General features: G+C 33.5%; 1 protein-coding gene and 3 pseudogenes across 1 annotated transcript; 1 reads left to right on the top strand and 3 right to left on the bottom strand.

Annotated features, from left to right (window-relative positions):
- The first annotated feature begins 21,904 nt into the window (after window positions 1-21,904).
- Window positions 21,905-27,236, top strand: LOC137810717 (dolichol-phosphate mannose synthase subunit 3). The gene is made up of 4 exons (XM_068612127.2): window positions 21,905-22,046; window positions 24,975-25,083; window positions 25,370-25,477; window positions 27,077-27,236. The coding sequence occupies exons 2-4, from the start codon at window positions 24,982-24,984 to the stop codon at window positions 27,134-27,136; spliced, it is 270 nt and encodes an 89-aa protein (XP_068468228.1). The 5' UTR covers window positions 21,905-22,046; window positions 24,975-24,981; the 3' UTR covers window positions 27,137-27,236.
- Window positions 27,237-30,026: 2,790 nt separating this feature from the next.
- LOC150029006 (uncharacterized) lies at window positions 30,027-71,058 on the bottom strand (annotated as a pseudogene).
- On the bottom strand, window positions 49,103-49,858 carry LOC150029008 (secreted RxLR effector protein 161 pseudogene; annotated as a pseudogene).
- On the bottom strand, window positions 50,488-53,207 carry LOC150029007 (uncharacterized; annotated as a pseudogene).
- Window positions 71,059-72,089: the final 1,031 nt, after the last annotated feature.

Raw genomic sequence — 72,089 nt, 5'->3', positions numbered from 1 at the left:
CACAACAACCAAGAAAATGACCTTGAACACCTCAAAAGTATCAAGCCTATTGATCATGTATCTTTCAAAAGAAGACATGGTTAGTATTCCATCTTCCTGATCTCTAGCACCAGCACTAGGTCCAGCATCTTGATAATCATCAGGTGGATCTTCATGTTGAACATCCATATCAGCAGGTTCATCTTGTTCAAGATTAGCAACACCACTAGATGAAGCACCATGATCACCATCCTTACTAATCCATTTTTCACCTACTTTGGTAAAATCCATCTTGTTGAGTGATCCATTGTTCAACTCTTGAGTTGACTTGACCAACTCAAAAGTTTCATCTTCAAGGTTAACTTCAAAATAGAGTATAAATTTAGATATCAAAACAACATATGGATAATGATAATCACCTAACCTCATGGCTTTTTGCATGTGTTCTTTGATGATATGGATCAAATTGATTTTGATTTTCTTGGTGATGCAGAAGATATATACCAAATCTTCTTCAGTTAGAAGAGAATGATTACTCTCCCTTGGAGTTAGAATTCAAGTTACAATGAGAGCAAGCAATCTCTCATCAAGCTTTAGACCTCCAACCGAGCATGTACTTACTTGAGTATGTTGATTCTTCAAGCAACTCTTGTAGAATTGGATTTTGTTAAAATCCTCCACCACTCCAAGGTTTCCCTTATTGATTCTAAGACCAGAGAACTTGAGACCAGCAACAGCAGTCCATACGTCATGAGTTATCTCCATTTCTACACCCTTGACATGAGAAACTAGATTGTTTCCCTCAAACTTGAGGTTTGTGTAGAACACCCTCACTAAATCTGGATATATGTTTCCCTTCATCTCCAGGAACTTTCTGAGAGATTGATCCTTGAGAAGCCTTCTCACATTATCAAGCTTTTGACTTTTCAGCCAATCAAAGCATACAACATTGGGGTTGTTTATCTTTTTGATACTTGTTTCATACCTATACTTATCAATTAGATCATTGTCTCCAGAAAACCAGCCTTCTAGTCTTCCTCCAGACCTTACAGCTCTGGATTTGACTCTTTTTGAAGTGGGAGGAGTTGATTCCATGATGGCAGAGACGGAAACAGAAAGGAACTCACTTCACAGATTTTTGCAAGAGATGTTGCAATTGGTTGTTCTTGTTGAAGAGATCAGCTGCACCAGATTTTATAGCAGAAAATGAATCAATTAGCATTTAATTTTATTCAGTGGGTACCTGATTTTCAGAGAGAGAGGACTTGACTCTGCTTTGCACAAAAAATGTCAGAAAAAGCTGAGAATCACATGGTCTTCACATGTGATCTTTGACTAGTCATTAAGGCTCTTGAATTTTCAAGATTTTGGAATATTTTCCTTTATGACTGTTGTGACTCCTCTCTGAACATAATCAGCTTTCAACACAGATTCTTTGACCAAGATTCTCTCTTTGAATTGATCTGCAACGGATATAAATTTAAACTAGCAATTAAAACAATTTCTTCATAGTGTTGTCAGACACAAAACAATCGGTTGTTTTTCTGCAGCAGTTAAAACTGTTTTTGAATTTTAACCATGAGCAGAAGGAGTTCAAAGCAGATGACATTGATCATAAAAAGATGGTTTAACCATGTGAAAGAACTTTGAAACAGAAATTAAGAACAGATAAATAAAAGTCTTATCCTTATTTTAATTCTTCAATGAGCCATGTGCTTTATGATCAAGAAGCCTCTTTTCACTGTAGAGGTCCTTTGCATATCATTGATTCAGCTTCAATGACTGTCTTTCTCTTCAAGAACTTGATCAGATGACTCAGTCCCTTCTTTTTCTTTAGTTTTCCTGCATACAAGATTTCAAGCAACAAGATTTGGTCCCCTTACAAATTTGGGTCTGTTTGACTTCTCTTTGCAGTTAGAAACTTCACATCCCTTAGGAATCCATTTCATAAAACCTCTTGGAACAAAATATTTTCTTATTTTACAGAACCTAACAGAGTGGCCTTTCTTCATGCAGTAAAAGAATGTAACAACCGGTTGTTTCGTCTTAACAATCGGTTGTTTTTCTGACTTTCTTGAAAAACTTTTTGAAAACGTATCTTGTTTGTTTTGTGGATTAAAGCCTAAACCAGCCTTTCCAAAAACACAGCTTTGAGATGCCAAGACATTCTCAAAGTTAGATTTCCCCTTTGAAAGCTTGTCCACAGTTTCAACAAGATAGTGAACCTTTTTCTCAAGATTTTCACAATTTTCGCAAATGAGAGTATCACACTTGCAAGAAGCATTTTTGAAATGGTTTTCCAATTTTTCAAAATCACTTTTTGCTTTTTCCAGATCTTCTTCAAGTGATTTAACTCTCTTTTCAAGCCAACTGTTAAGATCTTTCAATCGGTTGTTTGAAAGAACCAATCTATTAGCTTCATCATGTGTTTCTTGAAAAGCTTCAAGCAATTCACTATAATTTTGTTCATTTAAGGAAGCACATGAACTTACCTCACTTGAGCTGCAAGATTCATCATCATTTTCAGCTACCAAGCATATGTTTGCTTTCTCATCTTCACTTGATGAAAAACTTGATGATGACACCTCATTTTCATCCCAAGCTATGTACGCTCTTTTGGTCTTGCCTTTCTTCTCTTTGTAGTTAGACTTTTTCTCTTTGCTCTTGTTTGGACAATCTGCCTTTATATGACCTTGCTCACCACAACCAAAACAAGTATAGTTATTTGAATTAAAATCATTGGATTTCTTGTTTCCATACCTATCTTTGTTGTTGTCTTTGTTGCAGTTTCTCTTTAGAAATTTGCTGAACTTTCTTGACAGCAAGCTAAGGTTTTCCTCATCACTATCATCACTGGAATCTTGCTTTCCCTTGTGCTTGGATGCTTTCAAGGCTATGCTCCTTGTGTGCTTATCTTCACTCTCTTGAACATTGAGTCTATTCATCTCTAGCTCATATTCCCTAAGCTTTCCAAACAAAGAAGCAACACTTAATGATGTTAGATCTTTAGATTCGGAAATTGCAGTTACCTTTGGTTGCCATGCTCTACCAAGACATTTCAAGATCTTGATGTTCAGCTCTTCTTTATCAAAGGTCTTGTCAAGGCTCATAAGGTGATTGATGATGTGCGTGAATCTTTTCTGCACCTCAGAAATTGTTTCTCCTTTAAGCATTCTAAACATCTCATACTCTTGGATAAGAGCATGCTTTCTAGCTCTTTTCACCTCATTTGTTCCTTCATGAGTGACTTCTAAAGTGTCCCACATTTCTTTTGATGATTTGCATTGCGAGACCCTGAAAAACTCATCTGAATTTAAAGCAGAGGTTATAATATTTTTGGCAATGCAATCGAATTTGGCTTTTTTGCTTTCTGCATCAGTCCATTGAGACCATGGTTTCTCAATGACAGATCCATCCTTTTCAAACTTTGGGACAAAAGGACCATTTTCAATTGCATCCCAAATTCCTTTGTCAAGAGATTCCATAAGTATTTTCATTCTTACTTTCCAAAATTGGTAGTTCAAACCACAAAACAGAGGTGGTCTGTTAATTGAAGCACCTTCCCCAAAAGGTAGTCTATCAGCCATTTAAAAAAGGTTTTTAGGATCAACTTGAATAACTTTCAAGAACCAAGCTCTTGATGTCAATTGTTAGAATATATGGCTTTAAACTAGAAGGGGGGAGGGGGTGAATTGTTTAAAGAGGATTTTCGTAAACTTTTAAAACAAGAATGAAATTATCTCAAGAAACAATTGATTCAGAAATTCAGTTTGCCAAAACAGTAAGCAAAAGCTGCAGTACCAGAAAAACAATCGGTTGTTTCGCAGAAACAATCGGTTGTTTATACCAGCAAACAACAAAATAAAACTGAATTTAAAGAGTTAGAGATAGAGAGATTGTACACAATTGTTTATACTGGTTCCCTCCAAACCCAGAGCTACATCCAGTCTTCTCAAAAACCCTGAGGAAATCCACTAAGCAATCACACCTTGATCACTTACACAACAACCAAGAGAATGACCTTGAACACCTCAAGAAACACACTCTCCTTGACCAACACACCAACACTAAGATTGTTGATCTTGATCCCCTCAAGAACACACAACCAATCTCAGCAAACACAGAAACGAAACTTGTTCAACAGAGTACAAGGATTACACTTTTTACAGAAGATAATCTGAAATCAATACAAGCATAATCCTATTCCATACACTTTGATCAATCACAAACTCTTAGCAATCTCAGCTCTTTGAAAAACTCAAAAACTCTTAGCAAAAACTTGTCAAAGATTAATTGTCAAATCTGTTTTTCTAAATTTATTCAAAGATGTAGTTTGTTATCAAATCTTAACAAACTCTTAAATTGCATTAAAAGATTGGTCAAAGCATTTAATGACTGGAGCGTAAGCAGTTAAATCATTTAAAGCTCAGTCAAAGATAAAACAATTTTTATGTTATGGTCCCAAAATAAACAATTGGTTGTTTCCTCGAATCAATCGGTTGTTTTGGTTCTTAACAGTTCAACCATTTTAAAAACAGTTTTCAATCTTTTTCTCAAAACACCTAAGTATAAACAATCGGTTGTTTCGACAAAACAATCAATTGTTTTAACTTAGTTTGAAAACATTTTACTTTCACAACGATTGAGAATGCCTATGCTTTAGATTTAATCAAAGGGTGGATTACAACATCCAAACTATCCCAGAACTAAGCTAAACCAGCACAGCAACATCAAGCACAGCAGAGGCTTCAACATCCCTCAAAGGATTTGGATTCTTCAAAGCTTGAACACCACTTGGTTCAACACTGAACACCCTGATCGTGTGATTTGACAGGATCACGGTTTGGCATCTATCCTTTCTTTGGGACTTCTTCACAACAATACTCCTCTCAGGCACCCAACCAAGAAGCCATCTTGCAATTGAAACAACAAATCACGTAAGAGGTCACAAAGGAGGTCACTCAAAAGTTGAGGCAAGAGTTTGAGAAGCGCCTTGAGAGCTTGGGTCTATCCCAGAAAAATGTTCTTGCACAGTAGACCTTTGTGGCTCCCACGGGTAGAGTTAGCACAAAGGGGAGCTGCACAGCTGATAATCCATCTGGGGATGATATTGGCTCGATATGCGATGTGAGTTATTTGTGGAGGACGATTTCATTTCTCAGCTAGTGGCCCTAGGGAATGTCTTCGAATGGGCCATTGTTTTACATAATATGCCTCTCTTCCTTGATGTGGTGAAGGTCACGGTCGAGAAAGTACACATTGTTGATGATGTAGTTCCTTTGCCAACAGACAAGGTATTTAATCTAGCACAAGCATTTCAAACATTCATAGCCTAGCCTAGAGACCTCGCTCCACATGTGTATCTCAAGCAAATAGTTAATTGGTAGTTAAATTATCAACCTACATTAGTTTATTACTTAATTGTTTTCTAATTTGCGTTTTTTTATTAATTAGCTCATATAGTGGATATAACCTTTTGAGAGGTCAATCAAGTGCAAAGTCTCAAAAGCTTACATGGTTGCACTTAAAGATTATTTGTAATTTTCATTAATTAATTTCCTATCTTCTTTTGTTTGTGAAATAAATATCTTATGAAGTTTTCATTAATATTGAATTGTAGTGCAATAAACAATCGCTAGGGTATGAATGTGGCTACTATATAATGCAATTGATGGCTGTCATTGTACGAGTTGGCATTGATAGAGGTTGGGACTAGGTAATCACGTTTAACTAATATTTTTTTTATATATAAAATAATGTCTACTTTATGGACTAATTTCAACTTATTATGTGTTTAAATATTTTATGGATGTGTCAGCACTCAATTCTGAATTAATGGACTACGTGAGGAACGCTTGGGCAACATATTTTTTGAACTTTCACAACTCTAGGATAGATGGTGATATTTGATTAGTTAAATCTTAGGTTATTTAGTATTACAGTACAAGAAAATTATCAAATAGAAATCAATTTTAGATACAAAAAATAATTAGTCACTAAATTAACTAAATTAGATACTATTTTAGAGACTAAAAAATTATTGGTATCTTATTAGAGACTAAAAAGATACCAACAATATAGTGACTAATTATTTTTTGTCTCTAAAATTAATTTTTATTTAATAATTTTTTTAAAATATTAGTTTCAGTTTATGTGCTTTCACTACATAGAAATTTTCACTTTAAATAATTAATTTATAATTTCATTTGACGTTAATATTTTATTGTTTTATAAATATTTCATAGTATTTATATATTTTACTATCATATTTTTTTTTCTAATTTGACTATTGTTTAGTAAATTACAGGTTAAAAAAAAGAAATAAATTAATCAAACTGAAAAAAATAATAATATTATGTTTATATCATCGTATAGACGAAGGTTATAACTAGAAACCGTTATCTATATAGTCCCCTATTTTTTTTTTTTTAATTTTATCACATATTAAACGACGATTAAGATAAAAATCATTATCTACAAATCAATGTATGTGTTTTTAAATTTGTTTTGCCGAGATATAGATTACAATTTTTCTAAGAACATAATTTATAAATAAAAAGATAAACGATAATTATCTCCAACCACCATTTTCTATATGCAAAATTATAAACAACGGTTTAAACCTTTATTACAATAGTTATAAGGATTTAATTAAAAAAATAAGAACAGGTCACCTCTCTAACTCAACTTTATTAACTGATTAAAAACCGTCGTTTTGACTCAATTGATAAATATTTTTATTTTTTTAATCCAATCTAAGTATTTAGTGAGTGGACTAATTAAAACTGATATTAATACTCTTAAAGAACATCATGACAACAGGATATAAAAATGATGTTTGACAAATAGATTTCTTTATTTTTAATCAATGTAAATATATACTTTTTATTTCTGATATATAAATATGTTTATTTATTTATTTTGATTTCAATAAATATATTATTTATTAATATATGTAAATATTTTATCTTTCCATTGTATTATTGGAAAATATATCAATTTTTTAATACACTTGTATTTTATTATTCAAAAAAAGTTATTTAGAAGCTATTCTTAATTCATAAGTTTCAGCTTTTGGATTTGAATTAAGAATTGTATTGGCCACCTGGTGCACCAAATTCAGCCACGACCCATGAGAAAATAGTTTCAAAGCCAACAGTTATTAGCATTCATATCTTCTTCTTCCTCTTCAATTGACCTTTTGGTCCTTCCATTAATGGATTCAGGACCAGCTATTACTGGGGTGAACATTGGGTTCAATCTTTCAGGAAATTGCTTTGTAGTTTCTCATGTTTCTAAACTTGACTAGTCACTAGGGATATATATATGGAATGTTTACAATATATTTAAAAAATACAGTCAATTTAATACTAATTAAATAAAAAAGCATGAATATATCTTTGAAACTAGAAATTAATTGTATATAGAACTTTATTTTCTATATGATGTTTGTTTGACCTGGTCTCTTTACTTGATTTCTTTCAAAAAGTTTGAAAATGCTTTTAATTCAATGGCTGTTTTTATCTTTTCTTGATTAATTTATATATCTGGTTAAAATTTTATGTTGTAATAGAAAAGTATATATATGACAACTACCTCTGCTTATATATATAAACCTAACGCCACAAAAATTGGAAAATAATTAAGAATTTGAAATTTTACTATTTTTTAAAATGCATTTGTCGTAAAACAAAAATATATATTATGATAATATAATAAAAAGTGAGACATTTATTAAATTTAAAATATTTTAAAAAATATCATGAAGTGAAATAAAAATAGCTCAAATTTACTGATGTTTGTAAACCAAAAAGGTGTATTTTTTTTTATAAATAAAAGGAGATAGCAATCCAATTAATTCTACCTTACAAATAAATCTTTAACAAAATTATTTTAACCTAAAAAATATCAAACATGTTTTTTTATCTTAAAATTTTAATTAAAAAGATAAATCTTACTGAAAAATGTCTCCTTAGATTTTAACATAAATTAATTTTTGATAAAATTAATATAACATCATTATAAAAAAGGTAAAGTATTCCTTATTGGTGTAACATATTTTACTTATTAAAGAAATAGAGTAATGATATCGTATATACGTTTCGTCACAATGAAAAGGTTAATCGTGTTGAGATCTAACTTGTTTGTAAGTGATTAGTGGATATGATTAGAGACTAAGGAACATAAAATTTGGAACGAAACTTCTAGGACATTGTTGATTGAGAAGAGTATTAGAGTCTAGAATCTAATAAGCATGGTTAAAGACCAAGAAGTTGGAGATAAAACAAATGGTGAAGACGAAGAAGAAGATTGAGTAGTATTGTTTAAGCGTGTTGAAAATGAAAGTGGAATAGGAAAGTTTATGAGTGAAGGTGGTGGAAGATTGGTTGATTGAGTCACCATCACCTTTGTTTTTTTTAGTCATTCCTTAAGCTTTTGTCTTAATCACAACTTTTCTGTAATTACTTTTTTATGTAATAATAGTTTCTTAATATATATATATATATATATATATATGTGTGTGTTAATTTATGTTTAAAATTATAACTTTTATGTAAAAAAATTGCACTTATTTTCCCTAACGTCATGTTAAATAACATGCAGTCTTAAGCTTTTAAAATAGATTAGCGTTGCTTGTGTTTTTAATAAAATAATACTTGTATTTTTTTTTTAGTTTTTGGATAAGTATTTACTTTATTATGCTTTTAATAAATTGTATTTATATTTTTTATATTATGATCAAGTGGTATTCTCCTTCTATATTTTATCTTAATTTTCTTACTAACACTGCTAAAAAAAATAAGAATCAATGACAACCTACTATGACGGGTGTAGTTTGCCTGTCATAAAAAATAGTGTGATAACACTTTCATAATAATCATAAAAAAATTTATAACAGTTAAAATTGAAACTAACATGATAAGTATTTATTATGTCTCTTCAGATAGAACCGTTATAATAAATGTTTACTATGTCATATTTTATTCCAACTGATATAATAAGTGTTTTAAACTAAGAAAATATTTTTTTAACCTTACGTAAACCCTAAACCTCTATGCGTGCTTCCTCTCCTTCCTCAACAATTTTTTTGTGTAACCCTTCCTCATGCACAGTGAAGCTTCTCCCCATGGAAGTAAGTGACGACTACATGATTGTTATTTATTATGTATTAATTATCTTTGACTTGGGAAGCTTAATCCACTTAATTAATTAAATTTTGTAAGCATTGTAGATATATACTTCCAAGTAAAGAACGGTGAAGATGTCCTACAGTCCCTAACAACAGAAAATAATTTTGTGGTATGGCCATGAATATTTTTTTTTTCAAATAGTTACAGTCAGCTTAACATTAAGTGTTCTGGCATGCAAATTATGTTGAGTTCCTGATTTTTGTGAATTACATTTTATGTACTAGAAATTACTAAAATATTCATTTTTGAGCTATAAACACCATCGATAGGAAAGAGTATTCATTATTTGTATATTATTGTTTGCAGGAATGGGTGGCTTACAGATGATGATGAGCAAGATGACGATGAAACACTTGCATACTGCGCAAAATTGGAGACCATGCAAGTGTTTAGAATATACTAGGCTTCCTTTTTTTTTAGTGTTTATGATAAGATGTAAATTTCATTAGTTTATTAATCAATGAATGGTTTTTTCTGTAATTTGGATGCAATTGTATAGATAACATTGATATGTAGGTGATTGTTATTAATGAATGGAAGAAAATTGATCCATGGATGGGTTTGTCGGGAAATTGTATGCAATTGTGTGGATAATATTGATATACAAGTGATTATTATTAATGAATGGGAGAAAATCGATCAATGAATGAGTTTGTCTAAAATTTAATGAATGCTGAAAAATTAATAAAACAATCGTTTTCTAAAAAAAAAAGCAAACATACTATGATGGTTATTGTAATAGATGACATAAAAAGTCTTATTTACTATGACGGATGTAGGAATATTTGTCATAGAAAATTATTTACTATGACGGTTCTGATGAGAACTATCATAATAAGCCGTATATTCTATGACGATTGTAGAAATATTAGTCATAAAAAGTTTGGTCTGAACATATTATGACAGGTATTTTGTACATTTTATGACGGTTCATAGACAACATTCATAATAATTCAACATAGTATGTCATTTTTTCAACCAACATAGAAAGTGCAGAGTTTTCATAACTCCTGATTCTATGTTGCCACAAGAACCGTCATACAAAGTCCTGTAGAACTGTCATAAAAAATCTTTTTAGCATTAGTGTAAATTAAAATTAAGATTATGAAAATTAAAAAAACTAAATTTTAAAATATAAAAATATAAAAATTGAATTGCTAAAATTTTATATTTAAAGTTTTCATACAAGTTATATCTATCAATTTTCTTATAAAATTATAAAAAAAGAGTTATATTTGAGAAAATATTATTTTAATATAAATTAAATAAGTGATTATAAAATATATGATAAATTTATAAACTTATTATATACTAACATGTAATTTTAATAAAGCATAAGTATATATATAAGTAAAACAATAAGTACAATTACTTCGTTAATTCGATAAGTAAGACTAAACTATTTTAGATTTATAGTGTAGTGTTTTTTATTTTGTTTTAAAGAGTTTCTCAAAGCATATTATGTCAAATACCAATCTCATCTAATATAGTGTGACTCTTACCGAAAAATTACTGATATATAGGTATGTATTTATAGGTATTTGGATAGGTGAAGTAGTTTCATATGTTTAAGAGTTGAGGTTAAAGATAATTTAAATTTTTTTTTCTCTTAATCTTTTGAGGCATTTTTTAAAGATAAAATTATGATAGAGTTATGAGTTGTAGAAGAGGATAATATCTTGCGATGATTGATCATAACGATGTTATCTTAAAGAATTTGAGGTCAGAACATTAACACCGATTGTGGAGAATGAAAAGTGGTTCCAAAAATGAACTATCACTCTTCTTAAACGTCAACTAGGGGCTTGTTTCGATATGTTCAATAGTCTGAAGTTACTTAGGAGTCGAGGGTAATTAAGAGCAATTTAAATATATTTTTCTCCATTAACTCTCTGAGACGTTTTTTAAGAACAAAATCATGATAAAGCTCTGAGCTCTAAAGCGAACAATACCTTAGATGTCATGAATGATCTTAGCTAATAATGTATAAACATTGACACCGTCTATGTGGATGAAAAAGTGGTTCCAATGATGAACATTCATTCCTATAGTCCTTGACGAGGGGAATGAGATGCGTTCCCTTTAAACCTCGACTAGCGGGTTTGTTTTGATACACTCAATAGTCTCACATTGTTTAGGAGTCAAGATCAAGGACAACTTATACACATCTTTGTCTCTTAACCCTCAAACACGCCTTTTAAGGACAAAATCGTGACAACACTCTAAGCTCCAAAGCAAACAATACCTCGAATGTGAAAATTAACCCTAGCAATGTTATCTCAATGGACTTGATGTCAGAACATTGGTGTCATCTATGGGGATGAAAAAATGGTTCCAAAGACAAACTCTCGTTCCTTTAACCCTTAACTAGGGAAATGGAAAAATGGTTTCAAAGATGAACCCTCATTACCCTTAGACCTCGATTGGGGGCTTGTTCTAATACGCCTAATAGTCTCACATCGGTTATGAGTCGATGTCAATGATAATTTAAATACACATTCCTCCCTTAACCTCTTGAGTTCCTTTTAAGGACGAAACCATGAAGAAACTTCGAGCTTCAAAGCAGACACTACGTTGGATGTGATAATTAACTCTAACAATGTTATCTCATTGGACTTGAGATCATCATCTTTGGAGGAAAGTGATTTCAAAGACGAACCTTCGTTCTCTTAAATCTTAATTGGGAGACTTGTTCTCATACACTCACTAATTTCACTTCATTTAGAAGTCATAACTAAGGACAATTTAAATATTATATACAAAAATATGATATGAATTTCTTTTATAATTAAGTCATTCAACTTTTCTTTTGGTTTATAAGAAAGTTTTTTAGTTTTATTTATTTATATTTCTTTTCTTTCTTTCTAAATGAATATTTTATTTTGGAATAAAATAAAGAAAATGGGAGTAGTTTATTAAAATTATAATGGAGGTTAATGTTAATTTAACAATTATATATAAAAGAGATGTTTGTCTATTTTAAAATTATAGTGAGTGGGTATTATTTAACACAAACTTAAGGAGATACATGCAATTATTTTAATATTTAATTGTCATAAATACATACTATTGATTGAAAACACAACGACTAATATTAAGTAAATATTTTATTTCACATAATTTTGTTTTATATGTTAAAAACTATCAAAATTCGAATATTGAATTACTCCATTAAAAGAGAAACTCTTGCTATTGTGTTGATAGATAAATTCGAATCAACAGAGTTTTGATTATTTTCTAATTTATTTTGTTTTGATTAATTCCAAATTTACTCAATGAATTAAATTATTAAACTTATTGGAAACTACATCATACTGCCGTGTGAATCCTTATAAAATCTTATTGCAATTATTCCTTTGTTTTTTATATTTACATATCTATTTAATTAATTTGTGTATGGGCCGGGATACACGTCCAGCCCATTATATTGTACGGCCCGTATGAAATTTTATTTATTTATTTATTTATTTCAAAATTTATTAATCTTATGTTATTCGATTACAATATTTATGTAGATTAATTATTAAATTAATGAAATAAATTTAATATATATATATATATATATATATATATTCATATGTCCAAATTATTTGAATTGCTTATTTGAAGTATTTTGATATGATACTTTTTTTTTCTCAGCAATGTTGATATGATACTTTATATTGTTTAATTTTTTGTTATTGTTTCTAGGACTTACTGTTACTTAAAAAATAATATTTTATCTGATCCATAATCAAGTCATTTGAAATATTTTTAGTTGCCTTTCATTAAAGAAGTCCTATAAGTTTGTTTTAGAATTTTAGTAGGTTGATTATGATATTATTATTTACTATTGGTTAGAATAATTTCGTATTTTGAAAATTTTCAGAAAAAAAATAAAAAAATATGATCTCTTTACTATTTTATGTATATATATATGTAATGTTATACTTTTATCTATTATTACCTTAAGATTTATGTTACTTGATTAAGAATTAAACTTTTTCTTTTACAATTGTTTGATGTAGTTTCGTAAAAGTTATTTTTATAATTTTCTATGTTATGAATTAATATATGCAGATGTTATGAATTAATTTACTATTTTCTATGTCAAAAATTTGAAATTTTAATTTGGCTCATTAAACAATAGTATTAGTATTACAGAATAGATAAATATTATATATTCTTTTAAGTAGAGTTTATATTCTAATTGGTTGGTCGTCAGATTTAGAAAGTAATTCCTTGAAATGTGATAAAATAGTTTCAAAAATGTCTTAGAAATTAATTTCTTAATTTTTATTTTATTTATAGTTTTTTTTTATGTACTAGTGTTTGTGCACTACTCATAAGACTGAGGTGGTGTTTGCTTCTAATAATGAACTATTGACAAAGATGGAAAAGCAGGATGGAGAGTTGTTTGAATCTAGTGATGTGCAATGAAATGAGAAACATGAATGGGTATTGTTCAGTATCTCGTTCACATGCAAAAAAAATGAGAGAAAGACCATGTATGCATGGATCAAAATGTCATTTTAACCTTCCTTTATCTGTATATGACAACAAGTTTTTCCACTATTGGAGCTCCGAGATTTCATGCAAAGATTCTTGACGAAGATGCAGTTCAGCTATTCCTTGACTAAGGGTTAGTTGGGATAGATGAAGTTTGAAAAATTGAAATAAATAGGCATGTTGTGTATAATCATCCTCACACTTACTTGGTTGCTACTGATAACAAATCTTATATGAGTTCTTGGTGTGAGACTTGTTTGTGTGTGAGCTTGGTGTTTAAATAGAGTGTTGGGGTGTGTGATTTGGTCCCTATGGTGGTCGCAACAACTGTTGCAATAATGGTCAATGGAGAGGACGAAAAAAGGTAAGCATAATCAATTTGCTTTTCTTCCATAATTGATTATACTTAATTTTTGTCTTTGTTAATCGATTATGTAAGCATGATAATCGATTATGTGATATTTTTTGTATGGATAATTGATTATGCTACATGAATAACCGATTATGTGTTTGCTTTGTGTGTTAACTGATTAAGCTCTATCAATAGTCGATTATATGTGATGGTTTACATGATTGTTGGTTTAGACGTGTTGCAGGTGGTTAGTTCAGTGGTCATTAGTGGTTTACTGTTTTAAGCTTGGTTCCTCCTTTGATGGTGTTCCATTAAGGTAAGGGGCAACTGAAAACGAACCAGTGAGCATTCACAAAACATAAAGTAGGTTCGATTAGTGGATAGTTGATTATATGTTGAAGATAATTGATTATGCTCATTTTTTGAGTTCATAATCGATTATCCATTGCGTGTGAAGACTTCCACTAATACAAAAATAAGAATCAATGACGACTTACTATGTCCGGTCAAATCCACCCATCATAATAAATGAAGTTGTGACAAAATAGTAAATATTGTGAGATGTATTATGTCAGATATATTTAAAACAAACATAATATATATATATATATATATATATTTATCATGTCATTACTATTAAGAAGCGATATAATAACTTTTCTTCACATTCTTCTTTTCTTCTTCTTCTACTTGCGCATATTTGTAACCCTCGTAGCAACTCACAAACAAATTTCTACCCTTTCCATTTTCCTTCTTTCACTACCACCATGAGATTTTCTCTTCTCTATTTACTATATTTCTCCTTTTCCAAATCCTCTCTGTCCTTCCAATCAAACATGCAATGGTCATTGGCATTCTCGCGAAGCGGTGGCGCCTACTGTGCCCCGCTGTGTCAGTCCTCAACCTTGATGATGAGTCCTCTTCGGATTCCCGCCACGGTTTTGTAGGCTTCGTGGAGTTTTTGAACTCGGTAATCCTCCTGCATGACGCTTCAACAATCAAGCGGTTCCGAATCTAGTGTGCGAACCCAAACTACTCTTCGTGCGACATCATCATGTGGCATGGCAAAGGGTGGAGTGTGTGTTGCTTTCGCTCTCGCTCTCGTGCTATGTGGTGCTTCTACGGTGCCTCTTCAGCTGCAACACGATTTCAACCATGAAGCTTAACGACATGTTCCTCAACGCACTTGCCTCGCTCTCCGTGTGGTTGCCTCTATTGAGGGCTTTGAACGTGGGGGATAGGTTCTAAATTTTTTAACTGGTAATCGATTATTCATTGGCCATAATCGATTATGTTCTTGTTTTACGTGGAAAATTGATTATTCTCTTCACGCAATCGATTATGGATGTTGTATTTTCATTCCCTCGCTTTTGATTTACTTTTTATGAAGTTCATTTAGTTGGTTTTGTCTTGAGGACGTTTTGAAAGTTCAGAGTGGTGATAGTTTGGTGAATGTTGGTTTATATGGCTTCGTTTGCATGAATGAGTTTGTTTTCTTTGAGTATGTAGTTGTGTTTGTGTTTACTTGGTCCTAAGGTGTTTTTGTTGTGGTGTTGGTGTCCTTTAGTGGTGTGGAAACAATCTCTAGGTCTTCCAAAATTCAAACTTGAGCTTGTTTCATACTCCTATAGTGCGGATAAGTGTTTATGTTTGATGAGATGGAAATTGCTTAAATTATTTTGTAACATGTGATATGTTTTGGTGATGAAGTCATTTGAAACCTAATTTTGTTGTTTTTGGTTTATTGGAATATGGTAAACAACTGATTTTAGTGTTTAAGATGTGAAAACTTAGTGTGGATAAAAGATTTGTTGTTTCAAAGGTGTGGAAATGAAAATTTATGTTGAATCATATAAGAAATTAACTATTTTTACTAAACAGTATCTTTACATTTTGGATTGTGGTCATGTTTGAAATTATTTGTAATTTAATAATGTTGTATAATTAGTTTTAATAATGAATTTGTTGTTTTATTTATTTTTACTTCTACCCATATACCTCAACACTAACCTTAACCTCTAATTGTGAACATTAATCATAACCCACAAGACCTTAACCATAATCATTACCCTAATCATAATCCTTGTCTTAACCCTATTAACTTAATCCCAACCCTAATCATAACCCTTACCCTAATACTAACCTAATCATAACCCCAACACATAACCTTAAACCTTAACCATAACCCATAACTTTACCCTAACTCTAACCCAAACCTTAACCATAACCATAAACACAATCCTAACCCTAACCCCAAAACCTAAATGTATCTCTTACGCTAACTATAACCCACATTTAACCCTATCCCAAACCCAAACCATCAACCCTACCCCAAATTCAAACCATCAACCTTAAACCTCAAGTCATGGTTGTTTTCCTGGTAATTGAAGTTATATGCTTGTTTGTGTGCAAGGATTTGTGTTCATGGATAACGATAATCATTGGTATATTCATTTTGATGATGTTGAGACGGATAACATATCATCCACAAATGACAATGTTGTTGGTGTGAACTTCAATATAATTTCAGACTTACAAGAAAAAAATCAAATTGTGCACGCAAGTAACATCATTGAGAATCATTTGCATGGTTGCATGTGGATTGAATGTTTTGCGTGTAAGCAAAAGAACTTATTCCTAATTATAGCTAGAAAAATTGAGCCTCATTAATCATTGGATACTATGACAAATATAGTTTTAATGTGTTATATTCTTCATAACTTTTTTCGCATTTCGACAACGATGAGTTTTTACTTGAAGAAGTTAACCATGAAATGATGGAACAAGATTTAGATGTATCATACTTGCAAGTTTGTGAGGATGACTATTGGCTCGGGTCACAAATTAGGAACAATATAACTAATGAAATGTGGAGAGATTATGCAAACAATTAAAATTATGTAATAAAAGATATTATTAGTGAGAAGTTATGTTCATTTGATGTTCACATTCAGCCACAATGAATATTTATGTCTTATGTTAATGTTATTTCATGATTTTTGTTCTTTATTAGGTTTAACATGGATTCAGAGGCATTCATGAGTTCACAAAATGAACTACGGACATGGATCTCCGACTTCTTAGTCCCATGGTGGATGAGGCATGCTTGGGTAACTGGGTTGACGACAGTTGGGTGACCCAAGGTTATAATAACATTGTTGACACCCTACGGCAATTTGGATTGGTAAGAATTATAAAGAACAAAGTAAAAAACAAACAAACAAAAAATGTTTGAAGGACAAATGTCACGAGGTCCATGATCTCTTTAGTGGATTGAGTGGTTTCGCAAGGAAAGAAACCAGTGAATGTTTTGAGGCAAAGGACGGAGTGTGGGATGTCTTGATCTAGGTAACGTATTGAACTTTGTAAAAGTATACACATTCAAACAAGATTATGTAAACAATTAATATAATTGCTTTACATGAATTTTTGGGAAAGCCCTCAATCGCTAAAATGGTGTGTCAATCCCTTCAGGCATTACGACTTGATAGAGAAACTGTGGGGAGCTAATCATGATGCAGGGTAAGGGGTCAAGACAATCTGTCAGGCTAGATGGCACATGCAAACACAACATTTTAATGTTAATTTGAATGATAATAATATGGACTACATCCCAGAGGAGCCAAAAATTTGATGTGGCACAATGGGAAACTCCTCGGTAACCTATGTCACATGTCGATTCATATAACCCTGGTTCAACTTTGGTACCCCTATCGATGCCATCTTAGCCATTTGCTGGTACTTTTTCCTTCCAGGGCTAAAAAAGAAAAGCCCTCATGGTGGATGCACACTTTGACAAGCTGAATAAAAGGCTTGGTGTAGTCAGTGATGCCCTTGGGAGAGGTATTGCTCAAATAGATAAGTTGGTTGATATTGCTAAGCAGTAGGCCATGTCATGTGAGTGAGTAGCAGCGGTAGCGAAAGAAAATATGCAATATAATTGACAACATGTACTTGCAGAGGAACGACAAAATCACCTATTTAGTGCACACATTTACATGATGTGTTGTATATGGGTCATGTTTGTCGAGATGAACATACATGATGATGATGTTTTGGATCAGCGTTATGACTTCCTATGTGCTCACTCGTCTACTGTAGAGCAGTTTTTTAGCATGTCCCTATATTACGAAGTGGATTTTAAGCCTAACTCAACCCCATAAAACCGACTCATGAGGTTGAGGTTTGCACCCACTTATATACAATGAAAGGCTCTAATATCTAGTCGATGTGGGATCTCCAACACACCCCCCTCACACCGAGACTACCAACTCGTGCGTGGGACAATATATTATGGGTGGTCCGATAGCGGCCCGATAGCAGGTGGCACGATAGGCCCAACAAATACTCGCTATGATAGGATCAAAATGGCTCTGATACCATATTACGAAGTGGATTTTAAGCCTAACTCAACCCCATAAAACCGGCTCATGAGGTTGAGGTTTGCACCCACTTATATACAATGAAAGGCTCTAATATCTAGTCGATGTGGGATCTCCAACACCCTAAAGTTTTGAATGAGGAAGTTGCTTAATATTATGATTGTGAATCACTAAAGTAGCTTACTTTGTATTTATTTATGGATATTTATGTACTTATTAATGGTTGGTTGTTTCATTTTTACATCTTGCACATGTACTTTCATTGATGAAAACTATTGAACATTTCATATAATTCAAATACGTTATATTTTGAAAAATATTTCATGTGCAATTATTTATACGTTATTTATTTCATAGTATATTACTATTTTAATTATTATGATATAATACTATGTCAGTGTTCATATTTCCTCCATCATATATGCTAAGTTTTTTAGGAATAATTTCTTCATCTACTAAGAGACAACACAGTCACAAAAAGGGTAAAGGAAAATCCCCTACTGATGAAATAGTTCTTGTTCCATGACCCCTCAGTATTGAGGACGTGCTAAATTAGGAACGATATTTTAGTCAATAGAGTAGATGATAGAGTATGGCCAAGGGTTTTATGGCAGAGTAGTTGTCCCATGAAAAATAATGAATTACCCCTTCTTTGCATCATTAGGGTTTGAGTTTCAACATCATTTGCAACATCAAGGTTTGAAACATTTTCTCATGTTGAAATATCCATATTTTGAAGATCTCATCAGAGACTTTTATTCAAATATGAGGATTACAAATGATGGTAACCTCTATTATGAGGTTAACAAGAAGAGGATTGTAATCACCCCCTCAGATTGGATGACTTTGCCACATCTGAAATACAAGCTCAAAAATTGAGTTCTTTATCCATCCTTGAGACCCTAAACTATGATGGTGATATGGCATTGACAATCATGATGAGACCATACATGCACAATCATAATGTGAGGATTGTAGATGATATGTTGATGAATGATAAATTACTTCATTATACCTTTTACACATCTCGAGTCCTCAGGGAAGTAATTTTTCTCACTTTATTGATAAATTTCATTTTTTTGTATATAAGGCTTTCATGTTAGGCATCATTATGCAACTTGACATCTCGGTTATGTTGACACCTCAAGTAACAACAATCATCTTCCATCACACGAAAAAAAATATTATTAAAAAAATACAAAAAAATATGGCGGACTAGAATCCATATGTTAACAAAAACGGTACATAGGTTGACTATACCTATTCACAAATAATTCTAAAAATAGACTAGAAGGAAGCCTTTTATACCATTGAAATGATTATCTATGAATAAATAATAAATTAGCCAACTTATCAGCACACGCATTCCCTTCATGAAAAATATGAGTAAACCTAAACCTGATTTTTCCACAATAATTAAGACAAGTATTCTAACGATTACGAAACATCCACAGAACAATAATCCTAGCAGTAAATGCAGCACAAACCAAGGAAAAATCACATTCAAGCCATATATTAGTAAGCCCCATCCTTTTAGCTTCGCCCATAACATATATAACTGCATAAAACTCAGCAACCAGAGCAGTTTGAACATCAAGAAACGTAAAGAATCCACCAATAAACTTCCCAATACTCACAAGTAGCAAAACCAGGATATCCTCGAGCAACTCCATCAATGTTCATTTTAACCCAGCCTGGTGAAAGGAACTCCCATATAACAGGAAGAGGAAGAAGAACTTTACTAGTACGAGTATTAATACCAAAAAACTTAAGGACTTTGAAGTCCAACATATCATTCTTCATTGAAGCTTTAGACGAATTTCCCACTAGACAAGTTAAATCTTTAATTATCGAGATAGCCCTAGAAACATCAATTTTACCCGAAATCTAGCATAATTCCTCATACACCATATCATCCAAATAGAAAAAGTTATCACAACAAACTTAAACAACTTAACCAAATGACTACCATCCCTCTTAATAAAAGAAGAATATTATCTTTATTAGAGAATTGAGGAGTAAGAAAAATTTGTCGAACCCAACTCCAAATATGCAAAGCCTAGAACATTCAAAAATTAAATGTTGAATCGATTCCTTTTGCTTTCCACAAAGTGTACATATAAAAAAAATATGCAAACCTTTATACTGAATATGTTGATATATAGGAAGTCGCCCATGAAAAACTTTCCAGAGTACTAGGGTTTTTAAGGCAGAATAAATGAAAACCAAATGAATTTACCCCAATCACAGGGAATTCTTAGTTCCAATAAAAAAGTCCTAGTCGATTTCAGAGTGAAACGACCAGACTCATATAGAATCCAATTAGGAATATCCTAACCCTCCCTAACTATGATATGATTAAAAAAACGAGACATCTGCTGTAAAGACAGGGGAATATTCCAATCACTACTAGTTCAAACATGGGAGATTGTATCTAGAATGCTAGCACCATCAGATAACCCTGCAATATTTGCTGAAGAAGTAGTAGAACACCATTTATCATTCTAGAAATTAATAAAAGTACATGTACCAATAGTCCAAGAAGTATTGTCAAGTATAGTAGAATAAAACTGCTTAATTTTAGGCCAAAGAGACGAGGATCTATAAACCATTCTAAACTTGTATTTTGATTTAAGAACCTTGACTTTCAAGAGAAAAAACCAAGGCTTATTGCTATAAGTAAAGTTTCAAACAAGCTTAAGAAGATACGCAATATTTTCATGATGAAGGTTAATAATTTTCAAACCTCTATTCTCAAGAGGAGAACAAATCGTAGCCCAATTAACGATAGCTGTCTTTTTTTTTTATAATATCACCGGTCCAAATAAAATTTCTACACCACTGGTCAACTTGTTTAAGAAGTGAAACATGTCATTTATACATATTAAATCTATAATCTAAAAATCCAGTAATCACCGTATTAACCAACTGAATTCGACCCATCATATAAGAGATTTTGGAGCACCAACAAAGATAGACACTCATAAATAAGTAAAAGGTAAACAACCATATGTACAAGAAAAAATATGTTAAATCTTGGTAACAAATCTTACATAATTTCGTTTGAACATATTAAGATTTTCTGCATTTCTAATTTTTCCCAGACACTTTTTTACCTTGATGTAGTTAATTTTTTTTTAATAGAATCAAATAATTTTTTTGAAAATCATACATATATTCCAACAATTTCACATAATTTATATATTTGCTAGACAGTTATATTAAAAACAATGTTTTAATTAAAATAACTATAATTTATAAATAAGTTAATCAAAATTATTTTTCTACTATTTTTAAATACAATAACATATTTATAATCTTACTTCAATTAAAAATAATAATTTCAATTATACTGATCAAATCAATTACAAATATTTATAAAATTTTCATTCATTTTCCCCTATCTACTCTTACATTTTTACTTCAAATCAACATTCTAATCCAAGGCATAAAACAAAGACTCTAAATTAAAAAAATGCCATTTCCTAAAAACAAGAGATAATTCAACTGATGAATAGTTGTGACAAAAAAGAATCATATTTTCAAATTGGAGTGAAACCGTGCCAACACATCAACGCTTCTTCTTTTGTTCTTCATTTCGCTGCTGTGGCGCTCTGTACCCGAAGGAGCATAAGAAGCAACTGCGATCACGAGGTTCTTCTTCTTCCTTCCGTTTTCTCTTTTGCTTTCGAATTTTGATTTATCGATTAATCTTTCGGTGTGCGTTAGTGTTGATGTTGCAAATCATTAAAAAAAGAAAAACGCTTGTATTTCCGCTAGGTTTATTGATTAATATGATCGATTGGAGATTGAACTTAGGTTTATTCAGAATCATTCGATACTTTACATTTGACTTTTAAATTTTCTCTTGTATGTGTTGATTCCGATTCCATTGGGTTGTTTAAGTTTTTATTTTCAATGTACATATAGTTGAACGAGGTACTGCCTTGCTACTGAGAAGTTTGTTTTCGCATTTGAGCTTGAGTTGACATATTTCATTGTCAAGCAATCTATTTGGCGAATGTATTTTTCTTAACCGAGAAGGTAGAGGTTGAAGAAAGGTAAGTGGTGAAGATTGAAAATTTCGTTTGTTAAGCTAATTTGGTAGGCTGTAATTAGGACATGGCAGAGAAGAATCCTTACATGCGTGAATAAATGATAACATTGGATGCTACGGGCAGGATTAGGAAGCCTTTTTTATATTTGGGGCATTGAAGCATAAACATAAATGCAAACTATCATTTCACCACCCTGCCATCCTACAAATTTTAGTATCCTCAATTCTGGATCTGCCCATATATCACCTGTTTGTGATTGAATTCCAGAAATTTTGAAAAAACCTTCAGCAAGTTTCAATAAGGATGATCTTCAATCTTTCGGTTCTTGTTCAAGAAAAAAAAATACTTTTTTGATTATTGGAGCAAATCTTGGAGTTGGAGAGTAGAGTTATATGTATGTATTAGCAAAAGTTGATGTAGTTTCTAGAGAAAGCATGTATATAAGCTTCGTGCAAAAGAGTTAATCAATTACTATAATTAGTAATCGATTATTTTGTTGTTGATCGAATCTGGAAACTTCATTAGGAACAATGTAAGTGATTATCTAAAAAAATAATTGATTAATGTGCAAGGCAATGTCAATTCTTAGAATTGTCTCTCACAAGATAATCAATTATATATTAACATAATCAGTTATATATTCTTGCTCAATTTAAAAAACGTTTGAAAAGCTTTGAAATGATGATAAAGAATGATAAGCTAGCTATACATAGTCTAATGTATAATGATAGAAGTTACAGGTTTGTGCATCATCAAAACTAAAGAGTTGTATAATCCTCCATGATTAACATTGTTCCTCCATAATCGACACGGACGGTGTTTTTTTACTTTTACAACTTCCTACCCTTTAATTATTATACTTACATATTTATAAATGGGGGAAGGGAAGGCACATAAGACACTGTGTAACATTATATTCTGATTCCTGTAATCTATAAAGAATGAAATTGTATTCTCTCAGTGTCGTGCTAAAATTTCTTCTACAAGCCAGAAAGATATGTTCTTCTATCAGAATATCATATAAAGCTTTAAATTGGATTGTGATTTGAATAGTAGGGAAAGGGAAAAAATGTGAAGAAAAAAAAGGACAATAAAGATTCTGTTAAAAAGAAAAGTTTGATTTGTTGTGTTCCTGAGTAGGATATGAGAATGAAACTTTCTATTTGATTGAATGTGTGTGCAGTGCTGTTGAAAAACTTGAGTTAAATGTACATACGGAAAAGCTTTTGTGAAATGAGTACTGTTTTAGAGATTATAGGGTTAATTGTTTATAACGATTTTGTAATATATAAGATCTCGTTTAATCTTAAAAGAGGAATTATTTGTAGAGATATGTCATGAAAAGGATTTTTGGTTCTACATAAGCATTTTTTTCATATATTATAGGCAAATTAGTTCTTCACCCTGACACGATGCACATGTCTTGTTTGTTTTCAGGTTGATTCTAGCAATTCTATTATGATTTTCTCTTCGTGGAATCATGGTCTTATGTTATGAGACCATATATGTGTTAACATAGCATCATTTACTGTTATATAGCTTAACATTTAATAAATAAGCATTTTGTTCACACACATGCATATTTAAAAAAAGAAAAAATGTAAAATACAAAATAAAAATATTGGTTAAGAAAAAATATTTATATTATAAATGAAAAATGCATAATTATGTAAAATATAAAAATAATAGATTAAATAAGAAAATATTTAAAAATATCTTTGGCTACAAAACTTGCAGCAAGAATGTTGTCATGTAATGGAAATTAAAACTTTTTTAGCTTTGACTATCATTGGATTGTTAGTGAACTATCCAATAATTATTGGACTGTTATTTGGGGCCTTTCTGACTTAGTTTGATATGTAATGTCTCGTGGTAACCATTCAGTGAATTTAAGTGTCTAGGATATACTGTCATAACTAATAACCATCATTAATGTTTTCTTTGCTTAGGAATTGGTGCCATTCCGAATATGATGTAAACCTGTATTTTGAATTCATTTCATGTGCAGTGAATTTTGTGTTCTTGGTTTCCTTGATCTTGTGACATGGATTTTTAGTTGGTAGGTTTGTACTGATACTTCCAAGTGATGCTGGAAAATTGCGCAAGGGTTTTGAGTTACATTAAACTATGAAATGACTTTCATGGAGATCCCACCTGATGGAAGTGGCAAATAGTTTTTAATTCAATTAAGTAGTCATGTAGGATTTGGTATCCTCGTGAAGGTGATAGTATTTTATTATTTATTTTGATCCTTGCCTGGAGGAAGGAAATGATGAAATGTTGTATGTACTTACGTTTTTCAGTGTGGTTGCGTTGATTTACTGGTTGTTAATAAGTTTTAACTTTTAAGGCTATCTTAGCATTTTGAATACATTTGATGTGTGAATGCTTTATGTAATGAATGAATTGAATTCCTTCATCCTATTCAATGATTTTGTCTGTTATCTTTTGATATTTGTTTTCAATTTACGCTTGGATTGTCTGGTCTTGATCTTCAGGAATTCTTTATTTGATCTAATTTCAGATTATAAATGAAGCATATTGTGAAGATTTTGGCATTGGTAGTAGCCATTACAGTGTTATGGATTGGCCTTTTACAAACTTCTGTGATTCCAGATAGCTATACTTGGCTGGTAGGTCTTCATGTTATTATATGTTTGATTTTTATTTTCATTTGGTTTTTGGGACAAGATAGTTTTTGGGTGGGTGGGGAGGCTTTCTGTATTCAAGGGTGGGGCATGCAGTTGTGCATGTAGATTCCCTATCGAGGGGGTTACTGGCCGCTAAATTCAAACCTAACCTAAGCCTTATAAGCAAAGCGCTATGATCTTTTCCACCTTCATCGATCTTGTTGTAGCTCTATTTTGTTGAATTCTAATTACATAATGCTGACTATTCCTTGTTTTGTCCTCTGTGCAGCTACCTATATATTTTGTTGTGTCTTTAGGATGTTACGGTCTATTAATGGTTGGAGTTGGTCTGATGAATTTTCCAACCTGTCCTCAAGAAGCTCTATTGTTGCAGAAGGTATTCTTCTATGCCTTTTGTTCATTAGATATTGCAATGTAATGTAATTTCCTTGATTTGTGCTTTATAGTGCCTATGGAATATGCATGTTACTTGATTGATATGTACATGTGTAGTTTACTCATTTCATAATTGTGTGTACATAAAAATTTCTGGACTGAAAATATGTGCAATTTCCATACTTACTGTGAATTGAAAATTAGATTTTATTGATATTTGTTTAAAAAACTTATAAGAAAAGGATATGTTCTCTTATAAAAGGAAAAAATACGAGTGAAGTCTTAAAAATAAAAGACCACACAAACAAGCCAATCCTGTTTTCCACCTGCATTTTATTCTTTTGGACCTTTATAACTTTGTGGTTTTTAATTATTATTATTATTATTATTATTATTATTATTATTATTATTATTATGTTTGAAACAAGAGTCCACTCTAGTTTAAAGCATGCGGTGTGTGTCTCAGTTCTTCTAATTTCATAGTGACTTACTGTGTCATTTACCACTAGAGTTGGTAGGTTTCTATCACCAAGATCGTATCCCTGAGATTTATCATTTTTATTCGAAAAGAAATTCTTGGTGGAGAATCTGGAGTGGTTATGGGAATGGTAGAATAGAAGGATACTTTTATAAGTCCAATGTAATCACAAAAATCTTCTAATATTTCTTATCTAAACCATGCTGCAATCCTAGAATTATATAGCTATCTACATCACACTGCAAAGGATCGTCATCCTCATTATCAGTGAACAACACTCTGTCACTGATATATAGGGTCTGCAACGTATTCCATGTCAAGCTCCAATTATTCTATTAAAAAGTAATACTGGATTTTTGTGTGGGTCATCAACAGGACCAACCAACCACCCAAAGCTTAAGCTATTATTAGGTAGAATATTTTGCATCTCCAACATATGCAATCATCAGTGAAGGTTATTTTATTGTTCCCCCATAAGTTTGTGAATTTAGTTGGCACTCTTTCCATATGCTGGATAGCAAATTTCATCAGCTAAATATAAACCTAATTTTGCTAACATCAGGGATCTATCTCATCACCAAATTACGAGTGCTTCTCTTCTCTACTCTCCCTCTTCCGTATTTGCAGTGCATCTACTATAAGAAAATGATTTTGCCTCCACAAATCTTAACTCTATTCAAGTTACAGTCACTTGAAAGGAATAATCTGAATGAAAGAAGATTTTTTATTCTATTGAATTAATTGAAACAGTATATATACAGAGAACTCTAACACTACAGTAATTATTACAAAGAGATATCTAAAATCTTCCACAGTTTCTAACAACATCTAGTAGTACATTTAATATCCTACTAAACAAGAAGCTTCTAGTAGTACATTTCATATCCTACTAACAACACATTCCAATTGTCATTGTGGTCATTATGCACTTAGTTTTATTCTCCTCCTAATTACTTTTTTAAGGAAGCCGGTGGAGCTAATCATTATGGCCTGATTATACTAGATTGATGTTGGATTCATGATGTAAAAAAATTGAAGCCATTGTTCCTAGTTAGAATTCAGATATGGTCTACCGATTGTGGCATATTGTAAAAGAATGTTGCTTATTTTGCTTCTTTTCAGGACATTGTTGAGGCCAAGGAATACTTGAAACAAAAAGGAGTTAATCTCCCTCTCAACTGATGTGTTTTCATACACAACAAAATACTAATGTGGAAACTGTTTTTGATTTCGGCCAATGTACATGAACTCTATTACAATCAATGCATAGCTTTTTCTGTTAGTGTTCTTTTATTTGAAAGGAATACGTTAATATTAATTACACATTTTTAAATCTTTATTTGTAAAGCTGATTACTTTATTTTGTCAAAGAATTGTGATTTTGATTTGCGATCATTTACTCAAAATTAAATTTTGAATAATTAATTTACTGTTCTTTTATTTTTATATTTTAATTTTAATTGCAAAAACGTCCAATTGGGATTAATGTAAGAAATACGTCAATATTAATTATGTATCTTTAAACCTTCGATTTATAAAGCTGATTAATTTATTGGAATTGTGATTATAATAAGGTTTTAGGTTCATTTGGTTAAATAATTCAAATTTGAATAATTAGTCAGTGTTTTTTTCTTTATTTATATTTTTGTTTTGATTGCAAAGACGCCTAATTAGGATTAATGTTAGAATTCTAATAAAGTATTTTTAAAGTCTTGAATTATTGACGTCGTTTACTTGATTAGAGTTGTTAAGGAATTGAGATTACAATAATCTGATTTAGGTTCATTTGATTAAGAAATTAAAATTTACATGTAGAAGCAGACTGATGTTATAATTTGAATATAAACTTGATTGGTTTAAATTTATTGTTTGAGGGATGGTTTAGTGAAATTTAACGGAGACTTGTAAATGAAATTTACAATTTTTTCTTTGCGAGCCAACTATTCAATAAAATGCATACGTTTTTAATTTTTTCTATTTTAAGTTTATTTTATTTAACTTGCAAACAACCCAAATATTTTTTCTTAGATTTTAAATTCCTACGCAAATGTTCTTTTACGTAAATAGTAATACTTGTATTTAAAAATCCATTTTACTAGGTATACTAGTCAAAGTTCATAACAGAGAACATATTGTTTTAAAGTGTATAGTGTAATCCATAGTGGATACGTTAAGAGGTGAAAATACTTGGCAGAAAGCCTACAAGGATGAGAATACTAAAAATGTAGACTTAGAGAGATAATAATACCAAGTTCAACAATAATCTCAAAAAACAAGAAAATAATACTATGAAAATCTAAAGGAGAAATAATATCTTATAGTTAGTGTTTTCTTAATAAAAAAAATGTAATATCTCTAAATTTTTGTAATATTAAGGTCTTAATGGTTACAAAAGTGGTGTTGTTATCATATGACCTTAGATGGATTAGTCAAGTAGCCTTAGTAACTAAAAGACAGGGGTTTATTTGATTTCTTTTAAACATGCTTTATGTTCAATCTTTAATTCCCATTATTATATATGTTCAATCTTTAATTCCCATTATTATATATACAGATGATAAGAGTTTATTGAAATTTCCAAACTTTAATGTAATTTTAGTAAATATAATAAAGCAATTAATTACAATGTATAATAGTCTAAAAGGGTAATATTTTATTCTAAATCAGTCAGCAAACTAGGGTTGTGCTTGTGCATTCACTATCCCCAATTCTCCTAATTGTAAATTTTGATTTGATTCCAACTTATCACCCTTTTAGTTCTTTATAAATATGTATTCAATGTAAGGGAAATTGATCTTTTCCTAAAGCTAGTCTGACATGATGATATAGGATTTAAACCATAAAAAAACATTGAGAATAGAAATTAGGATAATTTGCAATTTTTATCATACATGATTTATATGCCTATAGTGATGGTGATTGGAGATCTAGTTAGGATTATTGAAGGTCCCTTCTAGTGGTTTTCTTGGATCAAATTTTATCTCTTGCTCTAGAAAACTAACACTCTTAAGTCTACATCACAGCTTTAAACTATGAAGCATAAACATTGATACGAATACAAATACGACATAAATACGGATACGACGCGAACATGAATACAAAAATATACTTAAATTTAAAATATAGAATGATTAAATTAAAAAAATATAGGACATGGGACATGAATATATATATATATATATATATATATATATTATTAAAATTTATTAATATATTTTTTAATCTAGCAAAAGATAAACTTATTTAAATTATAAAAAAGAGTAGGTACTCTAATTTCTTTCACAACAAGAAGAAGAACATGGTTGTCCAAGTAGCTTAGGAGTCAAGTGTTGGTGCATGAATTCCATGAACAATCCACCATGATTTTGCATCCATTTTACTTATATCCCTTATGGAGTCAACATCAGAAAAAAATTTCTCTACCATCTGAAAAGCTTGCAAGCTTTATATTTACATGTCTCATTACATTCGCATCAAAGTAGTAGCTATTAAAACATTTTTTTCTTTCATGAGTAATTTCGACATCTTGATGTGGGGCAAGTCTTTTTGAATCTTCATTTAACCATTCATGACTATAATATCTATAAAATTAAAAATATATAAACATAAATTAATATAATATAATAAATAATATGTACACAACAAAATATAATTATAAAATAATTTAACTATATAATGTATTACCTTGAATCTAAAGAATGAGCCAAACAATGAAGAGATGTGCTACTCTTAGTCCAACGATCAATTAATATTGACTTTATTACCTTAAAAAATGTTGAATGCTTAGCTTTTGTCTTCCTTTCATGTTGGTATATGACCTTTTTCACATTTTCAATAATTGAATCTCACATTTCATATACTAAGTTAAGAGTAGCTATATTCGTATTTTTTTATGAGAACATCATAAATAGGGGCAGTAAAAGCAATTATATAATCAACCTTCATCCACAAATTATCACTCAACAAAGTTTCTTTTACAAATTGTGCAATATCCACGTTATCCTCTTTCTAAGAAGACTATTCATCACTAATAACCATCTCTTTGACTCCTTTTTTCAAACTTTTAAACTTTTTAAGCATGACTATGGTTGAAGCAAATCTTGTTGGAAATAGAAAGCAACTTCAATGAGTTGAAGTTATTGAACATTGATAATCTCATAGAGTGCCCCACAATAAAGTTTTTAACAAAGGTAGCATTATCAGGAATTTGTGAGATCCAAGAACATTGATGATAAATATCACTTTTTCTTTCAGTATTTTTTGTTGAACAAATATTTTTCAAAGCAAGATTTAAAGTGTGCACTACACAAGGAGTCCAATAGATTTAAGAAAATTCTAATTCTATGAGCATACCCGTTGCCTTACATATAATTGCATTATCAGTTATAATTTGTACCACAATGATCGGCCCGACCTCCATAATTACATCTCTCATGTGTTTAGTGATAAAATCATTGTGCTTTATCTCACCAAATTCATTTATTGACTTCAAAAACATTGGTCCACTTGCAGTGATAGCCATAAAATTGATTTAAATCAGATTTGGATTCTAACCCATAGTGGATTACAAATTCAAACTACCCAGAACCAACACACACAAGCTACAACTAAGTCTTCAACCAATCTTCATGGATTTGCAGACATCAAAGCCCTTGTTCAACAATCTCCCCCTATTTGATGAAGACAAATACCTGGTTGCTTGTGTTGTCTTGTTTTGAATTTGATCCAGCACTTGCAAAACAGATTTGATGCAAATATAGAGTATATATAGCAGCAGGATATCAAGGCACACTTAATCCAGTTTTTTGCATAAACCTTTGAGCAGAAAAACCAGAAAACTAAACCATTCTCCCCACATGTGTATATAGGCATACACCAGCAGAATTTAAAATCATACAAGCCAATAGTTCTGCAGAACGTTCAGAGTTTTGTAGCAGAGGATACAACACATAAACCAAACCAAACCATTCCCCTCTATTTGTCTTCACAAATAGAGTGAAAGAAAGGGTAAAAACTGTTAGAATGTATGGCTTTAAACTAGAGGGGGGTGAATGGTTTAAAGAGGGTTTTCGAAAACTTTTAAGCCTTGAATGAAATTACTTCGAGAATATCTTGATTAAGAAATCAGTTTTTCAAAACACAAAGCAAAAAGCACAGCACCAGAAAAACAATCGGTTGTTTCGCAAAAAAAAATCGGTTGTTTATACCAGTTTACAAAAGTAAAAACTGAATTTAAAGAGTTAAGGGATAGATAAAATGCACACAGAGATTTATATTGGTTCACTCTAAACCCAGAGCTACATCCAGTCTTCTCAGAAACCACTGAGGAAATCCACTAAGCAATCAACCCTAGATCACTTACAACACAACCAAAGAAGTGACCTTGATCCCCTCAAGACACACACTTCTCTTGGTCAAACACACTAACACTAAGAATGTTGATCTTGATCCCCTCAAGAACACACAACACTTCTCAGCAACACACAGAAAAATTCTTTCAACAAATACAAAGGATTACACTTGTTACAGAACAAATATGAAATCAATACAAGTAGAAAATCCTATCTCACACTCTTTGATCAATCTCAATCTCTAAGCAATCTCAACTTTTTCTCTTAAGCAAAAATCAGTGAAAAACTCAAATATGTTTTTCTGTATATAATCAAAGTTGTTTGTTATCAAATCTTAACAAACTATTAATTGCATTCAAAGATTGGTCAAAGCATTAAAAACTGGAGCGTAAATAGTTAGAAAATCATTTAATGCTCAGTCAAAGCACAAACCAGTTTTCTGTTATGGTATCAAAACAAACAATCGGTTGTTTCCACGAGTCAATCGGTTGTTTTGGTTTTGACAGCAAGTCAACCATAAAAACAGTTTTCAACCTTTTCTAAAAACACCTAAGTATAAAACAATCGGTTGTTTCAACAAAACAATAGGTTGTTTTTCACTTAGTTTGAAAAACACTTTTCTTTTAAAAAGATTGAGAATACCTATGCTTTGTATTCAATCAAGAGTGGATTACATTGTAAAATCTACCCCAGATCCTATCTAAAAGGATAGCTCAGCAACAACAAGCACAATCAGCCTTTCATCATCCTTCAAAGGGTTTGGATTCTTCAAAGCTTGAACACACTTGGTTCAACAATCTCTCCCAATTTGATGAAGACAAATCCTTGGTGCTTGTGTTTGATCTGATTGAATCTGAAGCAGTACCTGCAAAAATATCATAAATACAGTCCAATGTTTCTTACAGCAGCAAGTTAGATTTTCACACATTGAAGGCATATTTCCTGATAAACAATCGGTTGTTTACTCGAAACAATCAGTTGTTTCTATCAGCAGCAACAGAAAACAATTTTATATTAGAGATTTTAACAGATTTAACCAGCTTCAGATAAGAATACACAAGAACCAATTAATTCTCCCCCTATTTGTCTTCACAAATAGACTTTAACATGTACCAAAACAGATTTAGGAGAGATTATTAAGATCAAGGACCTAACTCATTTCTTAGAAAGAAGAACCTCTCTTTTGGTAGTGGTTTAGTGAAGATATCAGCTAACTGCAGTTTGGTCTCCACAAACTTCACTTCACAGTTCTCATTGCTTACATGATCCCTGATGAAATGATGACTTATCTCAATATGTTTGGTTCTTGAGTGCTGAATCTGATTTTTGGTAAGATTGATGGCACTTGTGTTATCACACATCAAAGGAACTTTGCTGATTTGTAATCCAAAGTTTGCAAGTTGTTGTTTGAGCCATAGAATCTGTGCACAACAGCTTCCAGCAGCTATATACTCAGCCTCAACAGTAGAGAGAGCAACACATGCTTGCTTCTTGCTATGCCATGAGATTAGGCTTGAGCCAAGAAGGTGGCAAATGCCACTTGTGTTCTTCCTATCTAGCTTGCAACCTGCAAAGTCAGAATCTAAATAACCAATTAAATGAATTGGAGAGTGAGAAGGATACCATAACCCAACAGCTGATGTTCCTTTGAGATATTTCATAATTCTTTTTGCAGCTTTGAAGTGTGACTCTTTAGGATTTGCTTGATATCTTGCACAAAGACACACTGCAAACATGATGTCCGGCCTACTAGCTGTTAGATATAGCAAAGAGCCAATCAATCCTCTGTATTTGGTTTGATCTACTCTCTTTCCAGCAGCATCAGCATCCATGTAGCAGCTTGATGGCATTTGAGTGCTTGCTTCTTTGCAACTCTCCATTTCAAATTTCTTGAGAATCTCCTTGCAATACTTTGATTGACATAGAAAGATCCCATCCTTTGTTTGCTTAACCTGCAATCCAAGGAAGAAAGACAATTCTCCCATCATAGACATTTCAAACTCACCTTTCATTGTAACCACAAATTCTTCACACAAACTATCTTGTGTAGCACTAAAGATGATGTCATCAACATAGATTTGCACAAGAATTATTTCTGAATTTGACTTTTTGATGAAGAGAGTCTTGTCTACCATTCCCCTTTCATAACCATGAGATAGAAGAAAGTTGTTAAGCCTCTCATACCACTGCCTTGGAGCTTGCTTCAGTCCATACAAAGCCTTCTTCAACTTGAAGACATGGTTGGGATGTTGATGATCTTCAAAGCTCGGTGGTTGATCCACATACACTTCCTCATTGATGTAGCCATTCAAGAAGGCACTCTTGACATCCATTTGGAAGAGTTTGAAACCACTCATACAAGCAAAAGCCAGTAGCAGCCTCACAGCCTCCAACCTTGCAACAGGGACAAAGGTTTCACCATAATCTATGCCTTCCTCTTGATTGTAGCCTTTGGCAACTAGTCTTGCTTTGTTCCTTGTGATCACACCATTTTCATCCAACTTGTTCCTGAACACCCACTTCGAACCTATGATGTTCATCTCAGCTGTTCTAAGGACAAGAAACCATACCTCATTCCTTGCAAACTGATTCAACTCTTCATGCATAGCTTCAACCCACTTTTTGTTAGAATATATGGCCTTAAACGAGAGGGGGGGCTGAATTGTTTAAGAAAGATTTTCAGAAACTTTTAAGCTTAGAATGAAAATACTTCAAGAAAACCTTGATTAAGAAATCAGTTTTTCCAAAACATAAAACAAAAGCACAATACCCGAAAAACAATCGGTTGTTTTACCGAAACAATCAGTTGTTTATACCAGTTATCAAATAAAAAAACTGAATTTAAAGAGATAGAGATAGAGAGATTGTACACAGTTGTTTATACTGGTTCACTCCAAACCCAAAGCTACATCCAGTCTTCTCAGAGCCCTGAGGAAATCCACTAAGCAATCACACCTTAATCACTTACACAACAACCAAGAGGACCTTAAACACCTCAAGAAACACATTCTCCTTGGTCAACACACCTACACCAAGATTGCTGATCTTGATACCCTCAAGAACACACAGCCAATCTCAGCAAACACAGAAACGAATACTAGTTCAACAGAGTAAAAGGATTACACTTGTTACAGAAGATAATCTGAAATCAATACAAGCAGAATCCTATTCCATACACTTTGATCAATCACAAACTCTTAGCAATCTCAGCTCTTTGAAAAACTCAGAAACTCTTTGCAAAACTTGTCAAAAGATTCTTAATTGTCAAATCTATTTTTCTGAATATATTCAAAGATGTAGTTTGTTATCAAATCTTAACAAACTCTTAAATTGCATTAAAAGATTGGTCAAAGCATTTAATGATTGGAGCGTAAGCAGTTAAATCATTTAAAGCTCAGTCAAAGCTAAAACAGTTTTTCTGTTATGGTCCCAAAACAAACAATCGGTTGTTTCCTCGAATCAATCGGTTGTTTTGGTACTTAACAGTTCAACCATTTTAAAAACAATTTTCAATCTTTTTTCTCAAAACACCTAAGTATAAACAATCGGTTGTTTCGACAAAACAATCGGTTGTTTTAACTTAGTTTTGAAAACATTTTAATTTCACAAAGATTGAGATTGCCTATGCTTTAGATTTAATCAAAGGGTGGATTACAACATCCAAACTACCCCAGAACTAAGCTAAACCAGCACAGCAACATCAAGCACAGCAGAGGCTTCAACATCCTTCAAAGGATTTGGATTCTTCAAAACTTGAACACCACTTGGTTCAACACTTTTCATCCTTAAGAGCTTCATCAATTGATGAAAGTTGTGTGCCTGCAGAAGTTTGAGATGGAGCTACGTGTGGAGACACCTTCCTTTATTTGCCCTATGATGTTTTCCACTGACAGATCTCTAGGAATCCTCCACTCTTTGGGCAGCTCACTCTGTTGTAGAATTTCAATCGGTTGTTTCTGCGAATCAACCGGTTGTTTTTCTGCACAAATTTCCAGCTTTTCCAAACTGATGCTCTGTTCATCCTCTTCAGCACTGGTCTTCGGGATTTAGATGTTTCTGCGATCTACCTCATCAAAGACAACGTGAACTGTCTCTTCTACAGTCATCAACCTCTTGTTGTAGATTCTGTATACATGACTTGTGAGAGAATACCCTATGAAGATGCCAAGATCAGCTTTCTCATCAAACTTCCCCAAATTTTCCTTTCCATTGTTGAGAACGAAACAACTGCAACAGAAAACTCTGAGATGATTGATGTTAGGCTTCCTTCCATTGAAGAGTTCATAAAGAGTCTTCTTCAGAATTGGCCTAATAAGCACTTTATTCATCACATAACAAGAAGTGCTCACTGCATCAACCCAAAAGTACTTAGGAAGAGATGATTCACTAAGCATTGTCCTTGCTAGCTCTTAAAGAGACCTGTTCTTCCTCTCTACCACACCATTCTGTTGTGGAGTTCTTGGAGCAGAGAAATTGTGCAGAATCCCCATCTTTTCACATAACTTGCTGAACTTCTCATTTTGGAATTCTCCTCCATGATCACTTCTTATTGAGCCTATGTTGTTGTTCCTTGTATTTTGCAACCTTCTTGCTAGCTTCTTGAATGCAGAAAAGGCATCAGTCTTTGATTCCAAGAAGAGAGTCCAAGTGAACCTAGAAAAATCATCAACAATAACAAGAGCATAGTAATTTCCACCAAGGCTCATTGTTCTTGAGGGTCCAAAGAGATCCATGTGAAGTAGCTCAAGAGGTTTTAAAGAAGAAACAACATTTTTTATTTTAAAAGAGCTTTTCACTTGTTTCCCTTTTTGGCAAGCTTCACAAATGTGATCCCTCTCAAACTTGAGCTTTGGTAGCCCAATCACAAGATCCCTTGAAATTAACTTGTTCAAGTGATTCATGTGAATATGAGCAATTCTTTTATGCCAAAGCTAAGATTCATCTTGCTTGGATAGAAGACAACCAATTGAGCATGGTGAAGAGATATCTAGAAGATAAACATTATTGATTCTCTTACCTACCAACATTACCTCTTTGGTGTTGGGTAGACAGATTTCACATGTGTTTGTCTTGAACATCACTTGATATCCCTTGTCACACAGTTGGCTAATGCTCTGCAGATTGTGCTTTAGCCCTTCTACATAGAGCACATCATGGATGACCAAGATGTCTTTGTCTCCTATGGATCATCTCCCAAGAATCCTTCCCTTGTTGTTGTCCCCATAGGTCACATGCCCTTCTTTTTTAAAGGAGATACTAAGGAACTTTGATTTGTCCCTTGTCATATGCTTGGAGCATCCACTGTCCAAATACCATTGTTGCTTGCTCTCCTCCAAGTTTTCCTACAAAGAAGATTTTCAAGTACAAAGATTTGGTCCCCTTATGAATGTGGGCCCATTTGGTTTACTTTCATCAATTGAACCTTTACTGCACTTAGGAATCCACTTCATAAAGTCCCTAGGAACAACATATTTTATGATTTTACAGAACCTCACAGAATGACCTCTTTTAATGCAGTAGAAGCATGTAACAATCAGTTGTTTCGATGGTCCAATCGGTTGTTTTCTGGCATTTTCGAAAATGACTTTGAAAATCTATCTTGTTTGTTTTGTGGGTTAAAACTCAATCCATCTTTTCCAAAAACACAGTTTTGAGATGCCAAGACATTCTCAAAGTTGGATTGACCTTTAGAAAGCTTATCCACAGTTTTAACAAGATAGTGGACATTCTTTTCAAGATTTTCGCAATTTTCACAAACAAGAGTATCACACTTGCAAGAGGAGTTTTTGTAAACAATTTTAAGGTTTTCAAAATCTGTTTTTGAATTTCTAATTCCTCTTATAGTGATTTGACTCTATTTTCAAGCCAGCTATTCATTCCCTATAACCGATTGTTCAAGAGGGCCAATCGGTTGGCTTCTTCATGCGTTTCTTGAAAGGCTTGAAGCAATTGACTATAATTTTCAGAGTTTGAGGACTTAGATGAACTTACACTACTTGAGTCATCTTCCTTTCTGGTCATGAAGCATAGATTAAGGCTTTTCTTGTTTTGCCTTCTTTTCCTTCTTGCTTGACTTCTTGACCTTGTCTGCTTTGGTTCATTGATGTTTCCATGAGCAGCCTTGAGTGTGTCCCACATCTCTTTAGCAGTTTTGCATTTTGATACCCTGAAAAACTCATTAGTATCTAGTGCAAAAGCTATTATGTTTTGAGCAGTACAATCAAGCTTGGCCATTTTATATTCTTCATTGGTCTATTGGGACCAAGGTTTTGCAATCAAAGAACCATTCTTTTTAAACTTTGGAATGAAAGGACCATTCTCAATTGAATCCCAAATTCCTTGATCAATAGATTCCACAAAGATTTTCATTCTGGCCTCCCAATACTTGTAGTTCATTCCACAGAATAAAGGTTTGTAGATTGAAGCACCTTCCTCAAAAGATTGTTTTCCAACCATAGAAAAAAGATTTTTGGATCAACTTGAATAACTTTCAAGACCCAAGCTCTTTATGCCAATTGTTAGAATGTATGGCTTTAAACTAGAGGGGGTGAATGGTTTAAAGAGGGTTTTCGAAAACTTTTAAGCCTTGAATGAAATTACTTCAAGAATATCTTGATTAAGAAATTAGTTTTTCAAAACACAAAGCAAAAAGCACAACACCAGAAAAACAATCGGTTGTTTCACAAAAACAATTGGTTGTTTATACTAGTTTACAAAAATAAAAACTGAATTTAAAGAATTAAGGGATAGAGAAAATGCACACAGAGATTTATACTGGTTCACTCTAAACCCAGAGCTACATCCAGTCTTCTCATAAACCATTGGGAAAATCCACTAAGCAATCAACCCTAGATCACTTACAACACAACCAAAGAAGTGACCTTGATCCCCTCAAGACACACACTTCTCTTGGTAAACACATCAACAGTAAGAATGCTGATCTTGATCCTCTCAAGAACACACAGCACTTCTCAACAACACATAGAAAGATTCTTTCAACAGATACAAAGGATTACACTTGTTACAGAACGAATCTGAAATCAATACAAGCAGAAAATCCTATCTCACACTCTTTGATCAATCTCAATCTCTAAGCAATCTCAACTTTTTCTCTTAAGCAAAAATTAGTAAAAAACTCAAATCTATTTTTTTTGTATATAATCAAAGTTGTTGTTTGTTATCAAATTTTAACAAACTATTAATTGCATTCAAAGATTGGTCAAAACATTAAAAACTGGAGCGTAAACAGTTAGAAAATCATTTAATGCTCAGTCAAAGCACAAACCAGTTTTCTGTTATGGTACCAAAACAAACAATCGGTTGTTTCCACGAGTCAATCGGTTGTTTTGGTTTTGACAACAAGTCTACCATAAAAATAGTTTTCAACCTTTTCTAAAAACACCTAAGTATAAAACAATCGGTTGTTTCGATAAAACAACAGGTTTTTTTCACTTAGTTTGAAAAACACTTTTAAAAAGATTGAGAATGCCTATGTTTTGGATTCAATCAAGAGTGGATTACATATAAAATCTACCCAAATCCTATCTAAAAGAACAGCTCAGCAACAACAAGCACAATCAGTCTTTCATCATCCTTCAAAGGGTTTGGATTCTTCAAAGCTTGAACACACTTGGTTCAACAAAAACAGAATCTAAGAAAGAGTTCAGATTTAAAACCAATTAATCTTCCTTTTCATATTGCAGCTTAAAGATTTGATTTTGAACAACTTCAACTTGTTCATCCAAATTTTGAAAACGAGCCACACAGAATTCATGATGACTCCTTTGATCCTCAACAAAATTGTCCATCCTTCCCAGCAACAATCTTTCAAAAGGAGACATGGAATTGATGCGTTCTCCTGCACTTGGACCAACACCTTCATCTCTGGCATTTTCAGCAGCTGCATCACCATCATCAGCAGCAACATCAACCTGTTCTTCTCTATTATCATCACCATTAGCTTCACTTGATGATCACCACCTTTGCTAACCCACTTTCCACCAATTTTTTGTGAAATCCATCTTGCTAAGTGATCCAATGTTGACCTCATATGATGTTTTCATCACTTCAGATTGCTCATCTTCAAGATCAACTTCAAAGTAATGCATAAATTTTGTAATAAGAATAGTGTAGGGATAGTGGTAGTCACTTAACCTTTTGGATTTCAGCATATGTTCTTTGATGATATGAATCCAATTCGACTTGAGTTTGTTCATGAGGAAATAGATGAATACCAAGTCTTCCTCAGTTAACACAAAGTGATTACTTCCACGTGGAGTTAACATCCATATCATAATGAAAGCCATTAGCCTTTCATTCAGATTCAAGCCTCCTACAGAAAAAATTCTTACCTTGGATTGTGGATTCTTCAAACAGCTTTTATAAAACTGCATTTTGTTAAATTCTTCAACAACTCCAATATTTCCTTTATTTCTCTTTAATCTAGCATATTTCAGACCAGTGATGCCAGTCGAAACATCATGGGTAATTTCCAGATTAATCTCTTTCATATGTGTGCAAAGATTGTCACCAACAATGTGAAGATTGGTGTAGAATACTCTCACAAGATCTGGATAAATGTTCCCAGACATTTCAAGAAATCTTTTCAGCTGCTACTCCTTCAAAAGATTTCTCAATTCAGATAACTTCTACTCTTTCAACCAATTGAATGAAATGAGCTTAGGATTGTTGGTAATCTTTCTACTTGTCTCATGTAGATATCTTTCGATCTTCTCACTCTCTCCAGAAAACCATTTTTCAAGACGCCTTCCTCTTTTTACCCCACGGGTCTTCATTCTTTTGGAGGAAGAAGGTGTGGAGTTCATCGAGAGAGGAGGAAATTTGTTGTGGTAGGAGAAGTATGCACCAGATTTGAGATGAAACAAAGAGTTGTGTAATGGGTTGATTTTGTGAAGAAAAACAACTGCATAAAGATATGGTTATGTGGACATTAAAATCACCAACAGACTTTGGCTTTTAGTGGGTTGTTTTCCTCAAGAAAAAGAATTTGTTTAGAGGCATACAGACCCACGTCAACTTTGAATTAAAAAACACATGGTTGGCACAATAAGATTTGACTAGTCATAGTGGCTCTTAAATTTCCAAGAGAATATGGAATATATTCCATATATTAGTAATGTAACTGCTTTTCATAGAGAATTCAAGGCCATGATAAATGCAATGTTGACCCATAACAGCTTTGAGAAAGAATCAGCAACATAATCAATACACGGAAAACCAATCTAGCTGTAAAGCAGTGCTGACAGAGGCAAAACAATCGGTTGTTTCGAAAAAACAATTGATTGTTTTTCTATGACAACAATTTAGATATTTCACAGACCAAGGATTATTGGCAAAGGAGAATCAGATTTGAAATCCTTCACTTAGCTTTTACATGGATAAAAGATTTTACATGTAAAGATATCACATGAGATCTTTCATAACTCAAGAATAAAGAAAACAATATGGTTTTATCCATTAGAACAATGTTGTTCTCTCAATGAGCCATAGGACATGATTAAAGAGATTCACTTGACTTCCAAGATAGTTGACTGCAAGATATAGAACTACAACAGGGTGTCCAAATAAAATCTTTTCCCTTCATAGGCTTGTTCCAATAAACTCAAGAGTTATTGATTCTTTAGAAATCCTGCAAAATGATGAAATCAAGCAACAAGATTTGGTCCCTTTACAAATTTGGGTCCTTTGGTATCAATTTGATAATCTGGAACCTTGGAATTCTTACGAACACACTTCATAACACCTCTAAGAACAAAAAATTCCTAATTTTGCAGAACCTAACATAATGGCCTTTTTCATACAATAGAAGCATGTAACAACCGTTGTTTCGATTTTTCAATCGGTTGTTTTTCTGGCACAGTTAAATAAGGCTTTGAAATTCCATTTTTCTTACTCTGTGGATAAAAACTTAAACCAGATTTTCCAAAAACACATTTTTGAGATGCCAGAATATACATAAAGTTGGATTTTCCTTTTGAAAGCATGTCCATAGTTTTCACAAGATAGTGAACCTTGTTTTCAAGAGATTCATAATTTTCACAAACATTTGAGTCATACTTGCAAGAAGAGTTCTTGTAAATCAAATCCAAATTTTCAAAATCAATTTTAGACTTTTTCAACTCTTCCTCCAGTGCCTTGACTCTATTTTCAAGACAATTATTCATACCTTTAAACTGGTTGTTCAAGAGGCCCAATCTATTAGCTTCTTCATGTGTTTCTTTGAAAGCCTCAAGAAGCTGGCTATAATTTTCAACATTTAGAGAAGTGCAGGAACTTACACTTGCTACATTGCTTGCATCATTTTCTTCTTTGGCCATTAGACATAGATTGGCTTCTTCATCTTCACTTGATGAGGAGCTTGATGAAGTAATTGTTGATCAAGAGTGACCAAGTGCTTTGAAGAATCCAAATCCAAGATGTTTGATGAAAGGCTAGTGTTGTTGTTGTTTCTGGGTGTGATCTGGGTAGAATAGAATGTGATCCACTCCTTTGTTGAATCTAAAACGGATGTGATTTAAAACCTTTTTGAAATCAAGTGTTTTTTCAACTAAGTGAAAAACAACTTGTTGTTTTGTCGAATCAACCGATTGTTTTACTCTTAGGATTTTTGAAAATGTTGAAAATTGTTTTAGTTTGGTTGACTTAACTGTCAAGCCAAACAATCAGTTGTTTCGTGGTTTCAACCGATTGTTTCTTTGAAAATCCTAACAGAATTCAGTTTTTAATGTTGAATCTGCTTTAAATGTTTTTCAACTGAATACGCTCCTTCATTAATTGCTATGACTAATCTTTAAAAAATATAAATAGTTTGTTTATGTTTTCAAACAAGACATAGAAACAGTATTTTGAGTTTTCAGTTGTGAAGAGAAAGTTTTTGATTCTAAGATTTAAACATTCACATCAAGCTTTGGGTTTTCAAAGAGAGTGGAATAGGATTGCAATTGTATTGATTTCATTTTGTACTGTGAACAAGAGTAATCCTTTCTAAACCTATTGTATTTCTGGTGTTGTGTTGTCAAGGAGTGTTGTGTGTTCTTGAGGTGGTAAAGATCAATACTCTTAGTGTGTTTTGCCAAAGGTAGTGTGTTTCTTGAAGGGTTCAAGGTCACTACTTTGGTGGTTTGTGTTTTGTAATCTGGTTTGATTGCTTAGTGGATTACCTAGTTGTATTTTGGGGACTGGATGTAGCTCTTGGCTTAAGAGTGAACCAGTATAAACTGTTAGTCTATCTCTCTCTTACTCTGAACTCATTTAATTTATGTTTTAAGCTTTGCTAATATAATCAACCGATTGTTTTTCTGTTGCTTTGTTGTTTAATTGCTTAAGTTCTTGGCAAACTTGATTCTTGTTCTGGATTCACACAAAGAATTTTGTTAAACCTGAAAAAGTTTTCAAAAACCTCTCTTAAACAATTCACCCCCCCCCCTCGTTTAAGGCCACATATTCTAACAGTTACATCATTATCATCTCAAGCAATGTATGCCCTTTTTTATTTTCCCTTCTTTTCAAACTTCTTACTTGGCCTCTTCTCCTTGTTTTCTTTATTTGGACATTTTCAGCCTTTAAATTCCCCTTTTCACCACATCCATAACATGTATATTTGTTAGTAGTAAAGTCACTAGGTTTCTTGCTGCTATATTTGTCATGAGTATCATCTTTGGTGCGGTTCTTCTTTAAGAACTTGCTGAATTTCTTGGACAACAAGCTAAGAATCTCTCTCTCACTTTCATCACTTGAATCTTGACAGTTTTTGTTCCCAACAGCTTTCAAAGATATTGTCCTCACATGTTTATCCTCATTTTCTTGAACACTTTAGTCTATTCATCTCTAATTCGTGCTCTCGCGACTTTTCAAACAATGAGGCAGTGGTCACGGAGGTTAGATCCTTTGATTCAGATATGGCAGTAACCTTAGGCTCCCATGTTCTGTCAATACACTTGAGGATTTTGATGTTTAGTTCCTCTTTGTCAAAGATCTTTCCAAGACTTATAAGGTGATTAACAATATGAGGAAACATTTTTGCACATCCGCAATTGATTCAGCTTTCTACATCCTGAACATTTCATACTCTTGGATGAAAGTATGTTTTCTTGCCCTCTTAACATCATTTGTGCCTTCATGAGTTACCTCTAGAGTATCTCACATCTCATTTACAGATGTACATTGTGACAACCTAAAAAACTCATCCGAATTTAAAGCAGAGGTGATAATATTCTTCGCAATACAATCAAACTTGGCTCTTTTGTTTTCAGCTTCAGCCCATTGGGACCAAGGTTTTTCAATAAAAACACTATCTTTTTCAAGCTTAGGAATAAAAGGACCATTTTAAATGGCATCCCGAATTCCTCTATCCAATGATTCAACAAAGATTTTCATACGTACCTTCCAAAATTGGTAATTCAAACCATAGAATAAAGGTCGCCTGTTTATTGAGGCACCCTCCCTAAAAGGTAGATGTTTAGCCATTTAAAAAAGGATTTTAGGATCAAATTTGAATAACTTTTAAGAACCAAGCTCTTGATACCAATTGTTATAATTTATGGCCTTAAACAAGAGGGGGAGTGAATTGTTTATAAAATATTTTCGCAAATTTAGAAGGTATAATGAAAGCTAATGAAAAATCACAGAAAAAGAAACTAAGGAAACCAAAAACCAGAACTTATTTAGTTTATTAACAGAAAATCAACTCGTTGTTTTTATCAACAGTGAATAAAAACAACTTAAATCAGATAGTAAAGAGTTCAGGGAAAGAGATAAGCACACAAGCATATTTATACTGGTTCACTCTTATCCCAAGAGCTACATCTAGTCCCCAGAAACCACTAGGAATTCCATTATGCAATTGATAAGTGCCTAATTTCAGTAATCTTTCATATTAAAATATAGGCACTTATGAGGATTTATTGCTAATTTACATATAAAATAATCTCTAATTTATGAATTTATACCTTTTTACATTTTTATGAGCTTGATTTGAATAAAATCATTTTATTCCCAAATTTGGTGTTAATTGCAGATTTCTAAGGAAGATTGAAGATTTGGAATAAAGGAGAATAATTTGAGCTAAAAGATAAAGCCGGAAGGTCCTAGAAAGGAAAAAGATGCAAAGAAAGATTGGGCTTTTTTTATGTTTTATCGTTTAGCCCATTAGCGCGACACAGGAAGCAACCTAACCCTAGAAAACTAGGATAAATAGAGGGCTAGAGGCTCAACCCTAGGCCAGATTGAGAGGAAAACACCATAGAGTGAATTGTAACCCAATTGGGAGAATGGAAGGTGCTAGAAGTATGGGTGGCTAATTCTACCTTTGGGATTGGGAGTAATCTGCTCAAACTCTTATGTATTGAGGTGATATCTTATATATTAATATTCATTTCTTGATTGATTATTGGTATTGTTGTTTTACTTTTAATTTTCCGTGACAAATAGAGAATCTTAAATCTGACCGGGAGGTATTTTTAGGGTTCGGACCTAAACGATATTTGAGTTCTAGGAATATTTGAGTTCTAGGAATAGACTTGAAATGTTAATTGCTATTAAACGTCTGAGCTTCGTTCTAAGTTGTTCTTATAATTATGCGAGGGATTGATAGTTAGGGGACATTCTTAAGGATTTTATATGTGAGGAATCTATATAAATGATTTTTATACGGGCATCAATTTCAATCAAAGAACTTAATATTGACCTGCTAATCAAAATACTTGAGAGTGAGAGAGATGAAACTAATCCTTATTTTTCCAATTGAAACAACTAATTCTTTGTTTTTTTTCTTATTTATCAGTGCCAACACAAATAATTCAAAACTCTTTTAATTGTTCTGTTTTTATATTTAGCGGTTATTGTACTCGATAATTCACTGTTCCTTGTGGGATCGATATCCGTCCTTAGGGACAATTATTACTTCTGACAAACGCGGTGCACTTGCCGTAAAAAGTCATCAGCAATCAATCACAAATTACAAAACACACACCTAAAGAAGTGATCTTGAACCCCTCAAGAACACACACTTATTTTGGCAACTACACCACAAAACTCAAAACAACCTCTGATTCTGCACACACCACAAGTAGTCCATAAATACAAGAGATAAAGAGAAGGATTAAACCTGATTAAACTCAAATAAAAATATCAAACAACAATCCTATTCCACTCTTTGAGAAAATCCAAAAGCTTGAAGTAAATCTTTGAAAACATAAGTCACTTAGTCAAATCTGAATTCTCCAATCTGTGTTTTGTTCCTTAGGAGCGTAAAACAACCTTTATATACTCCAAAGTTTTGTTAAAAATGTTGAAGATGGAGAATGCTCCTTGAAGACAATATATGTGCTTGATATAGCAAAGTGTGTGCCTTGCTTTGAAGCATGTCAAATTGTATTTGGGTGGTCTTGTATATAGGTTAAAGTGTGTTTAAGGTAGTTTTTTGCATCGTGACCCACCCTATAACCCTAATCAAGGTGATGAGATCAAGCACAAAGTTTTCTTAATGTTTTTCTCATGTCTTTTCTCAAAATATGTTTTACTGCACAAAAAAATGAATTTGTTGTTCCTTAAAAGAATAGATTCTTTTTTAAATTGGAGCCTTGTTTTTAAAGTTTTTTCATAGCTTTGTTTTTTGCACCAAGAAGCTTGACTTAGTCTCTTATGCTATCAAAATACTAAGCTGTAACAGTTGAAAATCTCTTTTTGCCTTTTGTGAAAATAAATTTGTTCATTCTATTTTCAATCTGTTCTTTTTATAACAGCTCTTTAACTATTTTTTGAAAGTCTGTTATAAATCGTTTCTTATATAAAGAGAGACATATCTAACTTGAAAAGTATGTTGAGCAATCAAGTTTTAAACAGAGATTAAAAAGTTTTCAGTGAGTTGAAAAGGATTTGCACGTGTTCTTGAAAGAGTTTTTCAAAAGAAATCAAAGTGTGTTTGTTCTTGTGTGCCCTAAGCTGGGTGGAGGTGTTGCAATCTGTTCCACTGATTTTCTTCAGTTTCCTGCATTTTCTTTTCAGGTGTATTCGATTCAATCATTCTTATCTTTGTAACAGTGATTGAAAGACACTTCTTGATAGTGTTTCTTGAAGTGTTGGTAGTGCTGAAATAGCATTTTTCAGCTTGGTGTGCCTTGTTCTTGTAGGGTTCAAGAACTTAAGGTTGTGTAATTGATTTGTACTGTTTTTCAATGGATTTCACCTTGGATAAGGTGAGACTAGATGTAGCTCTTATTGAGTGAACCAGTATAAACGTGTGGTGTTCAATCTCTCTTAATCTTTGCACTCATTTACGGTTTCTTGTGTTGATTTTCCATAAAATAAACATGTTCAATTAAAATTGAATCTATTCTTTTTGGGTCTGTTTATACTGTTCTTTATATTCTGGAAACTGATCTAAATAGTTGGTAGTTAATTGAGTTCTACTTTGGTTGTATTAGAAGTAAATTTATATGTTAAAACAAAACCAATTAAGTGTCACGTTCTATTCAAGTGTGAGGTCTAATAATCAAAGATTGTTTCTTAATTCAACTCTTGGTTTTCATCTTTGCATATTAATGTGATACATTGTTGGTTGTTGAATTCTCTTAATATCTGGAAATCATATAACTGAAACACTGTCTTTATAAAGTAAGTAGAAAAATAAATCTGTTATTTCCAAAATAAATCAATTATTTTGCTTTGTACTATTAAAAATCCATATCTGTTTGAAAATCTTATAAGCTCAATTCACCCCTCCGCCTTCTTGAAGTTAGATACTAATAAACCCAACAAAAAAAACATTTAAAGCAGGAACCAATTCAGTTTTAAAGCATTTAAAACAGATTTACCAAACTTAACAGAATTTTGTTATGGATTTTCAAAAAACAATCGGTTGAAATCACGAAACAACCGATTGAATTGGTTTGACAGCAAAGTCAACCAAAGTCAAACAGTTTCAAATCCTTTTCAAAACCCACCAAGTGTCAAACAACCGATTGAAACGATAAAGCAACTGGTTGTTTTTCCACTTCTTTAGAAAACACTATTTTTCAAAAAGGTTTTGATTTAAATCATATTTGGATTCTAACCAAGAGTGGATTACAAATTCAAACTACCCAGAACCAACACACACAAGCTACAACTAAGCCTTCAACCAATCTTCATGGATTTGGAGACATCAAAGCCCTTGTTCAACAATATAGGTTGGTTCTTCCCTATTGGGCCAACCGGTACCCCAATTCATGTTCATAAACCAAACATAATCTCAGCTCGTTGCACGATATGACCGATGTCTTGACCCATTCAAGAGGGCCGACTGATACCAAGGCGCTTAAAGGAAGTCAGCGAAGCTAACCACGGATTAAGCGCTAAACAGTGCAGCCCAACTCTCTAATCTGGCCCAATTACAAAGGCCCATTAAGGTAATATAAATAACACAAATTCCAAGAATTGGATACGTCATTATCTACAGTACTCTGACAACCGAGTGTCGAACTCCTTTGCTGACTTGAGCTTTGGAGTGCCTTCTGCAGGTACCATCCGAGTCTATGCACGAGACGACCGAGAGGTGTGACGAGAAGAAAGAGAGGATAAACTTGTGAGGAAGGAAGTTGCATACCAGTATGACCGATCGATAGGTGTTGGAAGATCGTTGATACCAATAGTTCTTTAGGCCCCAAACCCCGTTCGAGAACAAAGCATAAAATTGATACGCACATAAATACGATATGAATACGGATACGACACGGATATGAATACGGAGATATGGTTAAATTAAAAAATATAGGATAGTTAAATTGAAAAATATAGGATACGGGACACAAATATATATACATATATATTATTAAAAGGTATTAATATACTTTCTATTCTGAAAAAAAAAATCAAGAGAAACATTTATAAAAAAAGTCTAAGAAAAGATAAACTTATTTAAATTATAATGTTTGAATTTTACATCTGTTCATCCTCATTGGAAAATACAACTTCTAATTCTAGTTCATCAAGAGATAAACTAGCAATCTCAATCCAATGAAAAATCATCTCCTACAATATTCCACAATTTAGTTTCCTCTTCTTTGTATTTTGAGGAGTTTCTTGAGAGAAGACGAAGATTATTATGAACAAATACTAGACCATTTGCCCCTTTAGGTGTCATCTTATTTCTTTTCAGAGAATGTATGAAAGAGTAGGTACTTCAATTTCTTTCACAACAAAAAGAAGAACATGGTTGTCCAAGTAGCTTAATAGCCATTTTCTAAAGTGTTGGTGCATGAACTCCATGAACAATCCACCATGATTTTGCATCCATTTTACTTATATCCCTTATGGAGTCAACATTGGCAAAATATTATCTTCCATCTGAAAAGTTTGCAAATTCTATATTTACGTGTTTCCTTACATCTGCATCATCAAAGTACCTCTTAAAACATTTTTTCCTTTCATGAGTAATTTCGACATCTTAATGTGGGGCAAGTCTTTTTGAATCTTCATTTAACCATTCATGATTATAATATCTACAAAATTAAAAATATATAAACATAAATTAATATAACATTATAAATTTATGATATTATAAATAATATGTACACAACAAAATATAATTATAAAGAATTTAACTATATAATGTATTAAAGGAAAAGAAAGAATAGGGTAAATCCCTTGTGTATATTGAACACATAGGGTTATGTTTATATAGGAAAAGAAACATATGGGCTAAGCCCATTACATAAATATGAGATATCTAACAATATCTATAATATCACATAATATCAAATCATATCTAATTATATCTAATAATATCTAACACTCCCCCTCAAGCTGGTGCATATAGATCATATGTACCCAACTTGTTACAAATGTAATCAATCCTAGGCCCTCATAAAGGTTTAGTAAAAATATCTGCTAATTGATTATTTGAATTAACAAACTCAGTCTTGATATCTCCTGGTATAATCTTTTCTCGAATGAAATGATAATCAATCTCAATATGTTTTTTCCTTTAATGAAAAGCTGGATTTGAGCTAATATGAAGAGTAGTCTGATTATCACATATAAGTGTCATTTGAGTGACCTCTCCAAATTGCAATTTTTTAAGTAACTGTTTAAGCCAAATAAGCTCACAAGTAGCCGAGGCCATAGCTCTATATTCTGCTTCTGCACTAGATCTTGCCACAACACTTTGTTTCTTGCTCTTCCAAGAGATCAAGTTATCACCAATGGAGACACAATAACCAGAAGTTGATCTTCTTTCAGATGGAGATCCTGCGCAATCAACATCTGAATAACAAACGAGTTTATGGTTATTATGACCATATAACAAACCTTTTCCAGGAGAGCCTTTAATGTACTTCATTATACGAATGACTGCATTCCAATGATCTTCACATGGAAAATTAAGAAATTGACTCACCACACTGACTGCAAAGGAAATATCAGGACGAGTAACAGTGAGATAGTTCAATTTTCCAACTAATCTCCTGTACTTCTCAAAATCTGAAAGAGGCTCCCCTTGATTAGATAAAAGCTTGACATTGGGATCCATGGGAGTATCAACAGATTTCGAATTCATCAACCCAATTTCCTCCAAAATATCCAATGCGTATTTTCTTTGACAGATAACAATACCAATATTGGATTGTGCTACCTCAATCCCCAAGAAATATCTTAGTTTGCCAAGATCTTTGGTCTTAAAGTGTTGACAAAGGTGTTGTTTTACTTGTGAGATGTCATGGTGATCACTGCCTATAAGAACAATGTCATCAATATATACTACAAGATAGATACACCCAGCACTCGAGTGACAATAAAAAACTGAATGATCTGCTTCACTACGAGTCATACTAAATTGTTGAACAACATTGTTAAATTTCCCAAACCAAGCCCTAGGAGACTGCTTGAGGCCATATAAGGATTTGCGAAGACGACATACCAATCCAGAAGACTCCCCTTGAGCAACAAAACCGGGAGGTTGCTCCATATAAATTTCTTCCTGCAAATCCCCATTAAGAAAAGCATTTTTGACATCCAGTTGATAAAGAGGCCATTGTTGAAGAGCAGCCATAGCGATGAATAAGCGAACAGATGCCATCTTTGCCACTGGAGAAAAAGTATCACCATAGTCTAAACCAAAAATTTGGGTATAACCCTTAGCCACAATACGAGCTTTGAGACGATCAATAGTACCACCAGGACCAACTTTTATAGCAAAAATCCACCTGCAACCAACAACAGATTTCCTAGATGGTAAAGGAACAAGTTCCCAAGTTCCATTATTCTGAAGCGCATTCATTTCATCAAACATGGCCTGACGCCAACCAGGATGAGCTAAGGCATCACCTACAAATTTTGGAATGGATACAGAAGAAATAGACGAAAGGCAGGTATAAAAGGGTTGAGATAATCTATGGTAACTCAAAGCAGTATAATGTGGAGAGGGATTACAAGTAGAACGTATACCTTTACGGATAGCAATAGGAAGATCAAGTTCAACTGTCGAAGGTTCAACTGTAGGAGCCAGAGGGGGATGAGGTGTTGGCACCAGAATAGAGTCTGCTGATGGACGATGAGACATTTGACGATGACTATACACCTGAAGAGTTGGTGGCAGTGGTGAATCGTTAGGTGCACTAGGCACAACAAGAGGAATATTAACTTGATTAGATAAAGAAATTGAAGGAGAAGGACAAGACTTAAAGTAAAGGGAAGATTCACTGAAGGTGACATCTGCTGAAATAAAATAACGGTTTAAAGAATGTGAGAAACATTTATATCCTTTTTGTGATCTATTGAATCCTAAAAAGACACATTTGTGTAACTTAGGAGATAATTTATCAAGACCATGACTAAAATTATGAACAAAACATGTGAACCCAAAAACATTGGGAGGTAAAGAGTGGAGTGGGTCATGTGGAAATAAAATAGAATGAGGAATTTTGTTATCTAAAACTGAAGATGGCATGCGATTAATGAGATAACATGCACTAAGAACAGCATCACCCCAAAAACGCTGAGGAACATCACCATGGATTAAAATAGTACGAGTTGTTTCAACAAGATGTCTATTCTTGCGCTCAGCTACCCCATTTTGTTGAGGTGTATAAGCACATGAAGTTTGATGAAGAATACCATGAGGATCCATAAAATTTTTAAAAGAATGAGAAAGATACTCACATCCATTATCACTGCGCAAAATTCGGATGGAAATTCCAAATTGATTTTTAATTTCATTGTAAAATATTTAAAATATAGAAAACAACTCAGAACGGTTTTTCATTAAAAATACCCAAGTACATCTTGAATAATCATCAATAAAAGTAACAAAATACTAAAATCTTAAAATCCTCAATTAGACTTAATACGACTTGGTCCCCAAATGTCAGAGTGAACTAAGGCAAAAGGAGATGAAGCACGTTGTGAGACACTACTAGGAAAAGAACTACGAATGTGCTTCCCTAACTGACACGACTCACACGATAAAGTAGACACATTAGACAAACTTGGAACAAGCTGCTAAATCTTAGCAAGACTAGGATGACCCAACCGAGCATGAATGAGAGATGGAAAATCCGGTGCCAACATGAGACTCACATCCGGTGCCAATCATCCTTCCCGAACTCCGATCCTGTAAAGTAACAGAATCTTTGGTAAAAGAAATAACACAATCAAGGGAACGGGTGAGACGACTACGACAAATAGATAATAAGTTAAATGGAGACCTATGGACATAAAGAACATTATCAATAGATAAAGAAGAAAAAAGATTAATAGTACCAACACCATGTGATGGTACCCTATATCCATTGGCCATGGTAACCGAAGGTAAATAACCCGTAGTAGATAGGGAAGAGAAAAAAGATTTATTGCCAGTAATGTGATCAGTGGCACCTGAATCTAGAACCCAAGGGCCAAGGGAAGTGAAGTGAGTGAGGCCAACAAAACATGTACCTGAATGTGCAACAGAAGTCGTGGAACTAGGGTTCTGACGATTCTCATACCATTAAGAAATTCATTGAAAATAGGAGGCTGGCCTGGGGTATCAATTGAAGTATGGTCCATGGTAGAAGGTTGCACAGGGCAATTTTAGCAACCGCAACAGATCTAGGAGGACGACCATGTAAGGCATAACATCTGTCAATTTTGTGGCCAAGTTTGCCACAATGGTCACACTTGTGACGCCCTTTACCCAGCTTGTGAGGGCGAGTACGATCATTATGCTAAGAGACTAAAGCAAAATAGTCATCAACATGAGACATTATATCAGTGGTGTGTTTACCTGGCACACGCAAAAGGGTAGAACAAGTGGAAGTAAAATTGGGCACAATAGGAGATCCCAAAATTTGATCACAAACGTGAGAATAATCATCAGGAAGGCCATGTAAACCCAATAACATGAAGAACTTGGATATTTGTTCTAGTTTTTTAGAAGGAGTAGGGGCAGGAGGTAATAACTCATTAAAATCATGAAGAGGAGCATGAAGTTTACCCAGATATTCCGCCATTGTACCATCAAGACATTTGGGAGCAACAATTGTGAGAAGATTTTGACACACACCATAAAGACGTTGAGTATCATTGGTGTATAATAATTTTGCTTGTTCCCAAACTTCTGAACATGTCTCATAGGTACGAAAAATTTGTTTTAAAGATGAGTGAATGGTCGATTTGATAACAATGCATAATTGAGCATCAATTTTCAACCAAAGGGAAACCTCATTTTCAGCAACAGTAGGATGAGTAAGATGATCAACATAACCTTGACTCTTAAGCCATAATTTAATATCTGATGCCCAAGTGTCATAATTGGTTCCATCCAATTTGTCAATGGAAAAATGAACATTGACGTAATTAGTATAAATAGATGGATCTGGCATAATGACTGCGGAAGAAGTCACAGTAGTAGCGGCAGCGGAAGAAGCCATAGTGGCCACGGAAGCGGAAGAAGCCAAAGAAGATAAGGACAAACCCAATCACCGGTTAATTGGCGGCAACAACAAAGATGAACCAAGTAGAGGATGCTCAAGCCCATGAAGCCCAAGCCCAACAAGGGGCCCAAGCCCAACGAATTACTAGGAGCATGGCAAGAGCTTTGGGACAAGAGTATAATAAGATGGCTCTTCTTATTTCTTTTATAGAATAGGGGTGCGGATGTAATAAATAGGTGTAAGTAGTAAGGGAGGTTAGGGGGGAGTGTAGATAGGAGTTAGGAGGTGCCAAACTAGGAAGGAAAGTCACACTTCCTTCATTGTCTAGTTGGCGCCGAATTTCATCAGCATTTGAGGTTCATTTAGCTTGCATTTCAGCACCTCATAGGCTATAAATAAGGTGCTTCTCTTTGTATTTTTCAGATTGGAATTTTATAGTAGAGAGACTATACTCAAATTTGGAGAGAAATTGTGAGTCTTGGGTCTTCTTCTTCCTTTGCCTTATCTTGTGAGCAATGGTGAGCTTCAAGTGGCGGCACTCCATCACTTATCTTGGAACAAGGAACCAAGTGGCGTGAATGGCTTCTCCAATTCTCAAAATCCAGCAAGCTTCTTCTATAAGTGTTCTTCTTCCTTTTCTTCAATTTTTGTTCGGTAGTTTTTAAGTTCTTAGTCTTTCCTTTCATTTGCACCGTTTAAATTTGTGTTTCCAGCTTTGTTTCTTTGATTCTGTTCGGTTCAGTAGCTTAGCATTTCAATTCGGTCCAGCTTTTCAATTCTTGTTCTTCATTCCTTGTGTTTGATTCCATTTGACAATATATGGACTTCCATATGAGCTTTGGTTTGGTGCAAAGTCTTGGTGAGTTCTTGAATTAGAACATTGATCCAATTCTAAGTAAAGTGCCATTTCATGACCAACTCAAGTTGCTCCTAAGAATGTCAAAGAATCATGTATTCTTGCTATTGCATTCACATCATGTGGTATCTAGAGTCTAGGCTTGTTTTTGCTTAAATTTTGAGTTGTATTGCACTTTACTTTCAAGAGCTCTTTAATTCAAGTTGTTTACCATTCTGTTTTAGGATTTATTTTGAGTTTTTCTTGCTGTTTTCTTTTGTTACACCAAGTGTTTGTGAAAAGGATTATGGCACTCATTGTTTATATGAGTATGGCTGCTCTTTTGGAATGGCACTCTCCTTCCTAGAGCTGACCTTAAGCTTCCTTTCACTTGTTGTTATATCTTGTGATATGTCTTTTAATTTTGTAATCATGTCAAGTTTTGTCTTTGTCATGTTATTCCATAATTGTCATTACTTCTAGTAGTACTTTTATTGCTTTGATTGTTTCTTGCTTTGGTTTACTTTCTGTTTTTTTTAGTTTATTGCTTGATCCTTTGTGCATTTTCAATTTTAGATTTGAGTTCATGCTTGTATTTTCATTCTATACAAGTTCCTTTACACAATTTCTATTATGTCTTTGCTAGTTCATCATACTGTTTTTCATTCCTAAATAGGATACTCTGTTTTTTTACAAACGTGCTACTATTTTCATTTTACTGCAATTAATTGGCTCACTGGAAATTTGTGAAAATTTGGATTTACATTCTTCATAGTGTTACAAAAACATAGAAAAAAGAATTACTCAAAAATTCCAAGTACACAAAAAATGATAAATAAAATACGAAAAGTGTACAATACTGCCGAAAAGAATACGGTAATTGGGCAGCAATTTTGAAAATTTTATTTCTCTCAATTGGCTTACTGTTTTTACCTCATTCCAGTGCCATTATTGAGTTAAGACATTGACGTTTCTGTGGTTAATTTTTCACATTCCAGTTCGCTTTCAATCATTCCAGTTAAATCTGTAAACATAGCACAGTTTGCATTTTAAAAAAAAATTTCCAGTAGCTGTTTTCTGTTTTCTTCAATCTACTCTAGCACTTTTCTTTAGGACTCTTTTGGTGTGCCTACTTTTCTCATTGAGTTCCTTATTTTCTTGCTTGTCTTTTGTTCATTAATCTTTGAGTTTGTCATACATCTAAGTATTCCTTTTGTTCTAACCTTTTCTTGCTTATACTTTTTCTTGCTTGTCTTCTTTGTTTCTCTAGTTGTTGTGGTGATATTGTTCCTTGATTAAGTGTGGTTTGCTTTGGCATATTTCACTTGAAGCTACTCCATTCCACAAGAAAGGCTTGGTTGAGGACAGAATATTTTCTTGGAGTGGTTTGAGTGCTTTCTTGGGCATTTTCCAGCAACCTATATTTCACTTTTAATTGTCTAACAAGTTTCTTTCCCTGTTTTGTTTTCTGTTTTTTTTTTGTATTTTCTGCTCATGGCTCAATTTTCTAGTGGAGAGTCCTCCAAACCGTGTTCACCACAAAAGGCAGCCCTTTATGAAGACTTAAAGAATGCCAAGCAATCCAATGCTCACTATCTTGAGGTGATAAGGAAGATGGAAGCACGGCTCCAAAGTTTGGAGTTAAACCGAGAAGAAATACATCAAAACCGTGAGAGAAGAACTCCTCCTCCTATTCGGCATTCTTCAAGGCACTCCCATTCTTCTCATGGTTATTATGAAGACAATCCAAGACCAAGACATCATCACCATGAAGAGAGGCGCCAACATGTGGCTGGCCCTTGTTCTCCTAATGTAAAACTTCCTAGTTTTAGTGGTGAAAGTGATCCCAATGTATACTTAGGATGGGAGGTTAAGGTTGACCAAATTTTTGATGTAAATGGGGTTAGGGATGAGCATAGGGTTAAGTTAGCTTCTTTAAAATTTTTGGACTATGCCATGCAATGGTGGCATCAATACCTCATGGACATTGACCTACACAAGAGGTCGCCCGTGGTCTCTTGGAACGATTTGAAAGCATGTTTACGCGCTAGATTCGTACCACCACACTTTAGGAAAGACCTTATGTTGAAACTCCAACGGTTTCATCAAGGCGCGCTAAGTGTGGATGATTACTTTAAACAACTAGACACGCTTTTAATTCGAGTTAATATGGATGAGAGTGATGAAGCTAAGATAGCTAGGTTTGTGAGTGGCCTTCGAAGGGACATTCAAGACGTGGTAGAGTTACAAGAATATTCTTCTTTGGAAAATGTGGTGCACCTTGCTAGCAAAATTGAAAATCAACTTGCAAGAAAAAATGCTTTCAAAAATTCTTCTAAGGATAACTACTACCACTCTTCTTGGAAAAATAAAAATAACTCTTTTTCAAATATCCCTTCTAAGGACTCTACTTTCAAACCTAGAGAGTCTAAGCCTTCCACTTCCAATTCTAGGCTCTAAATCACCACCTAAATCGTCTAGTAAGAAGTGTTTTAAATGCTTAAGCTATGGACATATTGCTTCTAATTGCCCTTCTAAACGAGCTATGTATGTGCATGATGGGGTAGATAGTAGTGAGTGATGAGAATCAAATAAAGGAGGCTTTTATTAATGGAGGAAGAGGACATCCACCCTCACATTTGAAGTTCTTCCTTCTAGTCTTCTCAAAATTAAAAGAAGACATAAAATAAAGATGAGGCCCAAGCCCAAAGCCCAAGCCCAAGCCCAAGAAGGCCAAAGCCCAAAGAGCCCAAGTCCATCCCATGAGGGGCAAGGCCAAGCTTTGAAATACTCTTGTATAGTTTTAGGAGGTGTGGTTATTAAATAAAGGAGTGTGAAAATGTAAAATAAAGTCACATTACCCATGTGACTTAGGAGAGTGGTGTATGTGTAGTTTTTGGGAGGTGTCATAGTAGAAAAAGGTCACACCTCCCATGTGACTTGTTTTTGGTGGGAATTTCAAATGAGTTTATTTGAAATTTCCCACCTATTTTTCAGCACCTTAGGCTATAAATAGAGGTGCTTCCTTTGTAAAATTCAGATTTGAATTTTATCTAAAGAAACTATACTCAAAATTGGAGTGAGCATTTGGAGAGCTTTGAGCTTCTTCTCTAGTCTTATCTTGAAGGACCATGGTTTCCTCAAGTGGCGGCTTCCACACTCATCTAGGAGCATCCATTCTTCTAGTGGCGTGATCATCCAACCATTCCTCCATCTTCATGAGCATTCTCTTCTCCTTCCTTTCTTCTTCTTCAATTTGTTCATGTAGCCTTGAGTTTTGAGTTGTTTTTGTTTTGGTTCCTTTAATTTTCCAGCACCTATTTTCTGTTTGCTTCTTAATTCTGTTCGGTACTTTTGTTTTTAATTCAATTCTGTTCGGTCTCTTCTTTTCATTCTCCTTTGTTGATTCAATTTGACAATATTTGGTTCATCCAAATGAGTTTGGGATTTGGTACTTGTTATTGGTGAGTTCTTGATTTTAGAACCATGATCCAACTTCTAAGAAAGTGCCTCTATATTTTCCAGCTCAAGGTGATTCCTCAAAGTGTCAAGAATCTTGTTCTATGTGGCTATTGGAATCACATCATGTGGTATCATGAGTCTTAGGTTCATTCTTGTTTAATTGTTGAGTTGTGTGCACTTTATTTCAAGAGCTTTTTAATTTCTTGCAATTTAAGTTTCTGTTTTTGCATTTTTAATTGAGTATTCTTGCTGTTTTTTTTCTTTTGCTCCAAGTGTTTGTGGAAAGGTTTATAGCACTCATAATTCTTATGAGTATGGTTGCTCTTTTGGAATGGCATTATCCTTCCTAGAGTTTACCTTAAGCTTCCTTTCACTTGTTACAATTTGTGTTGTGTCTTTTAATTTTTGAATCTTGTCAAGTTTTGTCTTAGTCATGTTATTCCATATATGTCATTACATCTAGTAGTACTTTTATTGTTTTGATTGTTTCTTGCTTTAGTGTCATATAATTTTCTGAATTGATGTTGATCCTTTGTGCATTTTCTTTTTAGAATTGAGTTCATACTTGTATTCTAGACCTATACAAGTTCCAATACATCATTTTCTATTATGTCTTTGCTAGTTCATCATTCTGTTTTTTATTCCTATTAGGATTCCTCTGTTTCTGAAAAAAGTGCTTACTGTTTTTCCTTATTGCAACTGATTTACGTACTGTAAAATTCTGAAATTCTGGATTTGAGATATTCAAAGTGTTAGAAAAGAATAGAAAAAAGAATCATTCAAAAATATGAAGTACACAAAAAATGATAAATAAAATAAAAAAAGTGTACATTCCTGCCGAAAAAAAAATACGGTAATCTGGCAGTGATTTTAAAAAATTTATTTCTCTCAATTGGCTTACTGTTTTTAATTGATTCCAGTGCCATTTTTGAGTTAACATCTTGAAGTTTCTGTGGTAAAAATTTCATAATCCAGTTCGCTCTACAACGTTCCAGTTAAATCAGTGAATATCAAACACAGTTTGCATAAAAAAAAAAAAAAAATTTCCAGTAGCTAATTTTTTGTTTTCTTCATCTACTCTAGTGCTTTTCCTTAAGTATTCTTTTGTGTGCCTACTTTTCTCATTGAGTTCTTTATTTTCTTGATTGTCTTTCATTCTTACTCTTTGAGTTTGTCTTACATATAGTATTCCTTTTGCAATTACCTTTCCTTGCTTATACCTTTTCTTGTTTGTCTTTATTGTTTCTTTGGTTTTGTGGTGGTTTGCTCTTAAGATTGGTGTGCTTGCTTTGACATATTTCATTTGAGGATTCCAAGGCCTCAAGATCAGATTGGAGCAAGAGCATTATTTCTTTGAGAGTGATATCTTTTTCAGCCTTAAATTCACTTCGGCAGTTTCAATTGCAAAGCTCACTGTTTTTGCTAATTTTTAACTTGTTTGCTGTTTTTGTGTGTTTGCTGTTTTTTTATTTGCAAAATGGCTGGCTATTCAAGTGGTGCATCTTACAAACAGCATTCTCCTTCCAAAGCTTCAGTCCTTGGTGAAGAAGAACATAGAAGAAGGAGGCATCACCATCATTCTCATGAAGAGAGCTATAACCGTGACCAAAGATATCACCAAGTGTTCAACATTGCTTGTAAAAAAGTCCCTAGTTTTAATGGTGATAGTGATCCTAATGTGTATTTAGAATGGGAGACTAAGGTTGACCATTATTTTCATGTGTATAAGGTCCAAGATGACGATAAACTTAGGATAGTTTCTTCATCCTTTTTGGGCTATGCCAAAGAATGGTGGCATAAAATTGTAATGGACATTATATATCGCAAGAAACCTCCCGTGGTTTCTTGGAATGCTTTGAAAGAGTGTATGCGCGCGAGGTTTGTTCCTCCTTCTAGGAAGGAACACTTGTTGAAGTTCCAAAGGCTTCCTCAAGGACATAGGATGGTAGATGAATACTTTAAAGATTTTGAAACAACTTTGACTAAAATGAATATGCATGCTAATGAAGAGTCAAAGATTAAATGGTTTGTACGTGGTTTGAGAAGAGATATTAGAGACTTTGTAGAATTAAAAGAATATTCTTCTTTAAAGAGAGTGTTTCACAAAGCCATCAAGGTAGAATCATATCTTTTGAAAAAAACTTGCAAAAATACTCATGATGATGATTTGTACAACTCTTCTAGGAAGGATGCAAACAAAATTTCTACTCAAATTTCTCCTTCCACTTTTTCCAAACAAACCATGTTTCCAAAAAAAGTTTCTACTACAAATCCTTCTACTCCTAAATCACCTACCAAAACTTCAAATATCAAATGTTTTAAATGTTTAGGTTTTGGGCACATCGCTCTTCATTGTCCACAAAAGCAAATCTTAAAGATAAAGAAGGTAAAACAAGACCTAACTCACCCACTTCCCACAAGTAAAAATGAAAAAGACAAAGAAGGCCAAGTTGACATGGATCTAATCCTTTCACCTCCAAGGTGTTTTCCTTCCTTATCTTTTTCCTTACCCAAGGTTCCTATTTCACCACCATCTTGGTTAAAAACTGTTAGGGATAATTTGTTCATACCTCCTAATGGTTGTCACCATTTAAGAGGTCTTTTTCCAAAACATCACATCATTCCCAAACAAATTTTACCAACTTGGTCGATTAATAGAACCTCCTTTTCTGAAATCCCATTATTTAAAAATACTAAGTCATGTTTACATTTTTCTTCCACTTTTAATTGTAAAACTAAACTGACTTTGTTATATGCAGGGATTCAGAATTCGTGGACGAATTCTCTCCAACTCGAGGAGTATGATGAGAATCAAATAAAGGAGGCTTTTATTAATGGAGGAAGAGGACATCCACCCTCACATTTGAAGTTCTTCCTTCTAGTCTTCTCAAAATTAAAAGAAGACATAAAATAAAGATGAGGCCCAAGCCCAAAGCCCAAGCCCAAGCCCAAGAAGGCCAAAGCCCAAAGAGCCCAAGTCCATCCCATGAGGGGCAAGGCCAAGCTTTGAAATACTCTTGTATAGTTTTAGGAGGTGTGGTTATTAAATAAAGGAGTGTGAAAATGTAAAATAAAGTCACATTACCCATGTGACTTAGGAGAGTGGTGTATGTGTAGTTTTTGGGAGGTGTCATAGTAGAAAAAGGTCACACCTCCCATGTGACTTGTTTTTGGTGGGAATTTCAAATGAGTTTATTTGAAATTTCCCACCTATTTTTCAGCACCTTAGGCTATAAATAGAGGTGCTTCCTTTGTAAAATTCAGATTTGAATTTTATCTAAAGAAACTATACTCAAAATTGGAGTGAGCATTTGGAGAGCTTTGAGCTTCTTCTCTAGTCTTATCTTGAAGGACCATGGTTTCCTCAAGTGGCGGCTTCCACACTCATCTAGGAGCATCCATTCTTCTAGTGGCGTGATCATCCAACCATTCCTCCATCTTCATGAGCATTCTCTTCTCCTTCCTTTCTTCTTCTTCAATTTGTTCATGTAGCCTTGAGTTTTGAGTTGTTTTTGTTTTGGTTCCTTTAATTTTCCAGCACCTATTTTCTGTTTGCTTCTTAATTCTGTTCGGTACTTTTGTTTTTAATTCAATTCTGTTCGGTCTCTTCTTTTCATTCTCCTTTGTTGATTCAATTTGACAATATTTGGTTCATCCAAATGAGTTTGGGATTTGGTACTTGTTATTGGTGAGTTCTTGATTTTAGAACCATGATCCAACTTCTAAGAAAGTGCCTCTATATTTTCCAGCTCAAGGTGATTCCTCAAAGTGTCAAGAATCTTGTTCTATGTGGCTATTGGAATCACATCAGTGAGCATGGGTCCGAATCTTCTAGACATTCCTCACCTTCTAGATCCCCAAGTGAGAGTGAAAGTGAAAGCCCACATGAGGGTGACCTATTAGTAATAAGACGCATGCTTGGACAAGTGTTAAAACCTTTTGATGAAACTCAAAGAGAAAATATTTTTCATTCAAGGTGTCTTATTAATGATAGAGTATGCTCTTTGATTGTGGATGGGGGGAGTTGTGCAAATGTGGCAAGCGCAAGAGTGGTAGACAAACTTGGATTGCCTACCATCTCTCATGCCAAGCCCTACAAGTTACAATGGTTGAGTGAGGTGGGTGAGATAGTAGTGAACAAACAAGTCCTCATTACATTTTCCATTGGCAAATATTAAGATGAGGTCTTGTGTGATGTTGTTCCAATGGAAGCTACTCATATACTTTTAGGTAGGCCATGGCAATTTGATAGAAAAAAATTTCATGATGGCTTTACCAACAAAATTTCTTTTAACTTCCATGGACACAAAGTCATTCTTAAGTCTCTCTCTCCAAAGGAAGTACATGAGGACCAAATCAAAATGAGAGAAAAGAGAGAGAAAGAAAAAGATATAAAAAAATTCCAAGAGAAGCCTTCTCATATCTTCCCAACAAGTTAAAAAGGCAATAGTTACTCACAAGCCTATTTTTTTAGCTATTCCTAGACCTAGTGAATATGAGTCGGCTATGGATAGTCCCACATGTTTGGACCATTTGGTAAAGGAATATGAAGATGTGTTTCAAGATCCTCCTAAAGGCTTACCACCTCTAAGAGGGATTGAACACCAAATAGACTTCATGCCCGGGGTTTCTTTACCAAATCGCCCTGCATATAGGACCAATCCCTAAGAGACCAAAGAAATTCAAAGACAAGTTGAGGATTTATTAGCTAAGGGGTGGGTACAAGATAGCATGAGCCCATGTGTTATGCATGTCATACTTGTCCCTAAAAAGGATGGGACATGGAGGATGTGTACAGATTGTCGCGCTATAAATAACATCACCATCAAATATAGGCATCCCATTCCTAGGTTAGATGACTTGTTGGATGAATTACATGGGTCTAAAATATTTTCCAAAATTGATCTTAAGAGTGGTTACAATCAAATTCGAATTAAACATGGTGATGAATGGAAAACCGCTTTTAAGACCAAATTTGGTTTATATTAGTGGTTGGTCATGCCTTTTGGCTTGACTAATGCTTCTAGTACCTTCATGCGACTCATGCATCATGTTTTAAGAGCATTCATTGGCAAGTTTGTTGTGGTTTACTTTGATGATATTCTTATATATAGCTTGTCTTTAGAAGATCATGAGTCACATGTTAGACAAGTTTTAGAAACCCTTAGGAAGGAGAAATTGTATGCTAATCATGCTAAATGTTTCTTTGCATTAGATCATATAGACTTCCTAGGGTTTGTGGTTAGTCATAAAGGGGTGCATGTAGATCAAACAAAAGTTGCAGCAATTCAACATTGGCCTACACCCACCAATGTCAATGAAGTACGAAGTTTTCATGGACTTGCTAGTTTTTATAGGCGGTTTGTGAAAGACTTTAGTACAATTGTCGCACCTTTAAATGTCATAGTAAAGAAGGATGTGGTTTTTAAGTGGGGACAAAAGCAAGAAAACGCTTTCCAAACTTTGAAAGATAAATTAACTAAAGCCCCCATTCTAGCCCTTCCTAACTTTGCTAAGACATTTGAAATAGAGTGTGATGCCTCTAATATAGGCATTGGGGCCGTCCTCCTTCAAGAAGGACACCCCATAGCTTATTTTAGTGAGAAACTCAAAGGGAGTCATCTCAATTACTCCACTTATGATAAAGAACTTTATGCTCTTGTTAGAGCTTTGCAAAATTGGCAACATTATCTTTTTCCAAAGGAATTTGTGATCCATAGTGATCATGAGTCCCTTAAATATTTGAAAAGCCAAAGCAAGCTTAATAAGAGACATGCTAAGTGGGTGGAGTTTATTGAGCAATTTCCTTATGTGATCAAACATAAACAAGGTAAAATTAATGTGGTTGCCGATGCTCTTTCAAGAAGGTATACCTTGTTAAATGTTTTGAATGTTCAATATTTAGGATTTGATCACATAAAGGACCTTTACCATGATGACTTAGATTTCTCTTTAATCTATCAAGAGTGTTCCAAGGAAGGTCACAAAAACTTTTTCTTACATAATGGTTTTCTTTTCAAAGGAAAAAGACTTTGTGTTCCCCAAGGATCCATAAGACAATCTCTTGTTAGAGAGGCTCGTGAGGGTGGGCTTATGGGACATTTTGGGGTAGCTAAGACCTTAGAAACATTTCTTTTGGCCTCACATGCGCAAATCCGTACATACCTTCTGTGATAGATGTATAGCATGTAGGAAGGCTAAATCTAAGGTCCAACCCCATGGTTTATATACCCCTCTTCCTATCCCTACAATGCCTTGGGTGGATATTTCTATGGATTTTATCTTAGGACTACCCAAGACATCGAAGGGTAAGGATTCCATCTTTGTGGTAGTGGACCGTTTTTCTAAAATGGCTCATTTTATTCCATGCCACAAAGTGGATGATGCATGCCATATTGCAAATCTCTTCTTCAAGGAAGTTGATCGTTTGCATGGACTTCCTAGAAGTATAGTATCCGATAGGGATTCTAAGTTCTTAAGTCACTTTTGGAGGACCTTATGGGGAAACTTGGCACAAAACTTCTGTTTTCTACTACTTGTCACCCCCAAACTGATGGTCAAACCGAAGTGGTTAATAGAACCTTGGGTCAATTATTGAGATGATTTATTTCCGGGAATCCAAGGGCTTGGGAGGATTTACTACCTCATGTTGAATTTGCCTATAATAGGGTAGTAAATTCCACCACTAACCATTCTCCTTTTGAGGTTGTTTATGGGTTTAATCCCCTCACTCCTCTAGATCTTCTTCCCATTCCTGTACTTGATGAGGTTCTATGCAAAGACGGTTTTGAAAAGGCTTCTTTTATTAAAGATTTGCATACCCGCATCAAGTTACAAATTGAGAAGAAAGTTGGTAAGTATGCTGACACTGCCAACCAAAGGAGAAAGGCATTAATCTTTGAGCCCGGTGAATGGGTTTGGCTTCATTTGAGAAAGGATAGATTTGCTTCTCTAAGGAAGTCCAAACTTATGCCTCGTGGTGATGGCCCTTTCCAAGTCATCAAGAGGATTAATGATAATGCCTATGAGTTAGATATGCCCCCTACTTATCTTGGTAGTAATTCTTTCAATATTACTGATCTCACTCCTTTTGCTGCAGGTTTCCCAAATTCGTGGACGAATTCTCTCCAACCCGGGGAGTATGATGGAAACCAAGTAGAGGATGCTCAAGCCCATGAAGCCCAAGCCCAACAAGGGGCCCAAGCCCAACAAGGGGTCCAAGCCCAACAAGGGGCCCAAGCCCAACGAATTACTAGGAGCATGGCAAGAGCTTTGGGACAAGAGTATAATAAGATGGCTCTTCTTATTTCTTTTATAGAATAGGGTTGCGGATGTAATAAATAGGTGTAAGTAGTAAGGGAGGTTGGGGGGAGTGTAGATAGGAGTTAGGAGGTGCCAAACTAGGAAGGAAAGTCACACTTCCTTCATTGTCTAGTTGGCGCCGAATTTCATCAGCATTTGAGGTTCATTTAGCTTGCATTTCAGCACCTCATAGGCTATAAATAAGGTGCTTCTCTTTGTATTTTTCAGATTGGAATTTTATAGTAGAGAGACTATACTCAAATTTGGAGAGAAATTGTGAGTCTTGGGTCTTCTTCTTCCTTTGCCTTATCTTGTGAGCAATGGTGAGCTTCAAGTGGCGGCACTCCATCACTTATCTTGGAACAAGGAACCAAGTGGCGTGAATGGCTTCTCCAATTCTCAAAATCCAGCAAGCTTCTTCTATAAGTGTTCTTCTTCCTTTTCTTCAATTTTTGTTCGGTAGTTTTTAAGTTCTTAGTCTTTCCTTTCATTTGCACCGTTTAAATTTGTGTTTCCAGCTTTGTTTCTTTGATTCTGTTCGGTTCAGTAGCTTAGCATTTCAATTCGGTCCAGCTTTTCAATTCTTGTTCTTCATTCCTTGTGTTTGATTCCATTTGACAATATATGGACTTCCATATGAGCTTTGGTTTGGTGCAAAGTCTTGGTGAGTTCTTGAATTAGAACATTGATCCAATTCTAAGTAAAGTGCCATTTCATGACCAACTCAAGTTGCTCCTAAGAATGTCAAAGAATCATGTATTCTTGCTATTGCATTCACATCATAAGGACAAACCCAATCTCTGGTTAATTGGCGGCAACAACAAAGATGAAGGCTCCAGCAGCGATTCCGGCAGCGTCTCCAGCGGAGGCTCCAACGAAGGCTCCAGCGAGATTCCAACGAAGGCTCCGGCGAGATTCTGGCGACGGCTCCAGCGAGGGTCTGGTGGTGGTCCGACGAGGGTCTAGCGGCGACTCCGACGAGGTAGTGGCAACTCCGGCGAGACAGTGGGGCGGTGGCTGGAAAGTTCCAATGAATAGTGGGTTCACCAATAAAAATTGAACCCTAAACCCTAACCTTATGCTCTAGATACCATATTAAAGGAAAAGAAAGAATAGGGTAAATCACTTGTGTATATTGAACACATAGGGTTATGTTTATATAGGAAAAGAAACATATGGGCTAAGCCCATTACATAAATATGAGATATCTAAGAATATCTATAATATCTCATAATATCAAATAATATCTAATTATATCTAATAATATCTAATAATATCTAACATAATGTATTACCTTGAATTTAAAGAATGAGTCAAACAATGAAGAGATGTGTTAATCTTAGTCCAACAATCAATTAATGTTGACTTTATTACCTCTAAAAATGATGAATGTTTAGCTTTTGTCTTCCTTTCATTTTGGTATATGATGTTTTTCACATTTTCAATCATTGAATCTCACATTTCATATTATACATACCCCCAATTACGACCGGATACATTCAGACTTGGTCGTAATTGGGGTTATGTACATAAGTCCCCCCAACTCGGAATCCAAGAAGATGTACAGGTGGATTAATTTTAATGATGAATGAGTTCAACTTGAAATCGTTTGGATTTGGTTTTTTAGTTATGCTCGTGGTTGAACATGCTTCGTTCTTGATTGAACTTGCATTATTTTGCTTTGCTCTTGGTTGAGCGTGTTGTCGTGCTCTTGGTTGAACATTTCTAGTTCTTGATTGAACTTATATTATTTTTGCTTCGCTCTTGGTTGAACGAGTTGTTGTACTCTTGGTTGAGCGTTTTTAGTTCTTGATTTGAGTTTTCTATGGGGACCCTCCGGGATTCGGCGGTATGCTCCAAATGTTGTTGGACACCCTAAGTGGCGTTGTTGTTATCCCTACGAGATACCTGATAATGCAGTACCAGTAATTTTGTCATGTGTTGCTCTCTTAGGGATGCCAAATTTCGTTCCATTTTTTCCCGCATTTGGCCCAAGGCGTCTCTCACAGTTCTAGGTAGGTCTTCCTCGTTTGTTTTGGGGGTCCCCTATCGGTTGATTTAAGTTTTCCTGTTGGATACTCATATTGAGAGTGTATGTCTGAATTTCTTACTGGTCTTGTGGTCCTGGGAAAAGTCTTACCAGGCCCCACGGTGGGCGTCAAATGTTCCTACCAAAAATGAACTCGGGGAAACTACACGTTTAATATTATATTTAAGACACATAAATCAAACTATAAATCGGTTATAGGTTACTAGCGATTATAGTTACTATTATAAAATCCATTTATATCTCATGATAACCATTCAATGTTCTTCTTAATGGTCTAAGTCCAACAAGACCTATAAATAGGCGATGGCTATCTCTGTAAGGGAACACTAAACTTTATTCTATACTTTTACTCTTAGCTCTTTGTTAAGAATTTATCATCATCTTTGTATTCCTACTGACTTACGCATCGGAGAGTCTTTTTGCAGGTGCACCTCCCTCCCTCTTCAGAGACCAACTGAAAGCTCGTTCCCTGATGAACACGCAGTCCTCACCGATTTGCACTCCCCGAGTTCATTTTTGGTAGGAACACATATACTAAGTGAAAAGAGTAGCCATATTTGTATTTTTTTTAGAACGTCATAAATAGGGGCAATAAAAGTAAAAGCAAGTATATAATCAACCTTCATCCACCAATTATCACTCAACAAATTTTCTTTCACAAGTTTTGCATTATCCACGTTATCCTCTTTGTAAGAAGACCATTCATCACTAATAACCATCTCTTTGAGTCCTTTTTTCAAACTTTTAAACCTTTTAAGCATGACTATGGTTCAAGCAAATCTTGTTGGAGTAATAGAAAGCAACTTCAATAAGTTGAAGTTATTGAACATTGATAATTTCATAGAGTGCCCCACAATAAAGTTTTTAAGAAAGGTAGCATCATCATCAATTTGTGATATCCAAGAACATTGATGATAAATATCACTATTTCTTTTAGTATTTTTTGTTGCACAAATATTTTTCAATGCAAGATTCAAGGTGTGCACTACACAAGGAGCCCTATAGATTGAAGGAAATTTTAATTCTATGAGCACACCCGTTGCCTTACATACAACTGCATTATTAATTATAATTTATACCACATTGTACGATCCAAGCTCCATAATTACATCTCATGTGTTTAGTGATAAAATCTTTGTGCTTTATCTCACCAGATCCATATATTGACTTCAAAAACATTGGTCCACTCTCAATGATAGCCATAAAATTGATAAGTGGTCTTCTTTGAGGATGACTCCACCCATCACTAACAATTGTTACACCTTTCTGATTCCATGAGTTTCGTATAGGTTGCAAAAGACTTTCTACATGACTTATTTCCTTTGAAAGTAAAGGACCTCTCAGTTTATTATATGTTGGCGTTACATATCCACTAAGATTATAAGTATTAACTACATAAGAAAATGCACTTTTATAATAAGGACTTCTTGCTAAATTAAATGGTAGTCCTGAAAAATAAAACATCCTCGCGATTTCACAATCAAGAGTATCTCGCTTGCATATTGAAAGCAACTTGTAAAGAACCTTTAAATTTTGGGTTAACATCATTGTTTTTCTTATTTCCTTTATCAGATACAGGTGGTAGAGGAACCTTTTTTTCATTTCAATTTCTCGATTTTCAATGTTGCTTCATTGTCTAATTTTTTAAACCCTCAACAAGTTTTGAAGGAGTCACGTTTGAACAAATTCTAACTCCTGCTCCCATAAGTTTTAACAAATGAGCTCTTATTTGAGTGTAAAATCTATTGAACGAGAAATCACATAAACTACATTTCATATTATTTCCACCACGAAGATTTTTTCTTAACTTTGAAACATATCTTCATAAATGTTTTTTTTCATCATCTTGTTCGATAGCTTGATTAGGTATATTTATCGTAATTTCCTAACAAAAATAGATTAAATATAATAAATTTACTTAAATATAAAAATCAAATAAATTCATCTAATAGAAATAATTTATGAATAAAAAAATAAAACATGTAGCAAATTAAAAATTAATTATAGTATAATATATTATATTTTTTTAATTTTTCTTACCGGGCTCAAGGTTGAGTCGTCCGAGGCGGTGAATCCAATGTGATCAGATAGACCAATCTGTCTCTTGACGGATTGTCAGGCTTTAACGATGAAACTGAGTGAAAGTCAACCTCTTCGATGTTAAAAATTAAGAGTGTAAGATATATGATTAAGAAGTAAATGCATTCAATATTATGTGAGTCAGAAGTACTCCCTTTTATTTATAGACTTGTATTTATCATTAATTGGTTATATTTAAATAACCATAACAATAATTATCATTAACCGGTTATATTTACATAACTATAAATATTTATTATTAAGTGATTATATTTACATAATCATAAAAATATTTATCATAACCATAAAAATTTATCATTAACTAGTTATATGTAGATAACCATACACATATTTATCATTAAGTAGTTATATTTACATAATCATCAAAATATTTATTAGTAATTGGTTGTATTTATATAACCATAAAAATATTTATATATTTTTTTAAGGTTATTTCAAACATTGTAATTAAATATAAAATATTGTTATTTATTTAACTTTATTTTATATTTTTTTAATTTTAATATGATTATTATAAAAATATTATTTTAATATTTTATTTTTTTTAAGTAAAAGTTTAATATTATTTTAAAATAATAATCTTTAATAAAACATTAATTTATTATTTAAAAATAGATTTAAATTATAAATAAATAATTTTGTGTTTTGTAATTTAAAATAAAGCAAAATAAAAATATAATATTTAAATTATAAAAAAAATACATAATATTATATAATTATATAGTAAATTGTATTTAAATATAAATTAAATAATATTACATCAAAAAAAAAAAACAATGTCATGTGTCAATCGAAAGTAATTAATGACACCACACTAAACCAATTCTTTTCATTTGAAAATAATGACACTGACGAATTCAAAATAACCTACATCTTCAAATAAAATATTCCATTTATTTTGGATTTTTTTTCATCTCTTCTTTCTCATAGTGTTTTCCTTCTTTGTCTTCTTCTTTCTTCTTCCACTGCAATACTTAAAAGTGTCCTCCGACTGCCCACAAAGTGGTGTTATAATTAGAGGCCTTAAATAAGAGGAAAGTGAATTATTTTTTAAAGATTTTCGCAAGTGTTGAAGGTAGAGTGAAAAGCTATGAAAAATCAATCAATTAAAAATCTGTTTAGCCAAATAGAAAACTGTTTTAAGTTTGATTCAGAAAATCAACCTGTTGTTTTCACGAAACAATCGGCTGTTTATACCAGCAGATTTGAAAACCAAAAATAAAAACAATTTAATGAGATAGAGAGATTCCCAAAAGATGTTTATACTGGTTCACTCTTAACCAAGAGCTACATCCAGTCCTCAGCTAACCACTGAAAATTCACTATGTAATCAATCCTAGATTACAAACACACACCAAAAGTGATGATCTTGAATCTCTCAAGAACACACACCACTCTTTGACAAACCACACAGTTTCCAAAAACACCTTTTAAAACTACACCACACCAGAACACACAAAAATAGAATGTTCAAGGAAGAAGGGAATAGAATACACTTGGGTGAATCAAAGATTAAAGTTTAGAATTACAAGACACAATCCTATTCCACACTTGAGATGATCCAAAAGCTCTTTGAAATCCTAAAAATTGTTTTTGATTGGTCTCTCTTAGTTAATACATAGGAGTGTAAAACAACCTTTTTATACTCCAATCAAATGGTCATAGCAGTTAATTCAAGAACCAAAAGTTGTTAGAATCATTTAAAATAGATTGGAAACTCTTAACAGAATTCTATTAAGTTTTTCATAAAAACAACCAGTTCAATTCTCAAAACAACTGGTTGAATCAGTTTGACAAAAAAGTCAAAACAAAGCCAAGCTTTTAAAACTCATTTTAAAAGTCACTAAGTGTCAAACAACCGATTGAACCGACATTTCAACTGGTTGAAAATTCACACTCTTTAGAAAACTCATCTTTACAAAAAGATTAAGATTCAATTAACCTTGGATCATCTTAAAGAGTGAATTAACAAATTCAAAGACTACTAGACACACACAACCAACAGCAAGGTCTTCAAGCATTCCTCTTGGATTTGGAGACATCAAAGCACCTTGTTCAACAACTGGGTCGTGATCAACCCACCTAAAAGTGTTTGACATCGTATCGTACACGTATCCGCCATGTGTCAATGCTCGGCATGTCTGAAGTGCAGAAGCGAAGATTATGAACCGTGTCTGAGCTTCATAGGCTTCAAGTTCCCTTCTATACACCTATTATCTACTATGACAACCTTAATACAATTTTACCTTATTACAATCTTGTTTTCTAGGACAAAACGTATGGAATTAGACATGTTATTTGTTAGTGAAAAAGGTGTTGAACAAATATTCTAACTAAACCCTTTTTTAGGACAAATTCATTGCTTTAAATACCAAACTAATTTGAGTAGTTTGGGAGATATAAGAGGATTATGGTTGTTTGAAAACCATTAACAGTTAGTTAGATCATAGTAATTCTACTATTGGCAGTGAGGCACGTAGTTCATACCTAACTTTCTAGCACTCCATCCTATCGACCTTCCACCTCAACGAATCAATCAAATCATGACCTTCCGATCTAATGATTAAAGTCATAAGAACGATTAAGATGGAAGGAACTTACTTATCCCTTGAAATCATAATTAAGGGGATATGAGCTTACATGGACCTAGGGTGGTCCTCTGTATAGGTAGGGTCCAAGACAAAAACTATAAATAGGTAGATGCTTGTGGGGTAAGAGGTTATGAACACTTAACTCTAAACATATAATTCTAATATAAAATTGTAACTGACTTGAGCGTCCATGATGGAGATCAAGCTCAAGAGGACATGGAGGCCAATCATCAAGCTCAAGAAGAGGTGGAGGCACAAATGGAGGACGCCCATTGATGTGATTCCAATAGCCACATAGAACAAGATTCTTGACATTTTTAGGAATCACCTTAAGCTGGAAAATATAGAGGCACTTTTCTTAGAGTTGGATCATGGTTCTAAGACAAGAACTCACCAATTACTAGTACCAAATCCCAAACTCATTTGGATGAACCAAATATTGTCAAATTGAATCAACAAAGAGATTATAACTTGGAATGACCAAACAGAATTAGGCAAGAAAACATATGAACCGAACAAAATAGAAATTAAAAACAAAA

The sequence above is a fragment of the Phaseolus vulgaris genome, chromosome 2 (genome assembly GCF_051622355.1).
Source record: "Phaseolus vulgaris cultivar YP4 chromosome 2, ASM5162235v1, whole genome shotgun sequence".
Classification (NCBI taxonomy): Eukaryota; Viridiplantae; Streptophyta; class Magnoliopsida; order Fabales; family Fabaceae; genus Phaseolus; species Phaseolus vulgaris.
Note: the sequence above shows the minus strand (reverse complement) of the source record. Positions and strands in the feature narration are given on the sequence as shown.

Coding starts and splice junctions, on each gene's coding strand:
- LOC137810717 (XM_068612127.2), top strand. CDS start 24,982: ATGAAGCATATTGTGAAGATTTTGGCATTGGTAGTAGCCATTACAGTG. Junction 25,084..25,369: donor CAGATAGCTATACTTGGCTG/GTAGGTCTTCAT, acceptor TCCTCTGTGCAG/CTACCTATATATTTTGTTGT. Junction 25,478..27,076: donor AAGCTCTATTGTTGCAGAAG/GTATTCTTCTAT, acceptor GCTTCTTTTCAG/GACATTGTTGAGGCCAAGGA.